The sequence below is a fragment of the Carassius carassius genome, chromosome 10 (assembly GCF_963082965.1).
Source record: "Carassius carassius chromosome 10, fCarCar2.1, whole genome shotgun sequence".
NCBI lineage: Eukaryota > Metazoa > Chordata > Actinopteri > Cypriniformes > Cyprinidae > Carassius > Carassius carassius.
In genome coordinates, this window is record NC_081764.1 from 29340782 (window position 1) to 29412870 (window position 72089).

General features: G+C 35.4%; 4 protein-coding genes and 2 pseudogenes across 5 annotated transcripts; all 6 read right to left on the reverse strand.

The window, feature by feature from the left end:
• Nucleotides 1-1742: 1742 nt before the first annotated feature.
• Nucleotides 1743-3307, reverse strand: LOC132151432 (serine/threonine-protein kinase pim-1-like; annotated as a pseudogene).
• Nucleotides 3308-5334: 2027 nt separating this feature from the next.
• On the reverse strand, nt 5335-10028 carry LOC132151366 (vesicle transport protein SFT2B-like). Of its 2 annotated transcripts, XM_059559473.1 has the most exons (8): nt 9647-10017; nt 9357-9446; nt 9188-9273; nt 8094-8175; nt 7951-7986; nt 7769-7827; nt 6776-6805; nt 5335-5897 (listed from the first exon to the last, which is right to left on the reverse strand). In XM_059559473.1, exons 1-8 carry the CDS (start codon nt 9707-9709, stop codon nt 5858-5860), a joined length of 486 nt encoding a protein of 161 aa, XP_059415456.1. In that variant the 5' UTR covers nt 9710-10017; the 3' UTR covers nt 5335-5857. The 2 variants fall into 2 exon arrangements, with proteins under 2 accessions (XP_059415456.1, XP_059415457.1); XM_059559474.1 differs by lacking the exon at nt 9357-9446 and having other exon boundaries at nt 9647-10028.
• A 5241-nt stretch (nt 10029-15269) lies between these two features.
• On the reverse strand, nt 15270-19041 carry LOC132152122 (PI-PLC X domain-containing protein 1-like). The gene is made up of 6 exons (XM_059560832.1): nt 18487-19041; nt 18249-18385; nt 17752-17880; nt 17518-17673; nt 17064-17244; nt 15270-16049 (listed from the first exon to the last, which is right to left on the reverse strand). The coding sequence occupies exons 1-6, from the start codon at nt 18590-18592 to the stop codon at nt 15802-15804; spliced, it is 957 nt and encodes a 318-aa protein (XP_059416815.1). The 5' UTR covers nt 18593-19041; the 3' UTR covers nt 15270-15801.
• A 35-nt stretch (nt 19042-19076) lies between these two features.
• LOC132151434 (PI-PLC X domain-containing protein 1) lies at nt 19077-23628 on the reverse strand. The gene is made up of 7 exons (XM_059559534.1): nt 23616-23628; nt 23195-23368; nt 22767-22897; nt 22559-22681; nt 22288-22449; nt 21967-22138; nt 19077-19427 (listed from the first exon to the last, which is right to left on the reverse strand). Exons 1-7 carry the CDS (start codon nt 23626-23628, stop codon nt 19189-19191), a joined length of 1014 nt encoding a protein of 337 aa, XP_059415517.1. The 3' UTR covers nt 19077-19188.
• A 1246-nt stretch (nt 23629-24874) lies between these two features.
• On the reverse strand, nt 24875-28915 carry LOC132152120 (regucalcin-like). The gene is made up of 7 exons (XM_059560831.1): nt 28764-28915; nt 27010-27180; nt 26616-26801; nt 26306-26512; nt 26080-26211; nt 25434-25588; nt 24875-25351 (listed from the first exon to the last, which is right to left on the reverse strand). Exons 2-7 carry the CDS (start codon nt 27170-27172, stop codon nt 25301-25303), a joined length of 894 nt encoding a protein of 297 aa, XP_059416814.1. The 5' UTR covers nt 27173-27180; nt 28764-28915; the 3' UTR covers nt 24875-25300.
• Nucleotides 28916-29382: 467 nt separating this feature from the next.
• Nucleotides 29383-41681, reverse strand: LOC132152121 (vacuolar protein sorting-associated protein 16 homolog; annotated as a pseudogene).
• Nucleotides 41682-72089: the final 30408 nt, after the last annotated feature.

A 72089-nucleotide genomic window follows, 5' to 3' on the forward strand; every position in this document is an offset into this window, starting at 1 on the left:
ATACAAAGAAAACAATCAAAAAGAAATTATAAAAAAGAAAAAAAATGATAATCCTATATTTTAACATTATACATTCTCATAGTTGATATTAAATCCTTCATTTAATGCATTCACATCCTTTTGCAAGTGTTTGTCGGTGTTCAAAATTGCAGATAAGAATACAAAACGTTAAAAATCATCTTTGTTTTTAAAAAAAAATTGTGTTATCCAAGCACTTGCTTTATTTACTGGGGACTTTTTCGACTTTTTGAAATCTATTAAAATGTTTTTTAAATTAATAATTATGTCCTCCAACTGGAACTCACATGGTGCTACGTGCCAAGAGACAGTAAGAAAAAAAGTTATTTGAGTTTATTAACCAAAAGCACACTGATGTAATGTTCTGAAAACAGGGAAGACCGTTTTTTTTACTAAAATGTTTGTTCCTTCTTATAAATAATTAGGATAGAAAGAGAGCCTTAGATAAGCCTAACTGTTAACTAGTTAAGAAACTATCTTCGATCTTCAATGTGTTAAGACTCATCATGCTATTGAACATAAGGTAGCAAAGAGATTGATTTATGTCAGATAATTATTTTGATCAATTTTGTTTATTTGTATTTATTTTCTGTGCCATAATTTGCACTAACAGAAACCGATATAAGATTAGGATGACATGGGAAAAGGAGTGCTGGGACCAGGATGGCTTTGGTTTTATCAGGAACTGTTGGAAGGCATCCTTGACAGGGAGTTTTCAGTTGAGGATAGCACTGATACGGTGCACTGGCTTTGGGAACTAGCTCTGGCTTGGACGTGGCAGGAACATGTTTTACAGCGACCTCTGGGACTGCCATTACAGGAATCAAGAGGACTAGTCCAGGGCAGCAAGAACAGTGAGTTCTAGGCTGAGTAAAGCCTAGTAAGGCAGAGATGTAAACCTCTGGCTGACCATGGTAGGAAACTTGCTGGCCTTGCAAGATGATAAGGCACTGAGGGATGGAGATGCAAGATGCTAAGCTAACTGAGAAGCTCTGGAAGTGGTGCACCAGTTCTGTCTGGGATCACGTCAGAGACATTATTTAAACATCCCTAGACAAGTAATATTGCCATATGCAAATACTACTGCCTTACGCCAAAGTGCCAGATGCTACCAAGGCTGGCCAGCCTCGCAATATGCTGAGGCATGAAGGGACGGAGAGTCCACTCAGGTCAGCCCGCAAGATGCTAAGCTGACTGAAGAGATCTGGAAGAAAGGTGGTTCATAGTGCAAATTCAATTTACATTCATTTGCACTAATTACGTTCTCCTCTTTCCACCATATTTGCTGACCTGAAACACACAAAAATGTAGGTTTTCCAATGTTATTTGGGACTTATGAGGACAGTTGTACAACATACAGTTGTATGCCTGAAGAAAAGAGATTTTTTGGACTGGTTACAAGAAGAATGTATAGAAAGATATGGTTTAACTGGTCACTAGAATTTAAGTTGCAAACTGCAGGTTTAAAAATAATACATACCCCAGAAAGTCTCATAGGCAGTATTTTAAAGGGGTCCCTGTACCTGAAGTAAATAAGTTCGACAGTAATGGAGTACTGGGACCAGGATAGCCTAGTCGGTGAGCTATTGGACTGGAACTTGCCGTTTTAGGAACCTGGCCATTGCAGGAACTGATGGCTTGGCCTTCTTGAACTGATGTGGTAAATAGTGCTAATAAAATGTACATTTAATTTGTACTATTTACTGTACATTCCTTGCCATGTCTTATTTGGTGACCTGAAACACATACAAAAAAAACAACACAAATCAGGTTTATTGTCTTCATACCTGTACATTAGACTTAAAAAAGATTTGACTTCTTCCCATGTCACATATAAAAAAATGCACAAAAATTCAGACATTTTAGAAAATAGTACCTTAAACCAGTCATGGAGAATGATTTTCCCCAAACCAAGCCGGTGGTTTGGCTTCTGCTGCAGGCAGGATTTAATCAAATGGCAGCAATCTGTTGAAAAAGATGGGAGACGGGGAAAGTGTCAGATTATTAGCAGATTATTCTACACCTTTTGACAAGCCAGGTTTAGACCAGATGCCCTCCTCAATAATGTCCAGGTCTTTGCTCTCTGGAGGGTCTCCGCACACCAACTCGAACAAGAGCACTCCCAGAGACCTTACAGTTGCGGGCTTCCCATGGTACTTGCCACTCTTTTCAAACTCAGGAGGGCAGTACAATTCTGTGCCTGAAGGAGAGATTTTTTTGACTAGTTACAAAAAGTTGCATATAAAACAATGCATATTCAAATATGGTGTATCTGGTCACTTGACTTTAAGTTCCAATCTACATAATGCATACCCCAAAATGTCTCATAGGCAGAAGTTTTTAGGAGGTCCCCACACCCGAAGTCAGTAAGTTTGACTTCAAGGGTGTCCTTGTTGATCAGCAGGTTCTCCCGTTTGATATCACGGTGGAGCACTCCACAGCGACAGCACATGTGAGCAGCCTGCACTACCTGCCACATGACAAGCCGGGCTAAGTCCTCACTGAGGACGCCTCCGTGGTGCTCCAGGACAGATCCGCGCAGGGTGAGGGGCGTTCCAAGACCATGATGTAGAAGCCGAGCTGGTCCTGCCACTCCAGCAGCTGTACTATCTGTAGGACGAAAGGGCCCTTGTTAGCAAGCATCGTTAGGGCAACCTCTACCGGAAGGGGTGTAGGATGACCAGGCTAGAGGAAAGATCATTTTAAGGATTGTTAGAACTATTTGAAAAATCATTTGTAGTCTGGAATTTATCGAAAACAGTGATAAAACACTGAGAACAAGGCCTACTCACAATGTTGATATATTCCATAGCATCCGTCTTCGAGGCAAATTTCAGTGCCACCTGATCAACAAAAGAAAAACTTGTAACAATTAACACATGCAGAGATCATAGTCATTAAATTTTTAACATTTTAAACACACCAAGCGCCCTAAATAGTGGACAGAATACACATTAAATCGAGTCAAGTCACATTTATTTACATAGCACTTGTATCAATACAGATTGTAACAAAGTAACTGAACAGCATTAAATAGGAAAATAGTGTGTCAATAATGCAAAAAGGCAGTTCATCATTTAATTCAATCATGTCATCATCTAGCTCAGTTCAGTTTAAATAGTAGGCTATCTGTGCAATCAAGCCAACGAAGAGGAATTAAGAGGACTTTGAATGGATACAGTGAGACAAAACAATTTGTTAACTAAATATTGTAAGTACAAAAAAAATTAAAAACCCCGAGGCCATCCTTCAAGCAAATCCCTTCGAAGACAGCGCCGTATGATCCCTCACCGAGCTTTTTGCCGATTCAAAATATCACCTATAAAAAAAAATAAAGAATTGTAGTTTAATTACAAACAAAAATTTACTGGTTCTCATCATGATTAAACCTGTAGTTTTAATTCATAAATAGTAACTGACTTGACTATTAGTCTATTATTTAGAATATTTGTACTTTGTAAAAAAAAAAAACTACAAGAAGCTCCTGAGATATGCGACCACCTGTTCTCATGACCGGAGGACAAACCTGCAGTCACGTGGTTTCTCCAATTAAGTGGTTAATTCACAACCCATTGTTTTCAGTTCAAAACCTACTTTAATGTTCGACACTGAAGCTTATTTTCTATCTTCATATTTATATTTAGGAAATGTTTTACTGTTTGAATAACAAGAAAAACCTGGGAATAAAATTCAAAGGAAATAACAGAAAAATAAAGGTCGCCTTTATAATGAACGCTACCTTCATTTACATAAAGGAATGAAAAGCCTGATGGAAAACAATTGTTAAATCACACTCAGGATGTGTTTTATGCATACTGTAAATATATAGGCTAAGTGACTTCTCAATAAAACAAAAAAACTTTCTTTTTTTTCAGAACCATGGACAGCTCATAACTGAAGTTTTGTTTTGTATTTTAAGTAAACGTATCAATGATGTGATGTATAGTTATTTAAAAACACACTTTAAAAAATACTTAGTCTACGCCTCCTTTATTATCATGTTTTAATTTTCTCGAAAAAGTATATATATATATATATATATATATATATATTAAATGTTTTATTAAAAGTTTTATAAATAGGAAATGTTTTAATCAAGTGAGGGTAAATAACTATAAAACGAAAATTTTTATTTTCAAAAAAAATGTATCACATATTTTTACCTTTTTATGAAAAGGAATGTTTTGCTTGAGTCAAATGGAATAACCTTAAGAAATAGGCTATTGATAAATTAATAATTTCGGTAAAATTTTTATGAAACGAATGCAAATGGATCTACGGACATTAGTTTTAAAAATTTAAAGGGCTAAATGAGCATATTTCCCTTTAAATTAACAATGAAGGCTATGTGTCGTTTGTATTTATGGTGCTTTAAACCTCATTCTGCTTCATGACACCGGCGCTATAATCACCGAGACACGCGCACGGAGATTAGAGGATTCAAACTGTTTAAATCCGAGAAAAAGAGTCTCATTAGCGGAGAATCCTCCTGCTTATCAAACATCTGCAAATCAACCCTCCCTGACCTTTCACTAGCAGAATGACTTGCGCACATCAATCAACTTATAAAAGTCTCACAGATGCATTGTGGGATGGGACTTCTTAAATGACAGTAAGTAGCCTATTTTCAATTACAGAAATACTCATTCAGGTAACAGGATGCACTGACAACAGAATGTAAATAAAACTAGGATTAAAAAAAGGGAAATTGATTCACATAGTCTACATGAATCTGATTAACTTTTAATAGCAAGGATTGTTAAAATGTCTATACAGCAGCAGTAACAATTCTTCAACGCCACATATAATATATTTTGTTTTCATAGACATAATGCAAATTTATGTAATGAGACAAACATGAAACAACACAATTAATCATCATGATAGGGAAAATTTCAATTTCAGTCATGACAAAACAATTCTGGAATGCATTTTTCAGGCCGAAAAATATTTTTACACATGAATAAAATGAATCTATTCTGTAAATATATAGCTTACATACAATAACAAAGAAAAAACACCACTGTAATTTTTGAAATTAATACAGTTAAAAGGAAATGTGCCAGACATGGTTTGAAAATATGAGGACAGGCATATGAAACATTCATCAGAAAGCCACATCATTTTGATCTTAAATTCAAAGAAATAGTGTTGTTTGACAAAGGAACCCTAAAGATATACATTTGCACCCTAATGAGTGTTTAATATTTATTTTATCTAATAAGATAGCAATAAGAGATTTCTGACATCATTTCACTTACCTATTATAGATAACATCTGAACTATTGGAATTAATGAAGTATTGGAACAATTATTTAGAAAGCCCTTAATCATTATCTTGTTCTTGCAAAAAAATAAATAAATCTAAATAGTAAATAACTGCAACACTGGTTACTTTTCTACCCAATCTAGTCCTCAAGTAATCCTTGGATGAAGGCAGAGATGAAGGCACGTAGGAAGGAATTATTAAGCAATTACACAACAGTTAAATAAGCTGCCCTATCTTGCTGCACAAAACTTGTCACTACGTTCACAAGACCGAAACGCAACCATTTACCCAATAAGATGTTACTCGGTATTTGTTTAACTCTTTATAGTTTTCTACTTGAACAAAGCACAGGTGTGTGTTTGTGTAAGAGAGAGAGAGTAATTGTCTGTGTGTGCTTGTTCACACAGATGGACACTCTCCGTCCATTGGGGAGAGTAAGGGGAGCCTGTAGTGTGGTGAGGTGTTTGTGCCCGGCTGCAGAGTGGGTACATGAGTGGCACTGAAGGCAAAACTGAAGCTGGAGCAAACGCAGCACACACAGAGAGAGCTGAGGCCAAATGTAGAGGCACCTCACTTGAAGCACGTGGAGAACAACTTAATAATTGCATTCCTACATAAAAACAAATAGCCAAAGGTAAACAAATGCCAAAGCCAAAAAATAGATGATTAAAAGTGTCTTTTTTTGGCTGTGACAGAATGACAGTTTCAAATTTAGTCTATAAAGCATTTATGTGAATATCACACACAATAAAGACCAATAGGCACTTAAATTACAAAACTGATACTTTAAAATGGAAAAAGGTACATTTTCACAATTTTACCTTTTTTATATATATATATATATATACACTGCTATATATAGTAAAATTACTACAAAAAATTAATTATATATTTTATATATGTGTGTGTGTGTGTGTGACTCTGGAGCACAAAACCAGAGGGGTATATTTGTAGCAATAGCCAAAACAACAAACCAAAAAAACTTTGTATGGGTCAAAATTAAACATTTTTCTTTTATGCAAAAAACCTTTAGGATATTAAGTAAAGATCATGTTTCATGAAGATATTTTGTAAATTTCCTTATGTAAATATATCAAAACGTAATTTTTGATTAGTAATATGCATTGCTAAGAATTCATTTGGAAAACTTCAAATGTGATTTTGTCAATATTTAGATTTTTTTGCACCCTCAGATTCCAGATTTTCCACCTTTCAGATGATGTTACACTTAGGACTGGTTTTGTGGTCAAGGGTCACACACATACATGTATATACATATACATATATATACATATACACATATATATATATACATATATATATATATATATAAATTGGTCTGCTGGCAGTCTTTGCCATCTGCAATGACAACATTTTTTTCTGTTACTATATCTCTGAGCCGACTTATCTGACTTTTCATAAATGATTGTTGATTTGGGTCAACAGTTTTTTTTTTATCTATGTTTTTGAAAATACAAAGACACTCACCTTGCAAAAGGAATGTAGGACAAGCTATACCTGTGAAATAAAAGGGATATTCCAGAGGCATAAATTACATTTATAGGCTACATTTCTGTTTCTCTCTCTCTCTCTCTCTCACACACACACACACACACACACACACACACACACACACACACACACACACGTTGGGTTTTCAAATTTTATGGGGACTATACAAACTGTATATCTCCTATCCCTATAACTCACTCACAAACCTAATCCACACAGAAAACTTTTACATTTTCAAAAAACAATTAAGCATGATTTATAAGCTGTTTTCCTCAAGGAGACAAATAATAATAATAATAATTACCCAAATGTAAAAAACAAATAAAAATAAAAAAGGGTAATTTAATACATAAACACAGACATACACATACATAAAACATAGCCAATAAATAAGATGTCACTGCAATTTAAAATGTAATAATAACAGCAAACAAGTGCATTACTTTCTTTACTATGGCTATCATAGCTCCAAACTCCACCCACTGAGACCACTGTAATCAGAGATGGAGTGAGAAAGCGAAGTAATCGTCTCAGTGTTGTCAAAATCAATAGTAGCAAAATAGCATTCTGGCGCTTAAATTCAAAGATCCGCTTCAACTCTCAGTTTCCTGCTTCAAATATGTTGTCCCACCAAAAGCACAAAATAACTTCTGAAAAAAAAAAGCCTTTTGAAAGGTTTGCAAAGCCGAAAACCATCACAAAGACAGGTGTGATATTTCAGGACACCTACTACAGTGATATCTGGTAATAGTGCCAGTCCATTAAAAAGAAAACATATCACTTACAGCACTCGTGGTTCAAAGTTTCAAGGTTTTTTTTATTGCCTTATGTCATTGGTGTTCTCACTTTCACTCACTCTTTTATATACATTTATGTCTATGTGCGTGTTTGTAAGTTTACTCCATATACAATTACAACATTTATATAGTCAAATATAAAAGAAAAGTAACTACGGATATCTTATCTTACCATGTAAAAGCCAAAAACTGGAGGATACAGAACAGCAGAGCAAGGCCTTTGTTCTTCCACTAAATACAAAACCAAAGAAATTGAAAAGATAAGGAAAACAAACAATCAATTATCATAATAAACATGCAAGTTTAAACATTGTGTTACATAATGACATCATGGTTATTAAGAAACCCACTTACCCAAAAAGCAGCACAAAAGGTTAGCACCAGGCATGTCTTCGAAAACACAAATGTTCCGTTTACAGACAAAGGAAAAATGCCAATTAGTGAATTATATGAACTACTGAATCACTCTCTATCTGTGTGAGTGTGTGTGCTCTCACAATCATAATGCCAGTTGCCAGAGCTCTCGTCTTGTCACACATCCTCTTGAGTTGCTTTAATGGGCCCATTAAGAACATTGTGCTGAAAACAACCCACACCCAAAAGACCTCAGGATTAACTTAAAAATTCCCACAGATGCTACACATCACTGCATACAAGGAACAGTCTGTCACATTTCATTTTTCTATTAATTTATTCACAAATGCTTTAACATTTGCAATTCATATAGACAATGAGTTGGAAACATTCATCTTGAACATGTTTGAAATCTCAAAGGAATTTATTTTCATATATACTGTATTTGGGGGCAAATTACATGAAGAGGCTGCAAAATTGTCATATTCTTTAATTATTATTTCTTCTTGTCATTTTGTTTTTACTCAGTACTCATGATATTAGATAACATTCTGAAGTTTTAATGTGTTGTTGTTGTTGTTGTTTTTTAGCTATGAAAACGTGTGGTCTTTCAGAGATAAAACAAAAAAATACGAGATACTTCTACAGTATTTTACGGCATTGCATTTACGGCAAGTTTAGTTTAGGTTGTCAAACAACAAATGGTATAATCTCAAGAAATCTTTTTGATATATGTATGTATGGATGTATGTATTACAATTACAATACAATTAATAGTTTTATTATATATATATATATATATATATATATATATATATATATATATATATATATATATAATAAATACAATTAATAGTTTTATAATCAATCAAATGTATGCGATAAGGAAAATATCTGATTACTTTCTATTTTACTGTAAAAAAAGTTTTTAAGTTGAAATTACTATTTCAGTTTTTTACTTAATGTTTAATTGTGTTATTTGCTGTTTCTTTGTGATTATTTGTGAACTTTACTAGCAATTTTTGAGTGAAACATTTTTATACACACTTTTTCTGCTGTGCTAATATCAATCGCCATTTTAAAGTCACTAAAGTGTTTTTTAAACTTAAACATCCACATTTGTCACTGACTTCACATGCCAATGCAAACATGGTCTACTATTGTAAACAATTTAGCCAGTGACACACCTTGGGCGAGATGAAATCAAAGGTGGACAGTTAAAAGCTGCATGACTCACCTTAAAAGAGAAGCAATATTACCTAAACTGTAAAAGACTGCAAAAAGTATCAGTCCGGTTCTCGGAACCCAAAGCAAGCAGGTCCCCTGAATCACAAAAATATGACGTTTGATTATTGTATGTACAATTAAAATAAAACAATATAAAACTATTCGTACACTCGTCTTACCAAAACTGAACACAAGACGCCCGACACAAAACACGCGATGAATCCCTTGACCCGCGTGCCCCATCCCAGTGTCGATGCTTCATTCGCTGCCTAAAACAGCCATGGTATATTCAAGGATGTTCACCAAAAACAGAGATTTAAATCAATTTCATATTAAGCTTTTGCTAATGACAGTCGGGTAAGCACATACACGCGAGCAAAACAAGTCGCAAAAGTCTAGATTCGAATTCAAAACGAGTTCTAACTCAAGTGTAATGCAGTAGTAGACTGTTAAACCCAACTAACGTTACCTGTAGTACGTTAAGGTCGTCATTGCCATCTTGGCCACTCAAAACTTTCTTTAATTTGTCCATAAAGGTTAAGGTTGATGTTTAAAAAAAAATCCAAAAAAGAAGTCTCAAGTCGGAAAAAAACTGTCTCGAAGCTACTTCGTTTGAGTAAATACGTATTGATTTGTCCCCTTTCCCGTTTGGAAGTGTAAACAGGTGCATAAGGTAACTAACTTCCGTGTGTATGGTGTAGCCACGGCAACGATTACGCGACGTCATTACGCTCGACGTTCTGAATTGACACAACGGAGCTTGTTTGTTTGATTTCATTGTTTAATCTTTAATATGTTCGCATTATGTTTTACATTCACACTGATGGGATAAAGTAGACAATACATGAAGAAAAGTGCATTAGAGAGAGGCGTAAAAAGTATTAAGAATGTATACTGTAAGTAAAAGTATGGATGCATTGCCTGTATATTGCTCATTTAAACTTTAAGCATCTAACGTTAAAAAAATCATACTCAAGTGAAAGCTTAGCTAGATTTTAATATCAAAGGAACTGTGCAAGATTACTCCACAATAACTTAACAACTATTTTCTCACGGTTATGCTTTATGTAAGGCTCTGAGACTCATCAGATGTTAAATTGAAATGTTAGCACAATAACTGCACATTATAGTTGTTTAAATCTCATCACAGACGTGCAGTGACGTTTATAACGTAAGGTAAAAAAAACTTACTGTTGTGAGTCAAAAAAACTCCAGGACAAATATGATGACAACATTAAAACAGGTTTTATTGGCTGTTTTCAATAAAAGTTTAGTAAACATCACAGGAATGTGATTTTGACTTGTTCAGAAAGATTCATCATAATTCTTTTTTAGGATGACCAGTGTAATACTGCATGAACTCAAATAAAGTTCCTCAAGTAGTACCTCCTTTGCCTTTTGTTGATAGGATTACATTAGTTACATGTTTTGAAAACAGAACATTGCCAATAAGCCTACTTTAAATAACTTACAAATATAGTGAGGTACATTTTAAAATTCATACAGCTTGTTCAGTTTGCTTAAATTTCTGCAAAAAAGATACACAATTAAAAATAAAAATTTCTTAATATGCAAATATGATTAATTTTTTTTTTTTTTTTTACATTAAGTGATGTTAAAGTCATTTAGCCTATGTACAAAAATTCTCTACCAATCTGTTTCTCCTGAATAACAAAATTTCCTCTTTGTGACTGGTCATATGACCACCTTATTTATTATTTTTTTTGTAGGAAACAGCTGCTTTGTTAGTTATCCACCATAATATCTGATGTTTTGGTTACCCATCTGATGTCCAAGGTAGTTTGAATGGGTGCTGGAAGAGCTCAGGGCACTATTACTCTGGTAGATGTCCAGTACAGGGGCTCTGGCATGGCAACATGCTTTTGACATGTGGGGCAGGTCTGCTTAGTCCATAGCCATTCCTCTATGCACTAAACCAGGAGGAGCATGATATTCAGTTACATTCAGCTGTTCAACAACACATTCTAAACCAGCTTGACAAAGGACTGTATCTCAATACCCCAGTGAACAAAACACAGGAGACAATGGCAAGTATAAAACTCCCTAAGATAGTTATGGAGAGTGAGGAAGAAGTCTTAGGACGGGGTGTCAGACTCAGTCCCTGGAGGGCCGGAGCCCTGCAAAGTTTAGATTCAACCCTAATTAAACACACCTGATCCAACTAATCAAGTCCTTCAGGCTTATCTGAAAACTACATGGTATGTGTGTTGGAGCAGGGTTGGAACACAACTCTGTAGGGCTCCGGCCCTCCAGGAATTGAGTTTGACACCCGTCTTAGGAGAAAACAAAGACTCAGCAGCAAAAAATAAAATGCAGAATAGATAATAGCTCATCTAAAATGGTCTTGGTTTCTGGATCACTTATATTTGGCAATATTTGATTTTTGAAGATGAATTTGATCATTTACAATATCCTGTCAACTAATTTGAACCTTTACCTCACTGTGGAAACTGTGGGAACAGTGAAGCTCTCTGATAACTCCTCCTCCTTTGTGTAGGTTGTCATGGCAGATCAGACACAAACTGTCCGCATCACTCTACAAAACAAACACCACAGTATATCAACCAACTCAATTAGTTTCATTACACATTATAGTTGATCAACATTACAAAAATGCAATACAATTTCTCAATTTCCTGTGAACTACCCATTTAAATAAAGTGATAGTTCTCCCAAAAAAAGAAAAATAGAACTCCACTGATTGTCTTCTAATATTTTATTTTGTGTATATAAATATTGTGTAGATAAATTAATGGCATGGAAGCATGGTTCCACCACGGGGGAAAAAACATAAATACAAAACTAAATAAAAAGGGGAAAAAAAAACTTAGTGGAATTGCAACTTTTTATCTCTCACAATTCAGAAGACACTAAGAATGGCAAGATATAAATGTAGAATTGCTAGATACAAACTTGCTGTTCTGAGAAATAAAGTCAGAATTTTGAGTTTATTTCTCACAATTTGGACTTTTAAAAAGTCTTTTTATAAAGTTTTTATTCCATGGTAGAAAAAAATAAATAAACAGAATTGCAAGATGTAAACAGGTGTGTTGGAGCAAGTTGGAGCTAAACTCTGCAGGACACCGGCACTCCAGGAACGAGTTTGGACACCCCTGATCTAAACAAAATATTCAAACAAACTTGATTGAAAAAAAAAAAAACATGTTGAAAATTAGTTTTATGGTGATCAACAGGTTGTTTGCTGCTTGTCTTTAGCTTTATTCATTTAGTTTTTAGCTTCAGGATATATAACATATCTTGTACTTCCACTGATATAGCCTCAGATTTCTCTAGCCTTGCCAAAGCATTGTATCATAACAATAAAATGATCTTATATTCTAAATGCCCTTGTGATTGCATAACCTATCGTTAATCATTCGCATTTACCAATTAAAAAGCAAGATCATATAACACCAACCAGAGACATGACATTGCGGCTCCTAAACCAAGCTTTTCTCTCCAGAGGCTCGTGCACCTCAGGGATGGCTGGGATTGCATACGGGCGTCTTTCACACAAGCTGCTCTTGGTGTGTGCTCCCTCCTCACCATTGGCAACATGGCTGGAGCGAGAGCATGGCCTCGCCTGACCGCTCTGAAGCCAGTGGCTCAGGAAAGCCGGGCTAGGGCTCGTGGTTGCAGCATTCAGATGGCTCAGATGCATCGCATTCAGCTGAGCCTGGAAAATTATGCATGCATAAAATAAGGAAGAGGCACATACAGTTTAAAAACAGCATAAAAGCATTAGTCAAACGTTTAACTGAAATGTTTAAATAAAAAGCATTAAAGAACATAAATATATTTTGAAGAAATGTTTATTCAAATTTAAACCAATGGACTCCAATGTTGCCTTGTTCCCATATTTTGTTCTGCACACTTAATTGGTGTACAAAAAGTTTCACTCAAAAATTGCAAGTAAATTTCACAATCAATTACAAAGAAATTGCAAATAACATAAATTTTAACGCAAAATTTTTAAGTAGATCTGATATATTATTTTCTTGTGCAATGTACTCCAAAAATCTTTATTTACAATTTTAAAAATGCTTATAGGTTTGCAACCAAACCTGACAATAGAATTTGATAATTTAAAATGATAGAATGTTTGGATGGAGTATCCCTTTGATGGAGGCAGTGTTTGAACTGTAGAACAAGTTTTTGTTAAATTTGATGTTCCATGTTATTCAGTGTGTGAGAATGATACAAAGAGCATTTTATAAAATGAGTTAACATGGAACACACGTGCATAATCTTAAATACTTCTTATTGATTTGATCTCATGTTTAAAATTATTTTAAAATGTTCCACCTTTATTTCCATTTTTGATGCAGACACATCACAAATAGAAACACTAATGTAAAATGTCTAAACTCTTAGAGTATGGATTACACAAAAGTGTCCTGCACTGATCTCTGCTATCACTAAACCGTAAATCAAAGTGAAAATTGAAATGCACATTTTGATTCATAGCCACTTTTCTTCACAGAATGTGACAATTTACAATTAGGAATCCATTTTTGAGAAAAATAGTCTTCATTACTATAGGGCAAACAGTGTTCATTTCTGAACCACATCATGTTTTTTTGTCTTTTACTGAAAAATATTTTTTTTTAACAAATCAGTGATATAAATAATAAGTTTTAGCTTCAGTCCTGTGAACTAAAAAAAAAAAAAATTCAGAAATTTATGTAATTCGTATACATGAGTTCAGATGGTCTTAATACTTGCAAGGCTAGTAAGAAAGGTAAAAAAAAGTTCATAAACAGTTACACTGCAACACCGTATAAAATGCTTTAAAACATATTATTTACGTAAAAAACTTACAACTTTCATATACATACACACTGTAAATAAAAAACAATGATTATTGGAGTATTTTAAAAGAAAATACAGTCTTCCAGTCTTTCCACTTAATTCTATGCCATTTCTTTGTACTTAATTGTCAAAATTACTAGCAATTTCTGAGTGAAAATTGTTTCACCACCATTTTTTTTCAGTGTGTAAGGATGAGACATAGAGATAGAATAGAATATACAGGGTAAAAAAAATATATAACAGTACACAAATATAAAATGCTAAATTAACTAAGGAGGCAACAGAATTAAATTGCTTTAGAAAAAGCCCTAATAAGCAAGTGTGCTTTGAAATACTATTTAAAAAAGTGTTAACTGAATCAACTGCTCGTTCGAAGATAAATCATGAGCTTGGCACCATAACACACTGTATGCCAAAAAAAGTGCTTAAATACATGTGTACAAGCTACACACACAAACTTATATTAGATACTAACCGGACATGGAAGTGAAGATCTGCGACTGGCCAGTGATTGACTTGGAATTGGGACATCCCAGCTGCTCTTCCTCTCAGCATCTTCCTCTTGCTCTTCTTCCTCCTGCTCCTCCACATCTTCCTGGCCTTTGTATCCTCCCTGAAATGTGGTAAAGATTTCTTCTTCTTCTTCCTCCATGTTAAACAAACGTAACTGTCTCAAGTCTCAGACGAATACCTCTGAAAGAGAAACTGTGAGGAGCAGTGGCGGTTTGAGGCTTGCGACTGGGTTCTGGACGGGCTTTGGATTGCTGATTAATCTTCTGTAATTAGATACCCAGGTTTTATTATCCCATCTGTTTCCTCTGGAACTCTAAGCCTTATGGAGACGACACAGGGACCGATGCAAGCTCCTTTAGCTCCTCAATAATCTATTTAAGAGAGAGCTAGGGACTTGGAAGAGGAGGGAGGGGACTCTGGAAGAAGAATCCTGCTCCAGATCTGTTCAGAATGTTTTAAATACTTTGGATACTGCATGTAGTGTATATTACAATATAATGCATTCATGAACAAAAGTCATCAAAAGGATATCCAGGTTGGTAACTCTAGTATAAAATTTTGCCAAAGAAATAGATTTCATTTTTTGTCTTCAGTTAAGTGAGACTTAAAGACTTTCCGGAATTCTCAGGTTTTTTTATTTTAAAAAGTCAGAAAAAAACAGGCATAAAAGTCAAAACATGTTTATCTACCTCATACAACCTAAACAAACACACACAAACTAAAAACTATACTATAAATGTAGGACTTTAGAGAGTGCATTCAAAGGGGCATCTAAAATTAGACCCCACAGATACATGTAACTTACATAGACTGAAAGCCAAGCACAGTGTCAACAATAGATGAAGTCATGACAGGACATTAGATGTTACTTATGTTAAGTGTGACTCATTGGACAGGAAATGCTATAATATGTTGAGCCACTTAGTCTTTGATTATATGATCTGTCCTTTCCATTATGTCAAGTATACAAGACAAATCGGGAAAGAAATTTAGCTTTATGACATTTCAAAATTTTGATGTAACTATGAAAATGTAAGGAACATTATTTTGAGGCATGTATCAAACAAGAACCTAAATATGGATTGACTGTAGATGGCAGCATTGCACAATTTGTTTTCCCAGTCACAGTTTAGGTACCATCATAAAAGACTAGAAAAAGTATTATGTGTAAAATTGTAAAACAACAAGGCTTCCACTAAAAATAACACAAATGTGCAAGATAAACTGTGAAAAAGATGCTACAGTTATATGTAAAGTCATTTATGTAAGATTCATGGGTCAGGTCTCTTTTAAGAGTGTTTGATTGAGTCCAATAACCAGCTGGGTGAATTCATTGCTGAAGGCCCCCACAAAATCTGTACAGATGATGTTAAGACATGATTTACCCGGGCCAGGGGACTGCTGCTTGACCCAGTTCAGGAGCAGACTATAGGAGCTCAAGGTCATGCTTTGTAATGACTGGAACGGATGAGAAAGGACATACTTGGCATCCTCAGTTAGGTTCAGACCAGCAGCAAAAAACTGACCTGAAACCATATTTGGAGCAATGTGGTAATCATGCTAGAAACATGCTATAAATGTGTTGAAAAAATAATAGCAACATGATGGCAATGTGGTAAATTTGCAGCTTGTTGCTAGCAATTAATGTTTCTAAATCCAAACTTGGTGTCCAAACTTGGTCCTGGAGGGCCAATGTCCTGCAGAGTTTAGTTCCAACCCAAATTAAACACACTTGCACCAGCTAATCAAGGTCTTACTAGGCATACTAGAAAATTCCAAGGTGGTGTGTTGAGGCAAGTTGGAACTAAACTCTGCAGGCCATTGGCCCTCCAGTACCAAGTCTAGACTAGAGTTGCGCGATAAGCACAATGGTCATATTGTCATATCATCATGTGAGATCACTGATACACAATATTATCATGATAATTTATTTAATTATTTACTTGCCTAGTTTCATAGCCAGAGAGTGAACCAATTCCAGGGGAAGGCTAAAAGTTGCCTTATGTTAGTGTAATCTATTAACTACACATTACATATTTTTAGTCGCGCACAACAAAACTCTGGCATTTCAGCGATGACTCCTCTGAACGTCTCTGACTGGCCATGGGAATCATAAACGCAACGGAATTGTGTGTGATTGGTTATAACGGGCAACACTGTAAAAACATGTAAAAAGAAATATGTAACAAATAAACCCTAATATTAATTAAATAATACTATTCTGACAATAATGACAATAATCTTCTGGATCTTGTCAAAGGCATCAGCAACAGGCATTATCTCTGACTATCATCAATACACGATACCATCGTCTATCGGCACAACCCTAGTCTGGACACCCCTTTAATATACTAAAACATGCTAAATCATACTAGAAAGATGCTAAAACATGTTTGCAACATTTTACCGTTTTCTCTGACTTCTCTGAGAAAAATCTTCAAACTTCAAGCCTTTCAAACTTGTTAGAAACTTTTAGACAAGGCATTGTCAAGCCAACATCAAAGTTTGTTATCAAACTTTGTTTTCTATTTATTACCGACCTGGTCTTCCTTCCGCTTTCCGCTCCTCCAGGTAGGATATGACAAGGCTTGGATCTGATGTGTTTGCCCACCAATATTCACACTGTGGCCAGAGCTCCTTGTATCCAGAAGCAGCTGGGTCATCATATGAAAGAATAACCTGATAATTGTGATCCCAACACTGCCGTAGTGAGGGTATGATCTGAAAGAAGAAAAATTGTAAATTGTGGTTACGATTTAACTAAATTAAACCAAAGGCACAAATTACTACATTGTGGCGTCAATTTAACTAAAATAAGGAAATTAATTATTTAAACGGGGCCATGAATTAATAAGTCATGAGAACGAAATCTTTTAATGTGTGGTCACTGTACCTATTTTTGTCCAGAATGTTGTGTGTACATTCTGAAACGTATGTAACAGTTACATTTACATTACATTACAAATAAAAATGATTTGAAATTAAATTACTTACGTGACTGGGACAAATTTTATTGTCAAATGTGCATATGAGGAATTGAATGAGGTCTTTGTGTTGATCCAGGTTCATGCCATCAAAGGCAGAAAGAGCAATAATGACCACTTCCTTGGTGTGCTGATCTAACCAATGAGCAACTTCTGTGAGTGCTTCCTTAAAATAACAAAGACAAAGTTATTCTCCACTTGGAATGAGGAATAAACACTTTTCTAAAAATATGATCAAATGTACCTTCACTGTCAGAAGAGAGTAGATCCCATGTGCAAAGTAGAAAACTTTATTAGGGTCTTTTAGTTTATGAGCTATTCTTAAATCGAGAAACCTAATGCCTAAATCCAGCTGGTTAGAGATGCTATCTTCCTGGATTAAAAAGAAAAATATAAGTCATTTTAAACGGTGTATATTGTCAACATAATTTACCCACACTGCATGACCCCCCCCCCCCCCCCATATTATGGACGTTAATGGCTAACGTCAACTGTTTCGATAAAAAACATTCTTCAGATATCCTCTTTGGTATTCAACAGAAAAAAGTCATACAGGCTTGGAACAACTAAAGTGTTAATAAACGATGACACAAACTAACCCTTTCACTGCTGTCATAGCACTAAAGCTGCAATGAAGGCGATTGAGTCTGTTTTTGATGCCATCATTTGTGTTCCACTTAAGTAATAACATTCATACAACGTTTGAACAACACAATATCACTTTATTATCGTCTGTAATACCTGTGTTGTCGCCCATTTGATTATACAGGGCCGAACGATACAGGGAAGTAAAGTGTCCAACACTTGCAACACCCACGGCGAAGACTTCACTACTGAAGACCGCTCATCTAAACAGTAAGTCATGGTGTCATGACTTCCTGAAAAACCGTAAACGGATGTCGAAATTGTTAAATAGAAGCAATACATTAACTGCAAGATAGAATTAAAACATGGAAATAATCAGACGTTGTTGACGTACCGGGTATAGCGAGATTCCACAGTGGTATGTCCCAAAAAACAGAGGGCATCTCGGACATCCAGTCCGAACAACAGCTGGAGATGCATAACCTTTCTTCATCCTCCATTTGTTACGTTCTTAAATTGTGAGCAATTAGGCTAACCTAAAACACTTGTATTACTCACATTAGCAGCATCATCTACAGTATCTACCGCACATCGTCGTGCACTGAAACCAAAAATAACCAGTTTCCGCGTTTTTCTTTGTCATGCCATGCCAAACAGAAACACCTTGTTAAATAAGAGCAGAAGTGCATTGAATGTTTGACATGGTCATTATAGTGGTGAAAAATAAATTTGTCAAGTTCGAGTTCAGTAGATTTTTCATGATCTCGTGACACTTTTCGTTTTTCGAATCTCGATGACAACAATGTTAGGGACCGTCTAAAAGTGCGATTTTTTTTTCGTTTTGTTGAAGAGACCCAAAACAACGCTGGCTCACATGTGAATTTTGATTTATTTATTAAGTAATTTTAATGTGTTTATTTGTTTAATATGTTAAATGCTCAAGAAGACTTTTTTTGCCATTACCAACAATATATTCGCTTATAAACTATGTAGGCTACCACTGTCATCAAATAAAGAATTAAACAAAATGACAGAAATATTCTGAAAGCTTCTTTTCCGGTTCGAAGGACATGCCATATTTACTCAAAAGACCCTCTCATGGACCACTGTCAGCTTTGTTGAGCTGAATGATATCCTGAGCAAAGCTATTCACTCCCACAAAATCTCCAGCGATGATATTGACACTTTCTTTGTCAGAGCCTGAATGTTGCTCCTTCACCCAGTCAAGCAATAGAGGGTAGGCTGTCATGGTCTTCTCCTTTAAAGACTTTGTGAGGTACAGGAGCATGTCATTCCCATCAAAAGTCAGGTTGAGACCAGCAACAAACAATCCCTCTATTGACCAAATGGACACATTAAGAGCATCGATGAGCAAAGGATTTCTTGGAGGATTTTGTTTCAACCAATCAGACTTTTTTAAGTAATTGTAAGGTATTTTAAAGGGTTAGTTCACCCAGATAGCAAAATTATGTAATTAATAACTTACCCTCATGTTGTTCCAAACCCGTAAGACCTCTGTTTATCTTTGGAACACAGTTTAAGATATTTTAGATTTAGTCCGAGAGCTCTCAGTCCCTCCATTGAAGCTGTGTGTCCGGTATACTGTCCATGTCCAGAAAGGTAAGAAAAACATCATCAAAGTAGTCCATGTGACATCAGAGGGTCAGTTAGAATTTTTTTGAAGCATCGAAAATACATTTTGGTCCAAAAATAGCAAAAACGATGACTTTATTCAGCATTGTCTTCTCTTCCGTGTCTGCTGTGTGAGAGAGTTCAAAACAAAGCAGTCTGGATATCCGGTTCGCGAACGAATCATTCAGTTCACCAAATCGAACTGAATCGTTTTAAACGGTTCGCATCTCTAATACGCATTAATCCACAAATGACTTAAGCTGTTAACTTTTTTAATGTGGCTGACACTCCCACTGAGTTCAAACAAACCAATATCCCGGAGTAATGCATGTACTCAAACAGTACACTGACTGAACTGCTGTGAAGAGAGAACTGAAGATGAACACCGAGCCGAGCCAGATAACGAACAAAAGACTAACTCGTTCACGAGTCAAGAACCGGTTGCATCGGTTTTGGGATCACCAGTAGTTCTTTCGGACAGTTCGATTCAATAAACCGGTTGAAGAAAACGGTTCACCGGTTCTTTTGCGCTCGACGTAATGGCGTCGTTGGCGATGACTGCCCTTGATTCAAGCCTTCGGTTTACCTGGGCTCATAACATTAGCACAGAATCAGTTCAGAATCAATCACCAAAAGAATAGGTTCGGTTCATGCGGTCTGTGTGTCAGTTTACTTCACGCTGAATCACACATGCGCAGTATCATCAGCTCCTCGATTCTTCTTATCTGGCTCGGCTCGGTGTTCATCTTCAGTTCTCTCTTCACAGCAGTTCAGTCAGTGTACTGTTTGAGTGCATGCATTACTCCGGGATATTGGTTTGTTTGAACTCAGAGGGAGTGTCAGCCACATTAAAAAAGTTAACAGCTTAAGTCATTTGTGGATTAATGCGTATTAGAGATGCGAACCGTTTAAAACGATTCAGTTCGATTTGGTGAACTGAATGATTAGTTCGCGAACCGGATATCCAGACTGCTTTGTTTTGAACTCTCTCACACAACAGACACGGAAGAGAAGACAATGCTCAATAAAGTCGTCGTTTTTGCTATTTTTGGACCAAAATGTATTTTCGATGCTTCAGAAAATTCTAACTGACCCTCTGATGTCACATGGACTACTTTGATGATGTTTTTCTTACCTTTCTGGACATGGACAGTAGACCGTACACACAGTTTCAATGGAGGGACTGAGAGCTCTCGGAATAAATCGAAAATATCTTAAACTGTTTTCCGAAGATAAACGGAGGTCTTACGGGTTTGGAACGACATGAGGGTAAGTTATTAATTACATAATTTTGCTATCTGGGTGAACTAACCCTTTAATTAGTGCTGTCAAGCCATTAACCGCATTCAAAATAAAAGTTTTTGTTTATAAATTATATGCATCTGTACTGTGTATATTTATTATGTATATATAAATATACACAAACATACATAAATATATATATTTAGAATATTTACATGTGTATATATGTATTTATATTCATATATAATTTATATTATCTGTTTATCAATTTGCACTGGCTACCAATAGCTGCTCACATAAAATTCAAGGCATCAATGTTTGCCTACAAAATCTCCACTGGCTCTGCACCCATTTACCTATATTTATTACTTCAGACTTATGTGCCCTCTAGAAGCTTGAGTTCTGCAAGTGAACGTCGCTTGATTTTGCCATCCCAAAGAAGCACAAAATCACTTTTATAGAATTTTAAATTAAATGTTCCCTCCTGGTGGTATGACTTCCCCAACTCAATCCTTAGTCCTTAGCCATCTTCAAGAATCGGCTTAAAAACACATATTTTCCATCGTTATTTGACCTTCTAACTCTAGCACTCTCTATTCTAATTCTATTCTTTAAAAAAAAAAAGTGCCCCTTTTAGACTTGCACTCTATTCATTTAGGCCTACTAACTGCCTGTTTTTCTTAAAAAAAAAAAAAAACACTTCCTTTCACACTCTTGATTTTGATTGCTTCCATTTTCCTCATTTGGATAAAAGTGTCTGCTAAATGACTAAATGTAAATATATTATATATAAATATTTTATATATGAACAAAACATGTTTTTCTTAATTATATACATGCATGTGTGTGTATTTATATATATATATATATATACACATAATATATATAAACAGTACACACGCATATATTATGTAAACAGAAACGTTTATTTTGGATGCGATTAATCGAGATTAATCATTTGACAGCACTAATTTTAAGCTGTTGGCATCTCTCAGCTCACCTGGTCTTCCCTTTTGTTTCTGGCTGTTGAGATATGAAATGACCTCCTTGGGGTCTGAATTATCAGCCCACCAGTATACGATTCCAAGCCACAAAACAGGGTCGTCGACACTTCTGTTCTCATAAGAGAGGATGACCTGGTAGCCACTTTCCCAGCATTCCTTGAGTGAGGGCTTCACATAAATTGTAAGAAAAGAAATACATTTGAATGGTTATTAAACCATTGTTGGAAGTGTTTGTATCATATGCGGAGGTCTGTGAATGAATTATTTCCCTCAGTTTTTGAGGATATGGCTTTGAGGTCATGGCTAAGGATATGTACCACTTGAGGCTTAGGACAGAGTTTTGTTTTAAAGTGCTCTTTGAGGAAGCTGGTCAGGCCGGTGTGTTGATCGGCTGACATTTCTTTGAAATGTGAGAAAGCAAGGATGACAACCTCCTTAGTATGCTGTCCTAACCATTTCTCCAGTTCGGTCATTCCCTCCTGTGGTGATTCAAAGTTATTAAGGTTAGCTGTCATTGAAGTTTTGCCATTAAACCTTATGAATGCAATTAAGGTAAAGAAACACATGAAAATCAATCAGGGCAACAACCTTCACAGTTATTGTTGTGTATAGTCCATGATAGAAGAATAAATCACTAGAGTCAGGCTTTCCAGCAACCCTCAGATCAAAGTATCGAATACCGGCATCAAGCTGCTCAGAGATGTTTTTTTCCTGGAAAATCATATGAAAAAAATGAACATCATGAAAACATCACAGCATTTACTGTGAGATTACTGTATTTGAATTGGTACTTTACCTGCGCAGTACCCCATTTTTTGACAATGGGCCTTAAGAAAGTGCTGAACATCTTGTCCAACGCCTTTATTTTTTTAGGTTCCAGTACTGAAGAGCCCATATCTAAGCTGTATGCCATAGCATCGTGGCTCCCTAAAAGAAGTGTTCGTTCTGTTTCAGTTTTTGGTTCTATACAAGTCACATAGCATCCTATGTTCACTTCATGTCTGTCGTATGTGATGATATACTAATATAATGTAAGTTTGATGGATAGTCTGGAAAATGTGTGTTTGATTTTGATATGTATATAGTGAATGCACTGTAAGTCAGTTCATATGTCTAGTCTAAATGCTAATTAATTAATATTAGCAAAAAGTAGGAAGCTGGTATTAATATCTGAAAGCTTTATATAATAGTCTGACAGCTGTTGTTAATATTTACATTACTTACCAGGAATAGCAAGTTGGCTCAATGGAATTTTTGTAAATTTCTCATTAAGGTTAGCCATCCAGTCAGCTAGACTCTCTGCTCCAGCCGTTTTCTTGTTCTTTTCCCATTCTTCAGTGGTGCAAATGCCTAGGAGGTAAAAAGAAGAAGATGTTACAGTATGTGGTTTACAGCTATCTAAGCAGATGGTCTAGGTAAGTATTATCACATCATACCATACATGTTTGTGTCCTGTTTGTGTTGACAATCACAGCATTCTGATTTCACTGTTTTTATAGTTTAGACAACACCCTCTGGTTGGGTCATTATGAATCGCTCATCCATATTCAAGTTTTCTTTCAGTTCCTCTAGAGCGTAAGGCTTGTGTAAGGCTCTTCTTAAGAAGAGAGAGGTCAATAAATTCGGCTCAACATAAAACACTGACTCTCTATTGCCATCTTCTAGCAAATAATCCCAAGAATTTCTCAGTAAAGTTTAGATTAAGGTTTTTTTTTTATTTTATCAGTAGGGGTGCATTCAAATTCAAATAAAAGCTAATCATCGGGAATCCTGAAAAAAGTATGTTTCCACAAACATATCATGTTTTCAACATTGATAATAATAAGAAACAAATCAGAATTAGAATGATTTCTGAAGGTTCATGTTATATTGAAGACTTGACTAATGGAAGCTGAAAATTCATATTTGCCAATAAACGCTGTTTTAAAATACAAATCAGTAATTGTAATAGCATTACTACTGAAGATAAGACTCAAGAGTTTCAGTTTTCCCCAATTTTTTTTTTATTAAATTTCTTACAAAGTCACCCTTTCTTGCCCCAATAAAAGTGATCTCTTTATTCAATCTAAAATTTTCTACCCTTAACAAACAGTTCTTTGATAATTTGTAGTTTTCGCTAACACAGCTAATTCACTTCCTTTGGCAGAGGTTATTTTAAACTCTTTGCAAACGTTGCCATTTTGGAGCACTGGCAAACAAACTCAAGACTGTACTTGTTCAGAGGAATGAAATAAAGGTGAATATGCAAAAGAACCCCATTTATAAATTCACACCAAAGCACAATGATCATTTCTGTTATTATTTGGGAAATGAAATGAACTGCAATGAAATACACATCATCAAAAAATATTAAATGTCTTTATTTGCATCTGTTCTTTATTGCTTGTCTTATCATGTGGTACAGTTTGTCACTGTTTGAGTGAAGGAATTATATTATTATATTTATTATGTGGTGGAGCTTGTTTTAATATTTTTCCCCCTAAACATCTCATTTAAACCCTTGAAAAAAAGTCTAGAATTCCAGAAATCATTTAAAAGTGAGACTTCTTTCTTATTTCAGCTCATGTTGAAAGATTCAATAATACAGCAAACAAAACTTCAACCTTTGCACCACAACCTGTAGGTTTACTTAGTATCCCTAAAAGTCAACATGAAACGGACCCTATTCACCCCTCATAATGCATGGTCTGAAATGACCTTTCAGATGACATCACTAATCCCTCTTTCTTTTCAGCTTCTTCCTTCTAACCAACCACCGTTTTGGAACTAATTTTTTACAATCCAATCAGTTCCAGTAAAATCAAGTCCCACTCTACATTTTCCCACTGAATAGAGTTTTACTGTGAAATCCAGATCACAGGTGTAAAATAGGTTGTGAACGGTGTGCCATTTTGACTTTCAAGCTAATTAATAAAATCTTTATTGACAAACATAATTAATTACATAATTTTTTAAAATCATTGTTGTCTCACTCACTTCATAAGCACAGCCAAACATCGCATTTGTTGTTAATATGCAAGTACAAGTTACCTAAATTACATAATTACCTAAAAATCTCAAAAAATTTACCATTTGAAATTATTTTCAGTCACACTTTGTGTAGTTAATGTATACAGGATTTAAATGCATAAAATTATTTCACATAGAATAAAATCTTTCATTTAGTCATTTAGACAAACTGCTTCTAATGTCTTATATTCTGGAAATCACCTGAAATGAGGTAAGCTTTCAGTATCTAATATTATATATGTATCACTGATTGGAACATTGTTGTTGTATCGTGAATGCAAAATGGTCACGACGTTTACATCATCACTTTTTCCTGGGTTTTCATCCAGTGTATGAGTATGGTGGGATGCCCTTCACTCCTAAACCAGACACCTGAGGTCAGAATAGAGCAAATAATGTGTCAGAGGTCATGTCATGCTAACATGAACAAGAAATGAAATAACAAGATGTCTACCTTAAATGTGCAGCCAGCTTCAGGTTGCTTGGCCAGTGCATCTGCATCCAGGTCAATACACGCTGAGGTGACATAGAGATCACTATAGTCCTTCCCTCCAAAACAGCATGAAGTGGTTTTCGAAGCTGGTAGTTTCACTGTCTGCAACCGTGTGCCTGAGAAGGGAAGTTCATTAACTACTGAAATTATCGGGTTTTTTTTTTCATTTAGTAAACATTTAAATGCATTGTTACGATGGCAAAGCTGAATTTTCAGCATTATTACTCCAGTCTTCAGTGTCACGTGATCCATCAGAAATCATTCTAATATGCTGATTTTGTGCAAATAATTTGTATTATTCTCAATGTAAAACAGTTATGATGCTTACTTTTTGTGGGGAAACAGATACTGTATATGAAATTTCTGTTTAGGAACATTTAAATAGAATGTTTCTCTCATAAACATGAGTTTGATGGCCAATTATGGAAGCAACAGTGTGAAGATTTTTTGATTTCCCTGGAGACACTCATATTTTGATCAACATAAGAAATATTGTCATACCACAAATATGAGTTTTGAAAATTACAACAAATTTCACATTTCACCATTAGTTTTCTTATGAAATTTCTTTGTTTGATCTATGCTGCTCTTTTATAAACTCACACACCTGTTTGTGGGTCGATACGCAGCACTCTTCCTGCATCGAAGCAGGCGACCCACAGTTTGCCCTCGGTGTCTATGCACATACCGTCTGGTATGCATTCATCTTTCTCCATCTTGTAAACCATTCTGCGGTTAGCTTAAACACAAGTAAATATATACACAGGTTACCCCAAACCACACAAGCTTAATTAATACATCGAGACCACACCTCCAATGCAAAACAAACCCACATAGCCCTCCAGTCTGGATGTCATAATCAAAGGCCTCCACCATGAATGCCAGGCTGTCGATGTAGTAGAAGATGCGGTGATCAAGTGACCAGTCCAAACCATTGGAAAGGTGCACTTTATCCAACTGCTTGACGACAGAGTGGTCAGGAAGGAGGCTGTACAGCGCCCCATCAGTCATGTCAGGCTTGATGTCCAAACCCATGGTACCTGCACAAAGTAAAGGAGAAGTGTGAATGGCAAACTTTTATTATCGGCTTCTGTAAATTATAACAAATAAATAAATAAAAAAAAATTAATCAAACCACAGTACCTGCAAAAAACCTGCCAGCTGGATCCACTTTTCCATCATTGAAGCGGGTGTTTGGTTTTTCCATGTTAGTGACAGGGGCAACAGATTTAATGGAACGCTTTGCCCAATCAACAAATGCAAACCGTGTTCCTTCTGCGATGACATAACCACCTGCCCGACGTGGTACCACAGAGCCTACAAGATTTTCTGTGCAGAGGCAAGAAATTAAATTTGAATTAACAGATATCTTAATATGTGTTATTTTCACTTGAATCAATGTTTAATGCAAATAAAATGCAAGCTCAAAACTACATGACTACATGACTTTTATTGTAGCAACTGACTGTTAATGTGGTTGCATTTTCCTTGAAAAGCACTAAAAATGCAGCCCACACTGAACTTACGGTATGCTTACCTGTGGCAATACTGTCTATTTGGTTGGTCAGCGAGCTCCAACGGCTGACCCTTTTACCCCTAATATCAACGTACAACAAAGAGGAGTCCTTCTCCTCCCAAACTGGACTCTCACCGATCTGGTTCTTTTGTTTGATAACACATTCCACTTTTATGGACGACATGACCTGACCTGAAACACACAAGTATAGTTCATGTAATTGGATGATGTCCTGATACAACATTTACCTTAGAAACGAATTGCAAACATGATCTGTGGCCGGTTGCATTAGACTAATCTTAAAAGTTAGACACCTAATCTTTTTTTTTTTTTTTTTGCAAGACTGATCATAAATTTCAGTCAGTTATATAAAAACATGGATTGATCTAATTTGAATCTGAAAAGACAGACTGATAACCATTTGGTTAACTGCTAGTTAGTCAAACTAGTTCTTAAGACACAGTCTTAATAATATGCAACTGGCCTGTTGTCTGCCATTGGTCGAGCAAAAATTTAGCCCCACATTAAACTCATGCCACTGGTTGAGACAAACATGCTGCCCTGACACTGATAGTTCCATACTATTACTATTTAACGTTATATTGTGATCATTGGATATTATAAAAAAATCCTTTAATATGGATCGCCAATACAGAAACTTAAATTTATTCATGAACTATGAATGAGTGTGTGACAGGTGACTCTAATACATTGTAACAAGTAACAAATTGTTGTGCTATTTCCTTTTACAATATGAACATTAAATTTTTTTTTTTTTTTTAACTATGATAAGAATTTGGAAAATGAGGCATATATTATTAATCTCTTGACTATACTTGTCATAATCGTTATAGTATAATACTTGTTTTTAGTTTCATATTCATTGTTGTAAATTCAATAATCAGAAACCTCTTTTTTATTGTAGAAAATTTCATAGGCATTTGCTGGCATCCTGATACTCTCCTGAACACAAGGAAGAAATTGTTAAATAAAGTCATTATTTTATTTTTGTAAGTAGGCCTACTCTCGTAGCTTCATAACATTATGGTTGAACCACCGGACTATTTTACCATGTCCTTACTACCATTTTGGGCCTTGACTATATGCAGGGTCAGAAAGCTCTCGGACTTAATCAAAAATATCTTAATTTGTGTCCCCGAAGATGAACGAAGGTTTGGAACAACATGAGAGTGATAATTAATGACAGAATTTTCATTTTTGGCTGAACTATCCCTTTGATTAAAGTACAAACAAAAAAGGTGTAAAAACTGTGCTCTTAATTAGTATAGTAAAATAGTAAGGCCTTTCATTTTATTCGATTTTTTTTCACTTATATTTTTGGTGGTTTTATATATACATATATAATAAATATTTATTTTCTATATTTTTCTATTTAAATAAAAAGAAAAATCCATTAAAAAAATGATCTTGCAGAATGTCTGTTACAGGTGAGTCATCGCTCAATCAACATTTGCCTACAAACGAAACACCTGTCATTAGAAATGCACTGAAAATTCTTTATCACAAACTGATTCCATACTTGTTTTAAAACAAACCACGACTGCGAACATAACGATTTGTAAGGCAGATGCCGTTACGTTTCATTTTCTAGACAACACAAAGCTACACAAACAAAACAAACAGCACAATTTGTGCTAAGTCTTCTGGAAAGGCTGCGCTACAAAATCACGTGATATAAAGTCATGCAGCGCTGTGAAAATAGCGTTTGTTGGACATCATATTTCCTACAAACCAAGACTTTTCTGTTGTCGTACCTTAACTTATATCCGTTTTTCCTCTGGTCGCTGTTCTAGCAAAAATCTCCTACTCTGCAAAGTTCCGTCTGTAAATGTGATAGAGCTCCCTCTGCGGTCTCACGTATAAATACACCCAAAAATTTGGACAAAAGTGCAGGAGAGAGGAGTTTGACCCCAGTCAATCAATACTTAAATAGTCATGAGAGAAAAGCGTGATTGTGGTAGAAACATCATAGACAAAAAATGATGTATGTGCACAAATCGGATTCAACACATTTTGTTATCCAATAATGGGCAGATCATCTTTAGATAACACAGACATATGATCAAAGACAGTATGATTCTACAACTAAGACACAATGGTTCATAATGCAATTATAGGTACAAAGGTTTTTATGGTTTTCAGTGAAGTGCAAGAAGGGAACTACTTCGAGCTGACAGACAGGAAAAACATAAGCTGACGTGCCATTTTTCTTGCCGTCCGCCTTTTTCTCCACCCTATAATATTCCTTCACTGTGCAGAATTTTTATGAAAATGTTCCATTATATCAGGATACACTTACACAGCCGAAAGCAATTTCTGCTGCGAGCTGCTTTGTGCAGGAGAACTGGCGCACAGTGGTTTTATTGTTGGGCAGCAAATGCTTTTGAGCAAAGCGGGGCAGAAGTGTACAGGCTCACTTTTTGGCAACAGTGGCTTTAGCACGGTTGAGGCGTTCCACCAGAAGATGATCAATGGTGTCTGAACAGCGTGACAGAACAGTACTGATCTCTGAATCATTACGCCTCTCGATAGCAGCCTCTGCAGCACCTTCCACATCCCTGTGTGAGAGACAGTAATATTTTTTGGGGTTCTTTGTCTTAATCATTAACAGTAATGTTTACTTCTGTTCAAAACTTTGAGGTCAGAAAAAAGTATCTTAAGCTCTGCAAGGCTGTGTTTCTTCAATAAAAAATATAGTAAAAACAGCAATATTGTAAAATATTATAACACTTTAAATTACCTTTTCTATTTTAATGTATTATAAAATGCAGTGTATTCCTGTGATGGCAAATCTGAATTCTCAGCAGCCATTACTACAGTCTTTAGTGTCACGTATACTTTTTGGAACAAGCTCTTACCCTACTGCAATGTGAGCTTTGACTTTCTGCTCCGGTGTGACTTTTGACACATATTTCCTGGCTTCATATTTGTTAAGGTGTTTACTGCACACCTCAACAAATGGCTGTGATCAGAGAAAGACGATTATAAATAATTTGCAACTATAATTATAAGAATAATTCACAACAATAATTCAGATCATTAGGACATCAGTTACCAGATAGCCAATAGGAGACTTTTTGCTTTTGGAAAATTTCTCCAGCTCTTCCCAGTCCTCCTTCTCAGCCAGAGCCTTCAACTTCAGCCACCAGAACCTGATAACGAGAAAAACCTTCACTCATGACACTATCCATACATTCATTTTCTATACCACTTATACTCGGCAGGGTCCTGGGTCCTGTGTGTCTTCACATTATATTATTCTTTATTTAGAAACATACCCTATAATGTACAGATATCAGCCACTACATTATAACCATCGACTGGGACATTCAGTGTCAAAGCAACCAAATTTCAGAAACTTCCCCAATTTTTGATTTTGCCAATATTTTCCAGAAGAAAGTATGTTCATATGTAATGTGTTGAAAGCCAAGATATTTAATGTCACAGATTTATATTTACGGAGTAATCCACTCTTCTAATTGTGTCAAATTGGTCAAATGACTTCTGAAAGTTGGCAGCATCATTATATTATTTTCACACAGAGCTCGGTAGGTTTGTTAGTAAAATCTTTTGACTTCAGCAACCTTTGTTGCATTATGCATTTTAGATTTTGAGTGTTAACAAACTTTCCTTTCAGTATTTTCATTTTTAAGGCTCTATATGTTTAAATTCCAGCAATATTGGAATCTCAATATGACTCCAGGAGTAAATTGTTGAATTGTACACATTTTCAATGGTCAAAAATCAAATGGGGTCACTTTGCATTCAGCTGATTCTTTTTTTCTATTAAAGAGGAAGGTCTGACGTTGAAACTAAAATAATGTATCTTGTTTTTCCTATATCAGAATAACTGTGTAGAACATACCTGTTTGAGTGCCATAAATATTCTTTTTCCAAAGTTTGAGTGCCTCTAACTCAGGAAGCATTAATATATCGATGCTGCCATTGTTCTAAAGTCATTTTTTACCCCCCCCCCCCAGCTACACTGGGCATGTGAATGTCAGAACTGGACCATGATGCAATGCAAGAAGTTTGCCTTGTCTGATCTATCACATTTTCTTTAAGACCAGGTGGTTGGCCACTAGCACATGTACCACCTACTTAAAGATTCAAGGCAATGGTTTTTCCTTGATGGCAGAGAATGTTCTTGTTATTCTTGACACTGCCAGTGGGACATTAATCAAATGTTGCTCAAGGTATATTCTTTTATAAAAACCAAATAAAATAACTATAAATCATGTGGGTAAAACTATAAATAGAAGGCACACCTCTTGTTGGGCATCCTGAAGTCTTCGTAAAGTTGTTCAGTGTGTTTGTGCAGCCCCACAAACAGTAGGATGGTCATAGTGTCATGAAGGGAGAATCCCACGAGCTGATCACCCTTCTCTTCCTCTAGCTTCCTCTGAAACTGCAGTAGGCGCATTTCATCTTCTGTTGTCTGAGAGAGGAGAAAAACAAGAATTCCTTTAGATTATTCACAGATGTGATAATGCTCTGGCTACATGGGCAGTGAACTCTGACCCAGGCTGCTAATCTGCCTGTAGCAGAAGAGTCTGTGGTCTTCACCTTGGCAGAAAATTCATTCTTGGCTTTGTAGTACTCATCCACAGCACTTTGTAAATGAGCAATCCGAGCTTCCAGTCTCTGTAATTTCACACACATGCACATTATATTTATTTTCTTACCAAAGCAACTAGCAAAATCATGTTACTAAAAATAACAGAAGAGTATTAAGAAACGAAAGTGGAAGGCAAAGATGTCATGCCTTCAAACCCCAGCCATTGGTGGAAATGGAGCCACCATAATTTGTTGAACCTTTATAGGACTTCTATCAGGGGGAAGACACATGAGGAAGAAAGAACTGGAAACACCAACTTTCTCTTTATAGCTGGCCTTAACATAGAAATTGCCAAGTTCTTCATGATCATCATCTTGATTGAAAAGATCTTTTAGTGTATCCTGCTCCTGATGCTTACAGAACTACAGTACACACACACACACACACACACACACACACACACGCACACGCACACAAAATAAACAAGGTCAATGTTATGCAGTATTATTTTCGTATTACTTATATATTATAGTGTTTATTAATATTTTGCATTAGCTTATATTGTTAGTCTAAGTAGATTTGTTATGTGTAAAAATATTTATATTTAGCTCTATGTTAGTTTTCAATTTTAGTTTAAGTAGGTTTTAGAACTTCAATTTAAACATATTCATTTCAATAGGTTTCCAAGGCAGCCTTTCTAATTTAAGTTATTATATTTATATTTTATTTTATTTCAGCTTTATTTTAATTATAAAAAAGGACTTTCAGTACTTTTAGTTTTACTATAGTTAATGATAACTACACTGAGGCTATAGAGCTGACATGAACTGCTTTGATGAACAACTGTCCTAAATAGACAGCAGTCATTTTTCTGTAAATAGAGCAAAAATCAAAGCCAGTCAGAACAGATTTGATTTACAGGTATCAGCAGAAGGGTTTGGACCAATGAGATTTCTTTGTGGCCATTTGTCACATCATAAATAATGCCTGTGGTTCTCAGGTCTGCAGCAGCAGGGTGTGTGTGTTTTCGGGAAGCAGGTGTGTAGCCTCTACCTGTTTGTAGAGGCTCAGAGCCACAGCTTGGTTCCTCAACATCATGAAGAAGTCTCCTCTGTTCAGCTCATTCTTCAGGTACATGACCACTGTGTACACTAGCAGACAAGAGGTAAAACCATCTCCAGTGATTCGGGATATTATTAAAGGTTGTACCTGTAACAGGGTGTGTGCTTCTAATACTTTTGAAATTTTGATTAAATGTAAGGATGAAGTACAAAAGTGTTTGGCTGGGTTTTTATTTAAAAAAGAAGTAGCATGATTTCCATAAAAATTTTAAGCAGTACAGCTGTTTTAAGCATGTTTCTTGAGCACCAAATCAGCATATCAGAATGATTTCTGTGGGATCATGAGACAATGAAGACTGGAGTAATGATGCTGAAAATTGCATCACAGGAATATACAGTATTATAGTAGTGTATCTACAAAAAATGATTCCTACATGTAGGTAGGCTGCTCATGTGTTTTGAAACCTGTATGTGAATGTGTGTGTACCAAGGTCTTTGTCTCCACTCTCAATGGCTTTACTTAAAGCCAAAGGGCTTTTCTTAATTTTTAACAGCAGTGGGACCTGCTCACCAGAGCGAGGCTCAAACTCCAACAACTGAAAGAGAGAGAGACCATCACAAACTGACTTACAACCCATTACATCAGCGGTCCCTAGATTGTTTTTAGAATGTAGCCTGAGTGCCCCTGTGTACCTTAATGGCGAGCTCTGTGCGTCCACTCTCATATGCTTTAGTGGCGATTTCAGAATAAGAGATTCCAGCAGCATCAGCAAGCTTCACACTCACAGCTTTTGCTATGACTTCATCTGATCCTTCCTTGTGCTGGACCTACAAAAGCACACACAAAGAAAATCTTTTATCGGGGTTCACTGATGGGCATTTCACTTATAAGCTTTGTTATGCTACATCCGAACCTCTCAAACTGAATGAAACATCTTCACAAGTTTTAGCAAATGCAATGAAACATATTTGCACTTGCCAATGTGCTCTGATTCTGTAAACAACATCAGTACACCCTTGATGTCTGTGGTTTCATAAACCTAATAATGAATGGAAAAATACAAATTTTAAAATAAACAGGGACACAAAATCAGCATAAAAGTTCTATAAGAGTTAAACATTCAAAACTTTGGAGTTTGTAAGATTTTCGAAAGAAGCTTACCAAGACAGGATTTATTTGATCCAAAATACAGTAAAAAAAAAAAAGAAAAAAAGAAAACTGTAATCTAGTGAAATATTAAAATTAGATTTTTCTATTTTACTATGTTTTAGAACGTAATTTATTTCTGCAATGGCAAAGTGGAATTATGAATAGGATGTTCAAAAGAACAATATGAAAAATTTAAAAGTCTTTCCTGTCAGTTTTGAAAAAATTTAATGCAACTTTGATTAATAAAAGTTGTAAAAACAACAAAATGTTTAAATATATCTATATATTTTATAGTTTTTATTTATTAATGTAAACATCAGAACTTGTTTTTAAAATGTTCAACAACATTCATATTTGTAGACATTTTAACCTTACAAGTGTAGTAAATAAGTACACACACAGACACACACACACACACACACACACACACACACACACACACACACACACACACACACACACACACACACACACACACACACACACGTTTACTTAGCTATCTAAATGGGGACATTACATAGACTTCTATAGTATTTATATACAGATAGTTATACACTTTTTAACCTAAACACAACCCTACACCTAACCCTCACAGAAAACTTTCAGCATTCTTTCAGCAATTTAAAAAAAAAAAAGTTTACTTAATTTTTTCCCCCCGGTTTACAAATGAGAATGTCTCCAAAAGGAGCTTTTTGTAGATTTTGTCAGGTTTTGCTAACTTTTGGATACAAATTTGACAACAAAATATGGTTAAGTAGGTACACACACACACACACACACACACACACACACACACACACACACACACACACACACACACACACACACACACACACACACACACACAGACCTTGTAGCAGGCTCAGTGTTTGAGTACTCGGCTCACTCCCTGATATTCTGGAGTCTTAAACTAGCGGCAAACCTCAATAGCCAGCGGATAGAGTTTACGATACACCAGTCTGAAACAGAGAGTGCCATAGACTGAGATGAATAATCTGTTTTGTCACACTTAGTTTAAGACATTAACAATTTCAAAGGAAATGATCAAAAAACTATTTTCTGCAATGCATACAGAGAAATGTGCACGAAATTAAACCCTCTTATGGTCTCACCTGTCGATGAGCACCTGTACGGTCATCTGTTTGAACTGAGTGTGGGAAAGTGGAATGCCGACGGTATAATCTCGGACTGCATTTAACACCCGCAGGTCTCTACACATACTGACAAACTGCTCTGGAGGAAAATTACTCAAAAAGCACTTCCCAAATGAGGCCGCCTGCAGAGAGAACAATCGAGCAAGAAAGAATCTACTGTATAAACCCATGTTTATTTTCATTCCTTCTGTAAATGAAAAGTCTCTCTTACTGCAACATTCAGCCTGTGTGGCTCACCCTCAAAAGTTTTATCTGTGTCTCAGGTTCATGTTCATGTCCGGCGGCCTCCACACACTGCCTCACAGCCTCGCTCAGCAAACTCTGCTCTTTAATCTCTCTCAGATACTCATCTGCCTTCTGACTCTCTTTCTGCAAATATTTTCACACACAAAAGCCATTAGACATAATATACAAGAAAAAAAAAATACTATGGAAGTCAATGGCTACCGACAACTGTTTAGTTACCCACATTCTTCAAAATATTATATATTTTTTTGTATTCAACAGAAGAAGAACCTCATATAGTTTAAGCATACATTCAAACATACAGTAAAGTATGCAATTTTCAACAATAGCTGTAATTGTAGATCTATGGCCATTTTTATTTATTACATTTCAAGTTTTAATACGTCAAGTTTTAATAATGTGTATCTGACAGAGTAAATGTGTCTTACCTCATATTCTTTATGTGCCTCTAGCAGTAGTGCTCCAGGAGCCATGGAGGCAATTTTAAAGATCTCCTCGCATGCACCTGCAGAGCATCATGGAAAAATCAAATCACTTGTGGGCTTTCTATATACATTAACATTCAAATGTTCGGGGTCAGTAAGATTTGGTTTTAGCTCTTAAACAAAATTTGTCCTTCTATTCAGCAAGGATGCATTCAATCAAAAGTAACAGTAAAGTCCCTTTATAATGCTACAAAAATGATTTCCATTTCAAATAAATGCTGTTTATTTGAACTTTCTATAAAGCATGAAAAAGAGCACAGTTTTCACGAAAATATTCAGCAGCACAACTGCTTTCAACATTAATAGTAATAAGAAATATGTGGCACTGCCATCACAGAAATAAATTACATTTTAATACTATAAAAACATCTAATGGACCCCACACTTTTGAAAGGTAGTGTAAAATTTTCTTAATATACACCTGGGACCTCTTGCAGCAGCTCATGGTGTGTTCCACTGATGATCCGGACCCCGTCCAGTTCTGGCACCAGAACGGAGTCATCCTCCAGATGGTATTGAATTGTTTCTTTACACTCTCCCACCACTAGAAGAAGGCCATCCCACATTACCACAGCCGATGGCTGCTGACTCTTGGGCCTGCGGCACCTGCAGGAAAAAAATAAATATTAAAAACTTGTCCTCAAAACTAAATGTCAGAGAAAACACAGCATACACCAAATATATATGAATCATGCAAACTGTAAAATGGTGTCATACCAGGCCATCTGTTTCGGGGTACTTTTGATTTTGGTGTCAACCTCACTGAGTTTCTCCTGCACAAGAAAACATTCATCTTATGCTGATTTGTTGTGCAAAATTATTAAGGCTGTAATTAAGGCTTAAAACAGAGCAATTAATGAACTATTTAACTAATCAATTAAAGTGGATAGAGTAATGAACTGTTGGAAAAACAATCGCTTATACCACTTACAGCAAGTTTCTACAAATGTAACCAAAATAAACAGGCTAATAAAATACAAGGTGACATTGCTGGTTTTCACTTACTTGTAGGTTTGACGTGCCCATCCGCACATGGCCAGAGTCAGTGAGGAGTACCAGATACTTATAACTGAATGAGACACACATGTGAACTACACTGGACGCTTGTGGAGAGAGACCTGGGGGAGTCTGATGCACACACACACACACACACACACACACACACATGAACAATCATTATTTAGCAGGTGCTTTCTTATCCACATTGGCTGTTTATACACTTTTTTGACAGCTAGGTCTGGTACATCTGTGTCATCATCATGAGTTTCAAAATACACATAATGTGTATTTGGGACAAAAAGACTGGTAGCATTTATGAGGTAATAAAACACTGAAAATATCTGAATATCTGTGTAGTTTGAGTCTGTGTGAGTGGTCTTTACCACAGGTGTGCAAGCTGTATTGTCTAAGACGAACAGGTGAGATCCATGGGCCACTAGCACTTTACTTTGCCTATCCCGATTCAGGACTGCCCAGCATGAGGGTGCCCCCTGTAGACCTGAAATAAAAAAATGACCATTTAGGGTTAGAAACATCAAACTTTAATAAATGCATCTCACTTACAGTTTATCTTTTAGAATACTGTGGAATTATGTATTCTTATAACACCATAAAGAATGCATATTTTACCTGGAACCTCAGGTAAACGCCTCAATTTTATGTCATCAATGTTTGTGGCCAAAGTGAATCGCAAGGCACCTGTCAATATGGCAACACCTGTCCCATACGGTGATTGGAAAATCTTGGTCTCCAGCACCTGACTCTGAGAAACTTCCTGTGAAAGAATCAATGCTATGTTTTAGCTACAAATCAAGAATCACTGCTTTGAAAGCAGGCTATAGAATCACATATACATCCTTTTAAAGGGGTCATATGAAGCAATTTTCAAGTTTCCCTTTCTCTTTGAAGTGTTAAAAGCTATTAGTGCATATATAAGATCCCTAAAGTTGCAAAGACTAAAGTCTCAAACCCAAAAAGATATTCTTTATAAAAGTTAAGACCTGTCCGTGCCCTGCTAAAATGCCTCGTTTAAACATGCCCCCACATCTACATCACTGTGTGGGAAGATTTGCTGGCACAGCCCAAATGTTCATGCAAAGAAAGAATGCGCAACTTTTATTCTCGCTGTAGTGTTGTTGCCGCCGCCGCCATGTGACAGAGATGCTGTGTGATTTGTTGTGAAAGCAAATCACAAATGCAGACATGGTTTTATGTTTATGCGGCACGATTTGCAATGCAACGCACAAAAAGTCATTATAATCATTAATTATGTCCCCACTGGATGCAACAAATGACTCGACATCACAGTATGTTAAGACGCATAACATTTCCGTCACACGCTTGAGGTATTCCGCCAATCACAATGCACTGGATAGTTGGCCAATCAGCGCACACCTCGCTTTTCAGACCGATGAGTTTTGTAAAAATCAACACGTTTCAGAAAGGCGGGGCATAGTGGAGAAACAATAATGTACAGTATGTGAAAATAATTTTGTTTTTTGAACCTTAAACCTAATAGACACATTACACCAAATACACAAAATAATGTTCTTTTTAGCAATGTCATATAACCCCTTTAAAACCATGTGCTTTCTCACATTGCCCATGCTGAAGTGTCTCTTGAAGCCACCCAAGAGATCGTAGACAAGCACAGTGCCATCCTCCTGAACACACAGTAGGTCATCAGACACCGTCCAACCCAGCTGCTTCACCACTCCACTCCTTCACTGAAGCAGACAAAGAGAGAGGTCACTATACAGCATTTTTGTTTACAAAAGTATTCCAAAAGTACAGCATTATTTAATAACTAATTGTCAATTCTAGAGCTGCACGATTTTGAGACAAAATCTAATTGCTATAAAAATGGCAATTTATGATGTTATAAAAAAATTGTTTTGCCAAAATGTATGTTTATTTATATATCAATACAACAACAAAAAAGAGCATAATAATTATCATGACTATTTATTAAAATGTAAATATTAAAATTGCTAAATAAAAACAAAATAAGAAACATCACTATTGTAACTTCACTGTAAAATAAATAAATATTTTTAAACCATTTTATTTCACAGTACAAGTATACATTTTCTTTTAATCATCTAACCTTTATTTTGAAAAAAAAAAAAAAAAGATAAAAAAAAAAAAACATGATTCTCAGTACAAGTATGGGAGGATGGTTGGGGCATTTTGCATTACCAAATGCATGTTATAAGCAACACAAACTCTATACAACAGATGCATAGATGAGTTAATGTTGAGCAGCATTTACTGCAAACCAAGCTACTCTAAGACACAGCAAATGCCGCCGGATCACAAGCAACTACTATATAAGAACACAGTGCCATGCATATTCATTCAACTAAATGGCCTTTGTGATTTGATAATCGCACTAAGCCATATCGCAATTTCACATTTATTTTGATTAATCGGGCAGCCCTGCTGTGCAGCTGTGTGTTCTTACTGGAAAGCTGGCCAGAGGCAGTCCTGAGGAAGAGAAGATCTCTAACTGAGGTCTGGCACTGGGAGAGCGTTGGTTATATGCCTTCAGGAGAGCTGATAGAGAAAGAAGTATCATCATCTTTGTACTCCACAAAACTGTACTCTGATATAATCTTACGCAACAACATTATGAAACAAAACTCACCAATGGGACCCCCATATGGAGCTGCAGCAACCAGACAGTCTCTCAGGCCATCTTTCAGATTCCAGCCCATCTCATACAATTCAATCTTTCTGTTTCAAGAAAAAAGAACGGCGATTATAAAGTTGGTACAAGCATAACCATTCCTAGTATGACTGCTCTGCTGTACAGCATACTGTAAAAGTCAGGTTAATACCTTAATACCCTAGATAGACATAACCTATGCTTCCCTCAATGGACCCAGCAATTCTGTTTTGTACTCTATAGACGACATTTGTTTTTAGCAAATTTCTTAGATCTTACATGTCTCATTGTTAATGTACTTTAAAATGGAATTCTTGGTGTTTTTAAGGATATGTTTAGGGTTTGGCAATGTGGAAACATTCTTGGTTTTTAAAATCAGCTGGCATAACATGACAAAAACATTTGAAAAGTGGAGCAGCAGGTATATTGTTTTGTAATTATGGATATAATAACGTGATTATATTTTTATGTTGCTCCTTACAAAGAAATGGTTTTGGAAAATGTCAGAGCAGACAAAATAAACCAGCCAGTGTACAGTATTCCATTTCCTATGAAACAAGTTAAACTATTTTTGGGTTAGTTCACACAAAAATGAAAATTATGTCATTAATGACTCAATCCCTCATGTCATTCCAAACCCGTAAGACTGAATAGTTTTAAACGGTTCGCGTCTCCAATACGCATTAATCCACAAATGACTTAAGCTGTTAACTTTTTAATGTGGCTGACACTCCCTCTGAGCTCAAACAAACCAATATCCCGGAGTAATTCATGTACTCAAACAGTACACTGACTGAACTGCTGTGAAAAGAGAACTGAAGATGAACACCGAGTCGACCCAGATAACGAACGAAAGATTGACTCGTTCTCGAGTCAAGAACCGGTTGCATCAGTTTTTGGATCACCAGTACACTGAACCGAGAACCTTTTCTGTTGGACGCGTCCGATTCGAGAACCGAGGAGCTGATGACACTGCGCATGTGTGATTCAGCGTGAAGCAGACCGACACACAGAGCATCTGAACTGAACTGATTCTTTTGGTGATTGATTCTGAACTGATTCTGTGCTAATGTTATGAGCGCAGGTAAACCGAAGGCTTGAATGAAGGGCAATCATCGCCAATGACGCCATTACGTCGAGCGCAAAAGAACCGGCGATCCATTTTCTTCAACCGGTTTATTGAACGAGTTCACGAACCGGACATCACTACACTGTAGTGTTGTGAACGCACTCACAACAGACCCGGAAGAGAAGACAATGTTGAATAAAGTCGTATTTTTGTTACTTTTGGACCAAAATTTATTTTCGATACTTCAACAAATTCTAACTGACCCTCTGATGTCACATGGTCTACTTTGAAGATGTTTTTCTTACCTTTCTGGACATGGACAGTATACCGTACATACATTTTCAATGGAGGGACAGAAATCTCTCAGACTAAATCTAAAATATCTTAAACTGTGTTCCGAAGATGAACGGAGGTCTTAAGGGTTTGGAACGACATGAGGGTGAGTCAATAATGACATAATTTTTGGGTGAACTAACCCTTTAATACTTTCATTATCAAAATATATATATATATTTTCAAGCTGTTATGTTCACAACTGTGCAGTAAATGAGAAAGTAAGTATATAAGCTAATATATAAACAAATAATTATGTAAGATCTATTATAAAACACATGTTTGAGTTGTGGTTCATGTATGTTTAGTGAACGATAAATATTGAAAAAAATTATGTTACTGCAAATTCATACTTATGTGTAGGCTACACAATGAAAACATTTAAATCAAACCTATAACTCAAAAGGTTTTTAAAAATATTTATTACAAATGTATGCAGATAATTTGCACAAATTAAGCGAGAAGCATATTTGTTCTGTTTTCATTTTCTTGTATTAATGTTTTTTTTTTAAAATGTGATTATAGTTTACATAAAGCAAACTAAGGCATTTGTGGAGAACTTTAGCCTAAACACATTTAGAAACTAGTTGTAAGAAAATTATTGTACTAATAGATTAAGCCTACAGTATTATGAACTTTTCTAGTATACCATAGTTAATTCAGTCAGACTTACAATTAAATCCACCCTACTTGTATTAGGGAAAGAAACAGTTGTGCTGCTTGTTAATTGATTCACTGCTTCTCATGACAGCTGTCACGTGACACCACCGACTAAACATTTAGTTTAAAAGCTACACTTTCTCTGTACATAAACGAGTGAATATGTGCAGGCGGTTGATTTCATACTCGCATATTCCGCACATTTATTAACAGAATGATTAAGCTGTTCTGTTATTTACCTGTAAAATGACTCGCCCAGAGGGTTCCAGTTCGCTGTGACGAACGCCATCCTCTTCTGATGAAACGATGGGAAGTGTTTAAGTTTATAACAATTGTCCAAATTAGCGCCGCATTATGTTTAAATTTTTTATTATGCTGTTTATTTCATTCTTCCTCGCCCATCTCTTCCTCGCCCATCTTCTTCCGACTCTATGATGCTGTTGATCAGAGACCAGCGCCTGTGTTTGGCGCCTTCTAGTGTTTTGGCAAAACAATAATACAACAACACGTTCAAGGGACCTCGATGCTTTTTCCTATTGTTCAAGTAAGATAATGATTATTTTCCTTTTTAAATGTTGTATCTTCAATTAAGCGATCATGTGTAGTTGTTTATTTGCACGTTATTGTCCATTTTGCTGCTGAGGCACGTCATAGAGTGCTCGGTCACGTGGTATACGTTACTTTTCAGCGCGGGTAAATTTCATTTCAGGTTACAAGGTTAAGGCGTTTTCACAGTAGCCTACTCGATTTATAGGCCAGATAGTGATTACAAAGTTTTCGAAGTCCACCGAGCCCCCGAGGAGGACAACATTTCCTCCATTAGCAATTTGCCGCACAATGAAAAAAAAAGACTTACCACATGGTGTCGCTGCTGTCCTACACGTCGCGTCTATGCACAGCGGCAGCGCACCTGATGTGGACACCTGTTGTGTCGCTTCACCCAGGAATGGACAGAAGAATGGCGCAGGTGTGTTGGCGTTTAAAACGAAGGCTGACATGAACATAACATTAGAATCAGTCTGGACTTAGCTGTTGTCTTCTTGTTTTTGTATCTGGATCTCTTTGAAATGCAACCTCATTCAGCTAGAATGCAGCAGGCTGTAATCATTAGTACTTTTTGTGGTGCGAGATAACATGCTGCTGTTGAGCATATTAAAATCGCTCCATTGTTAATATTATAAACGCAGTCCTGCTATTATACCCTGCGGTTTAATATTTAACTGTCATTCAGATGAGAAGACTGGAGTTCTCTTTTTATCAAAGAGCTCAAAACAGTTAGCTGAAGGATAAAAACTTTTATTAACAATGATACATATAAAGTCTAATTTATATTATGTATAATTTCATCAATGAACACACACATATATATATATATATATATATATATATATATATATATATATATATATATATATATAATTTATTTTTTTGCTATAAATTTATTTATTTATTATTATTTAACAGACATAGCCTACCTTGTTATTTCTAGGATACAATTATGTGTGGGAACTCAATAAAAATCTGTGAGTCATTCTTTAAAATTTGCTACATTACAAAAGTGGTGATAATGGCAGAAGACATGACAAAAGAAGAGGAGGAGGAATGGGTCTGGTGAGGAAAATTCATTAATTTTTCTCTCTAGCTAGAGTAAGACAGTTTATGTAGCCTTAATGAGATAAATTATGTCATTATTTATGTTAACAATGCAGAACATGCAAAGTTGCACCTACATAATTGTGCTTATTCAAAAGAATAATATCAGCAACAAATAAATTGACTTTAGTGTGCATTACTCTTCAAGTTTGGGTTCAGTACCCCCCCCCCCCCATGTTTTAAATCATAACGCATACAATGATAAAATGCTAATATAAATAAATAAATAATAAATAAAATAATAACCAAATAAATACATTTCTAATAAATTCAAATAAATGCAACTTTTGAATTTTCTATTCATCAAATAGTCCTGAAAAAGTAGCACCGTTTCCCCAAAAAGAAAAAAAAGAAGCACAAATGATTTCAGCATTGATAACACTGAGAAATGTTTCTTGAGCAAATTAGCATATTAGGATGATTTCTGAAGGATCCTGTGACACTAACGACTGGAGTAATGATGCTGAAAATTCTGCTTCGCCATCACAGAAATATACAAAACTTTAAAATATATTACAGTAGAAAAGAGTTATTTTAAATTGAAAATAATATTTCACTATATAATTGTTAATGTAGATGTTTAAGCCAATAAATTCAGCCTTGATGCAAGAGACTGTTTTGGCTAAATTTGGCTAAAATGATATTTCAGCTGACTTTTTCATAATTCATCTTGAATCGTATACATATTTGTAAGCAGTCTTTCCCGTATTGATATAACCTGGTGAAGGTGTACCTGAGCAGTGTTCAGAGTGTGAGTTAGGGAGGCTGCCAGGCCTGTGCCTCGCTCCAGTACTGGTGCAGTAGATGTTTCTTCACCTCTGTGGCCAGTGATTTAGAGAGCGCGGCAGCTCCAGGGCTTCTGAGGTGGCTGCCATCTTTCTGATCATGCTGATGAAGAGATAAAACCAGACCATCCATCAGCGCCCACACAGCGGCCATTGTCACTCACACACTTACAGCCAGAAAGAGAGAGAGACTTAAAGCTTGTGCAAAAGTGCCTGTTTTTCAAATGTCAGCTGACATGGGCCTTTCTTTTGATTTTAAAAATAACCCCAATCTTCCTCTAAAGTACAAAGAATTTCCTTTAATGTTTAAGGGACAAACCTGAAATAAAAATTCCAAGTTCAGTATAGTAAAGCTCAATTGACAGCATTTGTGGCATAATGTTGATTACTATCCCTTCCAGTTAAAAATTGACTGCCAGTTATAATCTTTACTCATTTACTCAGTTACACTTTATTTTTTATTTAATTTTTATTTATTTAAATTTATTTAAATTTTTTTTTTTTTTTATAAAAAAATCTGGATTACAGTGAGGTGCTTACAATGGAAACATAAATGTTGTAAATACTCAATAACTCAATACATTTCAATAACTCAGTGATTTCAATATTTCAGTATAACCAGAAGACGATAAGTGTTAACAAGATTTATATAAATTTTTACATCACCGTGCCATAAACCCTAAAATCCTAAAAAGACTATAAAAATGGTCCTGTATGAGCCATATAAGCAAAAAAAAAAAGAAAAAGAACAATAAGTTGTATTTTTATAGTAGACGTAGGAAAACAAGGAATGCACTTTTTTTTTTTAAATCAACATTATTGTGGTGTAACGAGTTTAGCTAGTATTGAGCTTGAAATAATATTATCTGACAGTCCTGATTTGAGACCATGATTTCTCCAGAAAAGAATACTCTCTCTCCTGCACATTGTAAAATATATATAAAATATAACTCTCAAATATACAGTAGCCTTAAAAGTGTTTAGAAAAAAAAGAAAAAAGTACATATACTGTTCAAAAGTTTGGGATTGGTAAGATTTTTACAAATGTTTTTTTCCATGAGGAAAAGTCTCTTATGTTCATCAAAACTGCATGTATTTGATTAAAAGTACAGCAAAAACTGTACTTTTTTGAAATACTATTACATTATTTTAATATATTTAAAAATGTTTCCCTGCATTTTCAGCAGCCATTACCCCAAACTTTTCTGCAGTAGTGTATAAAAAACATATCAAACCAAGTGGCATCTGCAAACAAATGATATCCATCTCCTCCTGTGCAGCATAGATGCATAGATAAATTACATACTACAAGAGTGTAAATGATGCAAAAGGTGATTTGCAACAGTGAATATCCATTTCCCAGCATGCATCAGACATTTGCCGGGACTGTTTTCATTTAATACCAAATCAGCCTACAGCCAGAGAAGAAGATTTAAGTCATTTCCGCCGTAAAATGCTTCCTCATTAAGCAGCATCTCATCGCGTGTGTAATCATTAGTCCTCGATACAATGTGCTCAGATTAAGGGAGTGCTGGGGTCATTTTTAAGCAGCACTTTAGCAGCCGTTAGGAAGTCTGACATCATGATAGGGGCACTTCCCTCTCCATTCGTAACACTATCTCCCCCATTAGGCAGCAGGGCAGTGGAGGGGCAGCAGTATACGAGCAAGGGGCAAGAGGGGAGCGTGTGTGTTTGTATGGCCTGTCTGGGTGGGTGGGTGTGGGCTGTTGGCTTTTAAGGTGTCAGTGGAAAAATTTATAACACACCATAGAGAGGCTTTAGTAGCACTTGCTGGCCGCACTCACTCAATAGAAATCCGATTAGTGGGAAAAAGGCCCGTCAGTTATCCGAGTTTGGAGAAGCAACGCAGTTTGGCATCAGACCACCTGGACTGGAAATGAGGGGTGGAGTCTTGGGAAAGATCTCCCTGCAGAGTCATTACTCAGAAAGTCATAAGGCTCAGGTGTCTGTGTTAGGGACGTGTGTGATGGTGCAGTGCATGGGCTTGAAAACACACACACACACACACACACACACACACACACACACACACACACACACACACACACACACACACACACACACACACACACGCACAGGGATGGACTAAGACGAAAAACCAGCCTGGGACTTTTGTCTAATACAAACTATTGATTAATGTATTATCTTGTTTGTAAAAAGCGATTTTCATATGCGTTTTGATACATATGGAAATCATATACCATATTTTGATATCTATAGCCAATTTATGCAAATGTGATAAATACATCTGACACAATAAACAATACATTTCTATTGACTTTAAAAGATTAGATCAGGGCTAATTTAATTGTAATGTACACCTGCCTAACATAACATGCATGTATAGTAGGACCATATTATACAGTCTAACAAGAAATTCAAGGGGACCTACTACCACAACTTAAATGTTTTGAATAAAAATGCAAATTTATTAAATAAACTTTGTCTTAGTTAAACATTACAAACATTATTTTGACAAGCTATTTTGACATTATTATGATGATAATTACAATATTGTATTATTGTGTGTTATTTAGACTCAAATCTTTATTTTGATAATTATAAAAAAAATAATAAGTTGTAGTAACTTTATGGAATTATCTTAAAATTGGGCAGTGGATTTTTAGTTCCCAGGACGCTTTGCATAGGACTAGATAAGGAGAGTGAAAAAGGAAAGACCTGTTAATGACCTTTTAATTTTAATGCTGTTTTATTTTTCTCGGACTCAGTGTACTTTGTTGGTTGAACATAATTTCATTAGAAATTGTGATAATCGAAAGAGACTGAAGCAAACTTTTGCATTTTCTTGTTCTCAAAAAAAGAAAAAAATGTTGCCTCAGATTTTTAGAGTTATGACAACTTCTAATGAAATTTTTTTGTTGTTGCACAATATATATATATATATATATTTGGAGTGTAGTGTATTTACATTGATTTATACATTGCAGGGCACTAGAATAATAATTATTGATGTAATCCAAAGTATATGACTTTACATTTTAATTAAACTTGATACATTTTAATGTGAGAGGAATAATTATAACTAGTTGAACTTTTCACAACTTGTAATTACAAGATGTTGAAGTTAATATTGTTTAATATTGTTTATTTATTTTTACATGAGCCCCTGGTGAAAACCCCTCGTTTAGGTGGTTATTAGGATTCTGCAATCCGATCAGACTCATTATAGAGACTCTGGATGATACGTCACAAATGAAAGTGGAGCAAAAACATGTATAAAAGTGGAGAGAAGTGGATAAAAGCATGTAACCTGTCAAAAGAAGTGAGCTTATTTTTATTTGAAAATGGAAAAGCTGTGGGTGATACCTTCATACAATTCTATGAGTTCACCAAAAAGGTTTGGCACACTCTGAAGACATAATAAAAAGGATCAAAATTTGATTTGCTTTATATAAAGCGCATATTATTGTGGTCCAGACACTGATAAGACATGGTCTTGCTGAAAGGCTTTAAACTAAATAGAGAGAATGTCTGAACTCTCCAGATCACACTGGTTGGAAGGAAGAGATGATGTTATAAAGGTTTACCATTTCAGCCTTTAGTACTTCATCGACAAGTAGAAATCAATTGTTGGTGATTGACTAATCCCAAGCCTTTTGAAGATCTTTGCCTCATCCGTCGATTTCTCAATGTCAAACCTCATCTTGCCTCATCTTGCAAATCATCTCTTTCTCATGGTTAATTCACAGGTTTCTCATTTGATATTCAAACATTTCAGGTCACTTAATCACCCAAATCATTTTCAGTCGGGTGTTCTAACCAAACTACATCCCTGTTTTCCATTCCAAGAGGATGTACAGCGGGGACAGGGAAGCTTTGAAATGTAAATCTCACCAGGGGTGCGTTCTCCGATAACGTTGTCTCTTAGCGTGCTACGAATACTCAAAAGGTACACCTTAACTACAGGTATACCTTTGCTACGTGTGTTCTCCGAACTATACCTTTGGATGTTGCTTAAGGTAAACCTTCTTAAGTTCGACCTTAGCAGTTGCTGTCCATGGTGGAGGTGCTGAATAGGTTGATATCGACGCCTCGATGATCGATTGTGCGCTCTTTCCTTCACAGTGGTATAGGTAAAGTATTGAGAAAACAATATTCTTTATAAAGAAGCATTTTAGAAATAGTACAAACTGCATTTATCGGGGCTTATTGAAATAAGTACATGCAGAAATAAATACGAGTATGTGTTTATAATTTAGCAAGTGTACAATCCCAAACCCTCACGGCCATAAGTGTGTTAATGTTCTCCACAACGTATGCTGATTATCCACCAGCCGTATCACATTATTGGCGTAAATCGCTCATTTGTGTAATTGGATGATTTCCTCAATAAAAGCGCAAGCATGAGAGACATACCGACATTCACTATGTGGGGGAAAAAAGTCCGCAAAAAGAGATCGCCCAGCCACACTGAGGTCTTACTCAGCCCATATCCATCCCCAACAACCTCCAGAAAACTCCACCACGGCATAAAAACGAAGAGCCGCCAGCAGCTGAATTTCGGGGCTGAGGGGGTAGCTCCGTCGAGCTCCGTGCTGCTTCTCTTATAAAGTAGTTGACAAACTCTAACTGGCTCCGCGGACGCCGCCGTCTTTGATTTAAAACAAGTACTTGCTGTCTCGCTGCCATAGCTATAAAGTTTGTGTAAACTCATCTTTCTTTATATAGACTCCTAAGCCTTTTCTGTCAAATGGTTCGCCAGCTGATGTGCCTTAGGATAGTAATTAAAAAAGCTAACAACCATTAGTGTATGGAAACTTTATTAATGAAAACACTTCCATACACTGGGTGTAGGCTATAACAACTTAAGTATTTTATGTGTATAATTTTAAAGTAAAGTAAAAATGTAATTTTAATACTAAATCAGATTTTATATTAAATGTTCATATCAAATTTTCTATGTGTAATTAAACTGCGATGTAAAAAATCTTTTTGCGTAGTGGTGGCCACTAGCGGTATGAACCGTCAGCAGCGATAAGGTATAGCTAAGAGCGCTCCAGACCAACCTTACGAACGCATGACTTGCAGAAGGTATACTTAACTAAGTAGGTTTCGGAAACCACGTATTAACGATAAGGTACTTCTTAAGGTTCAACTTAAGAACGACGTAGCGTTAAGGTAGTTTCGGAGAACGCACCCCAGATCTCCTTTCGGAGGCTTTTTAATTAAAACAATGTACCTTATTTACCCTGGATCTGGAGGATATTCTCAGCTCTGAAAAACAGAGCTCATTCGTACACTTCAGAAAAGATTCAATACATAATTGGTGTTATACTGTATAGTTATTTTCTAAAATACATAGTCTTATCAAACGCTGTTTAGTTGAAGAGGCGAGAACGCATCTCTGCATTAAGATATTTTATCCGGGGGTGGCTTTTTATCTATAATTAATATTTCGAAAGAACATGTTATATGTCATCCTCACACTTAATTAATGAATTTGAAGTGATTATTCAAACAGAAGTGAACTTTTTATGAATTCTGTTACCTTTTCAGTTAGTTAGTTTTGTTTGACCTCTCTTTCCAATTCTGAACAAAGAAAATGTCAATCACTGGTCTACACAAGTGGATGTCCTTGAAAACACATCGGCTGGAAGAAAAGCCCACTGATTTTGGGGAAGTCTGGAAAACAATAATTCTGGAAAGAATCCATAGAAAGGTTACTGTCATAAAATAACACTTTCATGTCATTCCAAACCTGTATGATTTTTGTTTCCTTTCCCATGGAACACTACATTTTAGCATGTTCTCCAAATCTGGCTTACATTAATATGACACATAAAGATTGTCACACCAGTTTTGACATCAGTAATGCTAAATGACATGAATATCCTTCTTCCTTTTGTGTTAAATGAAAAATAGAAAAGTTATCAATTTGGAATGATGTAATTTTGGGTGAAATATCCATTTAATTGCCCAGCCTGACCTTAAAATGAGTCAACAAATGCGTTCATCAAGGCAATTGTTTTGAGAGCTATTTGGTTGAGCACTTCAGTATATAAATAACCGTTCATGCTAATGACTGTGTGATTTTCTCACTTATAATTACAGTTTAATGTGATTATTGTTCCTGTAACCTTTGAGGTCAATTAACTTGCAACAAGTTTATAATGGGCTGAATTCACTTAAAGAAAAATTCCCTATTGCAATTATACAAAATAGTCATATACCTAAATAATAAAAAAGTTACTATTAGATTTTATTTAAAATTTATTTATTCATAACGCCATTAAGGTCCTATATAAATAGCAATTTCAAATGATGGTTCTTAATGGAACTTTTCTTAAGAGTGTATGCACTTTATGATAATATGGTAATAATAAAAAATAAATATTTATATATAATAACTTTTGTCATTTGATATGATTAACAATTCTGGTATATTTGTCCGTTGCTTGATGTCCTATGTAAAATCAACAAAAGTTATAGTAGGACGTTTGTCAGCATGACTGTGATTCATATTCAATAGACATGTTGCTGAATAGGTAAGAAAAAAAAGATAATGATTTATCACCTTAAAGAAAATGTTTTGTATGGAGCTACAGTAACTTTTTTTTTTTTTTATAGCATGGAGGACCTGCTGTGGATAGTATATGTGTCAGAATTATTAGCAATGATGGCTTGGGTTATTTTATGTATTCTAGGTAATATTTTCTTTTACTTTAATTTAAAATGTTTCAAATGGACTAAAGATCCAGAATAATATTTTGTGGTGTTTCATTCTAACAGAGACTTCCTTCAATGTAATGCACGTATAAGGAGGTAATTGATTTACTAACAAGAAAATGTCATGTATTCATCTTTCATCATTTAGGTCCTGTCTTTCCTGTCTATTTAACACATATGAGACAGCAAACACCTGCATCCTGCCCATCTATTGTGCTGCTTGAGATTCATCCTTGTAATGAATGAATCTCTAAGGCTTAATAAGACACATGTGTAGACTAATACCATTATCTGAGTTTCCCAGTGCGTAAATAAGGAAATATTGATTATCTCTACCACCAGAGTTTGAAATACCTTTTCAGACTCAAGCTCACATGCATGTACAATATTTTACAACAGGGCCATTTTCTTTGAGGAGGGTCCTCCAAAAACGTCAGATGAGAAAAATACATTAGAAAACAAATTATACAGAAAATACATTTATGCAATTGACAGATGCTTTTATCCAAAACATCTTACAGTGCATTCAGGCTATATATTATTATACATTTTTTATCAGTATGTGTGTTCCCTGGGAATTGAACCTACAACCTTTTGCTCTGCAAACAATGCTCTACCACTGAGCCACAGGAACGTGTACTTCACAAACTATTCTGTGAATGATATTTCTTGCCCTAAAAATATTTCCCTAGGTTTATTTCCATTTAGTGAATCAGACATCTTAAAATATTCATATTTGAAGAAGGAAAGAACACATGGTCTGTGGAAATAATAATATAATAAATTCCTAGTCATTTTGAATGTAAATCTGAGCATGGTCTATTTTACTCAAATCATTTACATAGAGCTATCGGGTGACCCTCATGAAACCTTTCAAGAACAAGTATCATTTCACCCTAAAATCAATATAATATCTTATTTTGTTTGATTTCTGGTGAGAAAAATGTCCAGGGCATGTTTTATTTTATGACATGATATTCATGAGCTGCCTTATTGATTCATGAGAACATCATCAGTAATCAGTTAAGTCACCAACAATGTAAGGAGAAAATAGATTTCCATAAAACTAAGTGTAAACTAATTATCTTTACAGTGTTACAAACAAAACTCTTTTCCTCTAAGGTAATTTAGAAAGAAACTCTGAGCCTTAATTAACAGGCCACAGCACTAATTACTCCTCTGATAGAAGATGACATGTGTGTCATAATTTATCTCATTTTTGTGGGTGTTTATGATGTTATAGTGTAGTGGACCATGACTAACAACTCTGGTGAGAGAACTAATACACTGGAGGCTTTTGTTTTGCAACATGGAAGCATTACTAAACTCCCTGAGTTCATAAACAGCATACCAACAAATCAACCAAACCCACGGCTCTTAAATCCTCAATTCTGCTGTAGTGATAATATGATGATCTAAATGGCAATAACAGAACACAAAACACGTAACATGTTTCTACTTTTTCCAGGGAATATTTGTCCATGGTGACATAGGTTTAAGACTTTTAAATTAAAAATATATATTTTTTAAGTACACAGAAGTACAAATCCACATAGGACTGGCTGCGTCAGTAGTTGGAGGTATAATATGGAGGATGATAATAGATTCTGACAAAGTGAGCAGATGCAGGCACAGAAGGCAGTATGGAGATATGGCAAGATTGCAGAAGTAAAGCCCCAGGCCTTTCCATCGGCATGTTGAGTGTGAGCGACTTTTGGTGTGTATGTCTGTCCACTGAGGATGGACAACCACAGACAAAATGGAAGGCCCTTTATATAGTATTTACTTTATTTTGTCTTAAAAACAAGGAACGAAAAAGAGTTTTACAGCTATTTAATGCTATTTTCATAACACACCTTTTATTTTGCTTGCTTTTGTTTAATAATTGTTTAATACAAGTGTTAGAAAAGCTTGACAGCACACTAATGTTATAATAATATTTGTTTTAATTAAAACTATTTTGAACCAAAAAATAGCCCTAAATGAATGTTATGGGGTATATTTTTTTAGTGAAGCATTAAAATGGTTACTGGTGCTTTATAATATAGAAAGCAATACACTGATCTGGGTCACGTCACATAAACAGCCACTTTGATAAGACTGTGTTTTAAGAACTAGTTTTATGAACTACTGTAGCAATTAGCCAAAGTCTTACTTTTCTGATTTGTTTTGTATGTACCTGAATTTAAAAAGTTATAACTATTCTTGAAGAAAAATAAGTAAATTGATGACTAACTTTTAAGACTAGTCTAAGCAGTTTATGCAATCAGCCACTGAATTGCGAGTAAATAAATCGCAGTTTTTGGATGAACTAGTAAATTCTTTACTTCCTCTGCTGACAACTAGATGCCCTGCAGTAAAAAATGGTTCTCGATAAGAACATTTGAACATGAAACATTTGTTTAATGCTACAAGGAATAAAACAAGAAGCTTTTATTTCTTAAGAGTTTATGGGCATCTTTGACTAAAGGCATCCAGCTAGCTGTAGATCCCTTTTAAGCTTTTAGAGAGAAAGTGAGGGAAAAAATGAGAGAGAACCATAGAGACTGACTCAATGGTCTTTTGCACTGACCCTTTTATGAGAGTAAGAATTATTCTCCTTTCCTCCCTTCCCACCTCTTAGATCGACCTCTTTTTGTAACTGACCTTCACACGAAAAGTGAAATGATGAACCGAGAATAACAGGAACAATATTCCCCCTGTTCTTTTCACAGAGGTCATAAATGCTTGCACGCTTGTCTGGCCAATTTCATTGGTAATAGGACCCTGCGGCATGCTTTGGAATGCTATCTGTTCTGCTGATCGGTGAGTGTGAATGTACAACCCCACAAAATTCCTTATCTTTTCTAGTCTGCTGAGTCTGGCTGCGGCATGCCTCAGGTGTCCGCTTTAGGACCACTTGGATTCCTCACTAAAGATTCTGAATTTTTTGCAATGATCTACATTTTTCTAATGAATAAATTTTAGGCCTCAGCATGGATAAGAGATTCAGCTAATATGACAATATTATTATGATAATATTATTTGAATTTCTTTCTTTAAAAAAATCTATAAAATATTATTGCAGCCATAAAAATTAACCAGATGTTAGATTTGTACCTGATCAGACCTAAATACTTTATTTTGGTTACCTATACCTAGTTTTCAATTATAATTGACCAACTGTTTATATATATATATATATATATATATATATATATATAATTTTTTTTAACCATACAAATGATTGTAATACTGGACCCCAGTGACTTTCATTCCCAGACAACCGGCCCACATCTGGCCCACGCCTATTCCACACAGGCCAGATTTGGGCCGGATCTGGGCCAAATCTATGGTGCTGTATACATTTTTCATAATCACTTCTGTTGTGTTCCACTAAACAAAAACTCATAAATATTTGGAACAAAATGCCTGTGCATCTATTGACAAACAAAAATGTATTGCATGTCCACAATGAATCATGTCAGCGGAAATCGGTAACTCTCATGAAAAATTAATAAATTCTCCTTGATTTTTTGCTACATATAGATTGTTGAGTGTGAACACATTTTTTTGCTTGCAAAATCTTGTACTTAAATCACTTTAAGACACATTGGACAATAAATAAACAATTTCTATACATTTCTATACATTTTCCTCTGAAAATTTTAGTTTAGCAGAAAGTATTTTTATATATATTTTTTTTGCCTAAAGGCAAAAAAAGAGGCACTTAATGTATTAACCAACTAAGAGCAATACATTTGGTACAGTATTTATGAATATTTGTTCATGTTGGTTAATAAAAATACACCAGTTCATCGTTAGTTCATGTTAGCTCAGGTTCATTAAATAACATTAACAGATAAATGTTTTGATTTTAAAAATGTATTAGTACATGTTGAAATGAACATTAATATGATTAATTAACGCTTTAAAATAATTTGTCATTGTTAGTTTAGGTTAACTAATGTAACTGAAGTTAACTAAGGAAGTTTATTATAAAGTCTTGCCATTTTTTTTACTGGCAATGCACACAGTTTCCAATCAGTTTTTCAACAGCTTTCAGCAGTCATTTGCACAGAAACATTCAACCAACTGACTATATATAGCAATCAACAGTATAAGTGACCTCATGCCATAAAATCACTGTCTGTGTGAGCATAGCATTAGTCTGAGTCACAAAATCTCATTTTTGTGGAAAAGGACTCCTATAAACCATAATGCAGTTTTTGTGTGTGTGTGTGTGTGTGTATCTGTAAAGCTATGCAAAGTTAGAAATGGTGCAGCTGTCAAGTGATATAACATAGCTTGTGTGTGTGTGTGTGTGGTTCAACATGTTGTGTCCTTCTCTTCCCAATGGCCAGTATACAACAGAAAAGCTATTCCCTATGCTCCCTTCAGCTTGCCTATTCTTTCTCCTCTCTATCTCCCTCTGCTACACACATTCACATACAGGCTTCACTTTCTCCTGTTCTTTAGAAAAGATGAGAACAGGTCAGCCAGTAAAAGCCTCTATTTCCCGTCTGTTCATCCAAAAACGGGGCAGTTCTCTGAAATAAGAATGAGGATGTTTAAGTGCTCAGAGAAATGAACCGGTCCCTGGCAGATACTTTAACAGAATACTGTTGCATGCCGTGCCGCTCTGAACAGCTCTGAAGCACAATAGAACTAAAATGGAGAGCTTTCCGCTGTCGTTTCAAGAAAGAATCTAAGAAAGAAGCTGGTAAAAGAAACTTAACATTAGGTGATCAATGCGGTGTGAAAACCCCACATGCAGAAAGCCTGTGAAACAGTAAAAGGCTTTTTATTTTTTGTTGTAGTGATATCTGTGCTTTTTGCCTGCCTACGCACAAAGCATATAATTGTTCTATGTGATCATCTAACAGCCTGTTAATTTTACTGCCAATTTCAAGCTTTTTCGCACCATCCATAAAAAACATGGGCAATAATTATGGCAAATTAAACAACAAAGGCTATAACAGACAGCAGTAACTCAAGAGTTTTTGGTGATGCTTTTGAAAGCAGTCTATGTAGTTAAAGATGTTGATAGAGTTGAGGAAGTTAAGGAAGTCATTAGTGCACGTACAACCTAATTTATGACTGAAAATATTTAGACACTTAAGCCTCCATTTAAACTAAATTAAATTGCACCAGACAGAAAAATCAAACTAAGTAGCATTTATAAACAAAAGATCTTATTACTTTGTGGCTATTTTCTTTGCAATTACTTGTAACCATCTGTTGTCAAATGAATGTTTTTAGTGGATGCATTAAGTCTGTGCAAACAGGTAAATCTGGTTTAAAGCAAAAGTTCACCCCAAAATGAAAATTTACTCACTCTCCAGCCATCTTTGATGTAGATGAGTTTGTTTCTCTATTCGTCAACAGCTCACCAGTGGATCCTCTGCAGTGAATGGGTGCCATCAGAATGAGTCCTAACAGCTGAAAGACCAACAAACAAACAAACAAACAAACAAACAAACAAACAAACAAACAAACAAATCCAGTAATTGTACAAGTAATTGACATGACTTTTCAAGTAAATGTGGTAACACTTTCTATGAAGCCCATATTTATAACACATGATAAAGATATTATTAATGCATTATAATGAAGCAGATGGGAGTTTTACTTACTCAAACATGTTCTGAGGGCAGAAAGGAAAGTGATTGGTTTACAGATTCAACCAATGAATTTGAAGCAGAGGCGAAGTCAGGATATTTGAACGTGTGGAAGGAATACTTCAGACAGATACGTTACTGATGCTTCGTGGGAGGGATTTATTGCAAGGTAAGTTAATTTACCATGTATTCTCATGAAAAAAAAAATGAAAATCTCTAACATTTTAGATAATTAGACACAGCATTATTAACATAAAAGATAATTAGCGAACAAAGATACACAGAACAAATAATCATGCATTTTCACTTGACTGCTTCATCAGTTAGTTGCAGCAAAACTGGTTATGAGGTAACTGGAGTAAAACATGCTTTTCCAATGTTTCCACGCTGTCTGTGAAACCGAAATGAGCGAAAAAGTACTCATTCATATCTCCTTGACATTACATCAGTCAGTTAGCGTTAGCATTAGCATTAGCACTGCTTTTAGGGCAGGAAAACTGCATATTCATATTACTATTATTTTTACTAAACTATGTGCTGCTTTCAGGGCAGGAGTACTCAATATTCATATTACTATTATTTTACTAAAATATGTGCTGCTCTCAGGGCACGAGTAATCAGTATTCATATTACTGTTATTTTCAGTGTATTATGTGCTGCTCTCAGGGCAGAAGTAATCAATATTCATATTACTGTTATTTTACTAAACTATGTGCTGCTCTCAGGGGAGAAGTACTCAATATTCATATTACTATTATTTTCCTAAAATATGTGCTGCTCTCAGGGCACGAGTACTCAATATTCATATTACTGTTATGTTTAGTGTAACGTACTGCTCTCAGGGTAGGAGTACTCAATATTCATATTACTGTTATTTTACTAAACTATGTGCTGCTCTCAGGGCAGAAGTACTCAATATTCATATTACTATTATTTTACTAAAATATGTGCTGCTCTCAGGGCATGAGAACTCAATATTCATATTACTGTTATGTTTAGTGTAACGTACTGCTCTCAGGGTAGGAGTACTCAATATTCATATTACTGTTATTTTACTAAACTATTGTGCTGCTCTCAGGGCTGAAGTACTCAATATTCATATTACTATTATTTTACTAAAATATGTGCTGCTCTCAGGGCACGAGTAATCAATATTCATATTACTGTTATTTTACTAAACTATGTGCTGCTCTCAGGGCAGAAGTACTCAATATTCATATTACTATTATTTTACTAAAATATGTGCTGCTCTCAGGGCACGAGTACTCAATATTCATATTACTGTTATGTTTAGTGTAACGTACTGCTCTCAGGGTAGGAGTACTCAATATTCATATTACTATTATGTTAAACTAAATGTTACTAAATGTTAATCCATGCATTTATGACCTCAAGGTTAGATTATTGTAATGCTTTATTGGGTGGTTGTTCTGCACGCTTAGTAAACAAACTATAGCTAGTCCAAAATGCAGCAGCAAGAGTTCTTACTAGAACCAGGAAGTATGACCATATTAGCCTGGTCCTGTTAACACTGCACTGGCTCCCTATCAAACATTGTATAGATTTTAAAATATTGCTTATTACTTATAAAGCCCTGAATGGTTTAGCACCTCAGTATTTGAATGAGCTCCTTTTACATTATAATCCTCTACGTCCGCTACGTTCTCAAAACTCAGGCAATTTGATAATACCTAGAATATCAAAATCAACTGCGGGCGGCAGATCCTTTTCCTATTTGGCGCCTAAACTCTGGAATAACCTACCTAACATTGTTCGGGAGGCAGACACACTCTTGCAGTTTAAATCTAGATTAAAGACCCATCTCTTTAAACTGGCTTACACATAACATACTAATATGCTTTTAATATCCAAATCCGTTAAAGGATTTTTAGGCTGCATTAATTAGGTAAACCGGAACCGGAAACACTTCCCATAACACCCTATATACTTGCTACATCATTAGAAGAATGGTATCTACGCTAATATTTGTCTGTTTCTCTCTTATTCCGAAGTCACCGTAGCCACCAGATCCAGTCTGTATCCAGATCAGAGGGTCACTGCAGTCACCTGGATCCAGTACGTATCCAGACCAGATGGTGGATCAGCACCTATAAAGGACCTCTATTGCGCTGAAAGACAGAGGAGACCAGGACAACTAGAGCCCCAGATACAGATCCCCTGTAAAGACCTTGTCTCAGAGGACCACCAGGACAAGACCACAGGAAACAGATGATTCTTCTGCACAATATGACTTTGCTACAGCCTGGAATTGAACTACTGGTTTCGTCTGGTCAGAGGAGAACTGGCCCCCCAACTGAGCCTGGTTTCTCCCAAGGTTTTTTTCTCCATTCTGTCACCGATGGAGTTTCGGTTCCTTGCCGCTGTCGCCTCTGGCTTGCTTAGTTGGGGTCACTTCATCTACAGCGATATCGTTGACTTGATTGCAAATAAATGCACAGACACTATTTAACTGAACAGAGATGACATCACTGAATTCAATGATGAACTGCCTTTAACTATCATTTTGCATTATTGACACACTGTTTTCCTAATGAATGTTGTTCAGTTGCTTTGACGCAATGTATTTTTTTTAAAGTGCTATATAAATAAAGGTGACTTGACTATTATTTTACTAAACTATGTGCTGCTCTCAGGGCAGAAGTACTCAATATTCATATTACTATTAATTTTCTAAAATATGTGCTGCTCTCAGGGCACGAGTAATCAATATTCATATTACTGTTATTTTTAGTGTACTATGTGCTGCTCTCAGGGCAGAAGTACTCAATATTCATATTACTGTTATTTTACTAAACTATGTGCTGCTCTCAGGGCAGAAGTACTCAATATTCATATTACTAATATTTTACTAAAATATGTGCTGCTCTCAGGGCAGAAGTACTCAATATTCATATTACTGTTATTTTACTAAACTATGTGCTGCTCTCAGGGCAGAAGTACTCAATATTCATATTACTATTTTTTTACTAAAATATGTGCTCCTCTCAGGGCATGAGTAATCAATATTCATATTACTGTTATTTTTAGTGTATTATGTGCTTCTCTCAGGGCAGAAGTACTCAATATTCATATTACTGTTATTTTACTAAACTATGTGCTGCTCTCAGGGCAGAAGTACTCAATATTCATATTACTATTATTTTACTAAAATATGTGCTGCTCTCAGGGCACGAGTACTCCATATTCATATTACTGTTATATTTAGTGTAACGTACTGCTCTCAGGGTAGGAGGACTCAATATTCATATTACTATTATTTTACTAAACTATGTGCTGCTCTCAGAGCAGAAGTACTCAATATTCATATTACTATTATTTTACTAAAATATGTGCTGCTCTCAGGGCACGAGTAATCAGTATTCATATTACTGTTATTTTTAGTGTTTTATGTGCTGCTCTCAGGGCAGAAGTACTCAATATTCATATTACTATTATTTTACTAAAATATGTGCTGCTCTCAGGGCACGAGTAATCAATATTCATATTACTGTTATTTTTTGTGTATTATGTGCTGCTCTCAGGGCAGAAGTACTCAATATTCATATTACTGTTATTTTTAGTGTATTATGTGCTGCTCTCAGGGCAGAAGTACTCAATATTCATATTACTGTTATTTTACTAAACTATGTGCTGCTCTCAGGGCAGAAGTACTCAATTTTCATATTACTATTATTTTACTAAAATATGTGCTGCTCTCAGGGCAGAATTACTCAATATTCATATTACTGTTATTTTCTAAACTATGTGCTGCTCTCAGGGCAGAAGTACTCAATATTCATATTACTATTATTTTACTAAAATATGTGCTGCTCTCCGGGCAGAAGTACTCAATATTCATATTACTGTTATTTTACTAAACTATGTGCTGCTCTCAGGGCAGAAGTACTCAATATTCATATTACTATTATTTTACTAAACTATGTGCTGCTCTCAGGGCAGAAGTACTCAATATTCATATTACTATTATTTTACTAAAATATGTGCTGCCCTCAGGGCACGAGTACTCAATATTCATATAAGTTATTTTTACTGATCTCAGGGCAGGGCTACTCAATATTCATATAACAGTTATTTTTACTGTTCTATGAGCTGCTCTCCGCCTAGGAGTACTCTATATTCATACTACTGTTATTTTTAGTGTATTATATGCTGCTCTGGGGCAGAAGTACTTAATATTCATATTACTGTTATTTAAACTGAACTATGAGCTGCTCTCTGGGCAGGAGTACTCAATATTCATATTACTATTATTTTACTAAACTATGTGCTGCTCTCAGGGCAGAAGTACTTAATATTCATATTACTATTATTTTACTAAAATATGTGCTGCTCTCAGGGCACGAGTACTCAATATTAATATTGGTGTTATGTTTAGTGTAACGTGCTGCTCTCAGGGTAGGAGTACTCAATATTCATATTACTGTTATTTTTACAGATCTATGTGCTGCTCTCAGGGCAGGAGTGCTCAATATTCATATTACTGTTATTTTACTAAACTATGTGCTGCTCTCAGGGCGGAAGTACTCAATATTCATATTACAGTTATCTTTACTGATCTCAGGGCAGGAGTACTCAATATTCATATTACAGTTGTTTGTACTGTTCTATGAGCTGCTCTCAGCGTAGGAGTACTCTATATTCATACTACTGTTATTTTTAGTGTATTATATGCTGCTCTGGGGCAGAAGTACTCAATATTCATATTACTGTTATTTTTACTGAACTTTGAGCTGCTCTCAGGGCAGGAGTATGTGATATTTATATTTTTAAGAGTAATCCGTTTTTTTAATCATTACATTTATAAATCAATAGACAATTTCTTCATTATTGAATGATCTTTTATTTTATTTTCCAGTTACCTGGAGGAGCTGGCAGAAACAGGACAAATCAAAGGAGCTAACACTGACGAGGCATCTGATGCTGCTGAGTGCAAAATGGTGCAAAAATTGAGATAAATGATAAATGGTGTGTGTTTGGTTCCACCTGATAAAAGCACATAATAGCCAAGGGTATTCGAAGGGTAATTGGTTCTCATGGGGACATTAGCGATTATCAACATTTACAGGGGTTAGTCTGTGATTTTATTTAACAATTACAATTACAAACAAATCCAGTGAATTAAATGCATGTACAATACACAGGAAGATTTCGCTGCAAAAGGTAGGTGCATCATTAAACTGCTGTAGTTTGAACGTGCTCCCTTTAAACCAGGCCCTAGGTCGCCTTGCAAGATATCTTCTCAAAGCCAGTTTCTCAAAGTCTCCAGAAGAGTTTGCAATGTCTTCCTGCATTTGAAATGCATAAAGAGTCTGGTTTCAACTTACACTGATGATTATGAAAAAATAAGTAAAAATATAAAAATAAAAACAAAAACATTATTTTTCCTGAAGTCTTTAGTTTTGGATATTGAATCATGAAGGTCCTCATTTTCATATGTTTCCTGGACCAATTTCTTTTGTGGAGCAAACTTGCAAACCAGGAACATTACATATATGAACAGCTCACTGCCCAGCATCTGAAATTTAGCAATGTAAGCAAGCATAATTACTAGTAAGATCATAAAAATCACATTTCAACTCCCTCAAAATTGACAATTTCTTAATGACACAAAATACATCCTTAAACCCTGCCATTTCTACAGCCTACTGTACTCTGTTTGGCCTCGGCTACAACTACAGTGATTGAGGGCATATTAGAGTAGTAGACGTTTGAAGGACAGCCGATGACGTCCATAGGCTGGCATTATGCAAACAAACCTAACAGGTAACTGGTAACATAAAGTGAGATTGGAGTTTCTGACACTCATTTCAGCACAGTAGTTCAGAATCAGTTTTCTTACTTTTACGAGACAAAACTTTATTTGTCATGCAATTTGATCTGCAAACCTTTGCAGACCTTTTTACATTTACGAAGAGCTATATTGCAATTCATGAAAAATAATATTTGAGGGGAAAATAATATGGGCACTTACATCACCAATAATATGGGCACAAATATCAGCAAGATCCTCAAATAAAACTAGAAGAGCTTACAAAGAAAGTCCAGAAATTTCCTTTCTCCAAGAAAGGACCACCGAAGGCTTCTGCCTTTTCGAAGAATGTTATTCTGCAAAGAGAAGAAAAACTACATGAAACACTCACAGCTGTAATAAAAACAAATGTATGGGCCCTATGAGCAGCACATAGTTTAGTAAAATAATAGTAATATGAATATTAAACAATCCCGCCCTGAGAGCAGCATATAATACACTAAAAATAAAAGTAATATGAATATTGAGTACCCCTGCCCTGAGAGCAGCGCATAGATTATTAAAATAATAGTAATATAAATATTGAGTATTCCTGCCCTGAGAGCAGGGCATAGATTATTCAAATAACTGTAATGTGAATATTGAGTACTCCTGACCTGAGAGCAGTGCAAAGATAATTAAAATAATAGTAATATGAATATTGAGTATTCCTGCCCTGAGAGCAGCACATAGTTTAGTAAAATAAAAGTAATATGAATATTGAGTACTCCTGCCCTGAGAGCAGCGCATAGATTATTAAAATAATGGTAATATAAATATTGAGTATTCCTGCCCTGAGAGCAGGGCATAGATTATTCAAATAACAGTAATGTGAATATTGAGTATTCCTGCCCTGAGAGCAGCACATAGTTTAGAAAATAACAGTAATATGAATATAGAGTACTCCTGCCCTGAGAGCAGCACATAGTTTAGTAAAATAATAGTTACATGAATACTGAGTACTTCTGCCCTGAGAGCAGCGCATATATTATTAAAATAATGGTAATATAAATATTGAGTATTCCTGCCCTGAGAGCAGGGCATAGATTATTCAAATAACAGTAATGTGAATATTGAGTATTCCTGCCCTGAGAGCAGCACATAGTTTAGTAAAATAATAGTTACATGAATACTGAGTACTTCTGCCCCGAGAGCAGCACATAGTTTAGTAAAATAATGGTAATATAAATATTGAGTATTCCTGCCCTGAGAGCAAGGCATAGTTTAGTAAAATAATAGTAATATGAATGCTGAGTACTTCTGCCCTGAGAGCAGCACATAGTTTCGTAAAATAACAGTAATATGAATATGGAGTACTTCTGCCCTGAGAGCAGCACGCAGTTCATAAAAAATATCATAAATTTAAATATTGAATACTCATGCCCTGTAAGCAGCACACAGTTCATTAAAAATAACAGTAATATCAATATTGAGTACTCCTGCCCTGAGAGCAGTGCTAACGCTAATGTTAATGCTAACTGACTGATGTAATGTCAAGGAGAGTTCTTTTTTCGCTCATATCCGTTTCACAGACAGCGTGGAAGAATTGGAAAAGCATGTTTTACTCCAGTTACCTCATAACCAGCTTTGGTGTAATCAACTGATGAAGCAGTCAAGTGAAAATGCATGCTATATAATATTTAGTCCATGATTACTTGTTCTGTGCATCTTTGTTTGCTAATTATCTTATTAAATGTTAGAGATGTTAATTTTTTTCATGAAAATACATGGTAAATGAACTTACCTTGCAGTAAATGCCTCCCACGAAGCGTCAGTAACGTATCTGTCTGAAGTATTCCTTTCACACGTTCAAATTTCCTGACTCCGCCTCTGCTTCAATTTCATTGGTTAAATCTGTAAACCAATCATTTTCCTTTCTGCCCTCAGAACATGTTTGAGTAAGTAAAACTCCCATCTGCTATAATGAATGCATAATGCATAATAAAAACAACTTATAATAAGATGTTTCATCACATAAATAATTATAATAACAATTATAATACATTATAAAATTTACTTATTTTATGATACTGTATGATACTTATTTAATCAGACTTTTATGAGTATTATTTATAACATACAATAAACACGATGTTAAATCCACTTAATTTATAATTAAGATTATAAGTCTCGTATCTTGACAAAATGTATTTAAGATCTGTACTGTATCTTATCTTATGGACTGTATCTTATGGATATTGCAATAAATATAGTTCAAATCAAATGTGCCACATTAAACTCTTATCTGATCAGATATCTGATCTTATGGCTGTTTAAGAAAGAATATTATTTTGATATTTATGATAATTTTGTTCAATGTGTATTATATTATAAATTATATTGTTATGATTACTCATGAGATGATACAACATTTAAGTTTAAAAAAATATATAATACATTATGCATTTATTATAATGCCTTTAGAATACTCTTTAATGTATTATAAATACAGGCTTCATAGAAAGTGTTCCCGGAAATGTTATTATGGATTGATATTTGATCAGAAGCAATGGTTTTAAAGTTAAAAATAATTTATTGATGCAGCGTGTCACTTCACAAAATGCTAATTGATTGACTGGAGATGTCTGGATTGTTTTAATCAGCTGTTTGGACTGTCATTCTGACGGCACCTATTCAATGCAGAGGATCCATTAGTGAGCAAGTGTTGTAATGCTACATTTCTCCAAACCTGTTTAAAAAAACAGACTCATCTACATCTTGGATCACCTGAAGGTGAGTAAATCTTCAGTAATTTCTGAATTACGATTTCTTCAAAATCGTCATTTGGGCTACTATTAGACTGGATTAAATAAAACAAGAATCTAATACCTGTACATTTCAATATTATAATCACCCAAACCTCTGCTCCACTTTTCTGTATGATTTATGTTTGAAAATGTAGGGCAAGGAGCAGCAGGTAACTGCAAGATTACTATGTGAAATGCAGCAGATAATGTTATGCATCAGAGGTGCTCGTTCTTCATCGAGGAGAGAGGACGCTCCTGGGACATGCAGGATAACATAAATATTTATTAAGCATACAGTAAGTTCTTATAAATACCATTATATGTCAGTATGTCTTCATCTAAAGAAGCATTTATACATCATAAAACACCCATTAAGTACTCTTAAATATGATATGGCACTTTTCATGAAGGGTAAATATATGCTCTAAAACTAATTTTTGTTACAACAAATGATCAATGAAAGGTGGTAACTTTCAGAAAGTCTTGACCATCAGCATCAGGAAATTAAATATTATATGAGCATTTTTATTTAAGATTACTTGAGGTTTGAGACAAATTTTGGTTTGTAATTTAGATCATTTCCAATAAATAAACATAATTTGTTTGATCATTTTTCTTATAATAACTTGAATAACAGGGTTAATGATTGAGTTTGACTAGTGCAGCTAGCAGTACAGTTTGTTTGAAAATTGAAAAAAGTGTAATAATATTTTTTAGAAAATAAGCTGAAAACAGCATTATGTGGAAAGAAAGCTGACTAAAAATGTGTTTAAAGGTACTACTTACTAGGTTTATCTTATTCTAGATAATATATATTTTTTTATAACATCTATATTTCTCACTGAAAAAAAGTGATTTGTGCTTAAAAGATGTAAAGTAAACCACCACATCAAGGGTCATAAAAAGTGCTATATAAACCCTGTAAGATCTGATTGTAAAGCTATACCATTAGTTGTCAGTCATGCGGCTCTGACAGATATGATTTATCAGCTATTGATAGTAGCAGCAGGTCATCTCCCAGACTCGCTATAAGCGTAACCCCATCTCCATGTTTTTCTATCATAAATCCTAGTTTGAGCTGAAATCAGACACGGTTACTTCACTCCTATAATCTGTGCCGGGGTGGGAGCATTAATCTCAATCAGGCGGAGGGACAGCCATTTTGAAGCTTTCTGCATTTGGCAGGCTCCATTTTGTTTATAAATGATCCGAGCTGAAAGTGGACATCAAGGAGAGAGAAAGAGCCATCAGTGAGGGCCTTGATGAGCCCTGCACACTAAACTGCATTCCCTTCTGGGATGCTTTAAAGAGACTTTCTTTAATGGTATAATCCATAATTGCTGATACACCCCAACTGAGTGGTCAGCTCTGAAGCCAGAAAAAAATGCTGTTAGTAAAAAGTCAAAAGTGAGCAGAGTCACAGTCGAAATAAGAAGAATTTTTATCGTCTGAACATGTTCCTAATTGCACTTTCACTAATGCAGAGAAACAAATGTATAGCCATTGAAATTAGACTTTAAATTATTCTTTAGTTTTTAAGTTTTACTGTAAGAATCTAGTGCGGCTGCACTGAAAAGTAATCTTACCTTGTATTTGCTTTCACTCATTTTGAATTTTAAATTGCTAGTTATTTTGAGCTTTCTGCATTTGGCCTTTTGAAACATTTTGCTTTTTAAATTGAAATAGTTCATATTTTATTTTTAATGGTTTTCAAATTCTACAATGAGCAACAAATTCATATTTGCTTAAATTAGGAAACCGTTTTATAGATTAATATTACAGTAGAAGTGACAGTATCAAATTTTCATATCACGATAATTGCTGGTGTTGTATTAAGGTACAGAAATGTACAGTAAGTGTTGTCCTGTTAATAATAAGTTTAATAACCTTTTCATATAACAAAGAACGTTATACAACTTACTGTATGTGTTGTTTTATTTGCATTTAAATGTTTGAAACAAGTGCAAAAGAACATAACTATATAAAAATACATTTTCAGATATTTTATCTTTCACGTTTTAATCCAAATTAAAATGTAAAAAAGTGTGAACATGAACTTTAATTTATTATTATTATTATTATTATTATTATTATTACACTTTTTATAAACATGATGTCTTTAAGTATTTAAGTTATACACCGCTTTCACAGACTCTTCACTGCGATCACTGCCTCCTGTTCACTGACCGCAGCTGAGCTTTACTTCTAAAGCAAAGGGGTCAAGAAAAAACTGAACAATTTCTGACTAGCACAAACAGCTTTGACTGATCTGTTTCACTGTTTAACAACTAGCAACAGTAACTTCAGGTTGTGAATTATGGGAAAGTTTTGAGGTGTCCAACCCTTAAATTTAAAGAGAAATTAAAAAGATAGTTCAACCAAAAATGAAAATTCTGTCATCATTTCTACACCTGTATCACTTCCAGAAGATAATTTGATATTGGACCCCACTCACTTCAAAATAGGGCTGGACGATTAATCGAAAAGTAATCAAAACCGAAATTCATAACCTCTAACCGACGTAATTTTCCCATGTCGGTTATTTCGGTTTTTTAATCCTGTTAACACTTCCCCCTTTAAAAGCATACTAGCACATGTGTAGCCACATGACTCTGCTCTCCAGTCAGTGGCATAAAAGCAAAACACGGAGGTGAACGCCGGTTCAACACATACTGATGGCGCATGAGTGGTGAGCCTTGCGTCTTCACTAGACTTTGTCAGTTGTATTTGTTTTATGGTTTGGACATTCAAGCGATTAGATGATCGAATGTGTATTATTATATCGAGCTACCATGTTCGCGCAGCTGCATTGTGGCACGAACACTCATATAAACAGCAGATGTGAAGATCGCGCGCACAGAGGAACACAGAAACTAGTTGTCAGCGCTGTCCTGTGATTTATCACTAAAGTAGCTTAGAATCTCAAAACCTATTACAGCATGTTTTAGGGCTGTGCAAAAAATCTAATGCGATTTTCATGCACATCTCAATAGTAAAGACGCTCCTGTAATTAGAAGTATATCTCCAGCACGTGCGTTCAGATCTGGGTTGCCAGGTTTTCACAAAAAATCTTTCCCAGTTGCTTCTTAAAACTATTCCAAAACTAGCCCAATCGCACTTCCAGAAGGTTCCCCGATAAAAAATTGCTTCCCGGGGTTAAAATATATGTTTTTTAGCAGGGTTGCCTTGGTAAAATTCGCATTTTAGGGGCTAAATATCACGTTATTTTTATTGGGGTCGCTTTGACCCGCGGACATGAAAAACAACCACAGACTTGGCAACACTGGTTGGCATTTACTACACCGAGCCGTAATTCACTGACAATCTACACAAAATCGATGTTAAAATGTATTATTATATCGAGCTACCATGTTCGCGCAGCTGCATTGTGGCACGAACACTCATATAAATAGCAGATATGAAGATCGCGCGCACAGAGGAACACAGAAACTAGTTGTCAGCGCTGTCCTGTGATTTATCACTAAAGTAGCTTAGAATCTCAAAACCTATTACAGCATGTTTTAGGGCTGTGCAAAAAATCTAATGCGATTTTCATGCACATCTCAATAGTAAAGACGCTCCTGTAATTAGAAGTATATCTCCAGCACGTGCGTTCAGATCTGGGTTGCCAGGTTTTCACAACAAATCTTTCCCAGTTGCTTCTTAAAACTATTCCAAAACTATTCGCATAAAAATACACAAAATCGATGTTAAAATCACAGGCGATTCTTTGTCGATTTTGAAAATGATTTTGTGTTAGTTTTCGGTAGACTACGGCTCTGTGTAGTAACTGCCGCTCCACCTGAACCAGTGTTGCCAAGTCTGCGATTGTTTTTCATGTCCGCGGTTTGAAGCAACCCCAATACCAATAACGTGATATTTAGCCCCTAAAATGCGAATTTTACCAGGGCAACCCTTGCAAAAAATGTATATTTTAACCCCGGGAAGCAATTTATATCGGGGAACCTTCTGGAAACGCGATTGGGCTAGTTTTGGACTAGTTTTAAGAAGCAACTGGGCAGGATTTGTTGTGAAAATCTGGCAACCCTGATCTGAACGCATGTGCTGGAGATATACTTCTAATTACAGGAGCATCTTTACTGATGAGATGCGCATGAAAATTTTTAGGGCTGTGCAAAAAATTTGATTTTTTGCACAGCCCTAGCATGTTTGTGTGCAGCGCACATGAAGCACAAGCGCGTGCACAGAGAGCAGCGGTCGGTGGTCGTGCTGCGGGTTCCCGGTTTGTGTCCGTTCTCGGACTGTTCTGTGTATTTTAACTGTAGAAAAGGTTGTTCCGAGTCGAAACTACGATACAGAAAACTACATCAGTAAATCATCATAAATACAGCCGTTTTTGTCTTACGTGAACATAAACAGATGAGAAAGAAAACACACATATGCAGTATTTTTGCTTAAAGAGACAACAGCCTAATAAACGTGCTGCCTGTCATTAGTGTTAATCAAAGAACAAAAGAAAACCATTCAGTGATCTTGACTGAATATATTTCATAACTTTACTTGATTAATCTTTATTTTATTTATAAAAATAAAACTATGCAGTATTTTTAAACTTTTAATTACAGTTTCTGTACCTGAAATTTTGTTTAGTTGTATTTATTTATGATATTGCTAATTGATCTGTTTGTTCCTATCTTATTACTGACTGTTTACTTGTCTTTAACACTTTAATATTTGAAATTGATATTAATCTAGTTGTTTTTGCTATGGTATTTTTTAAATCACAGGCAAAATTCCTCTTGCAGTGTTTTGTAGTCTGCTGATTTTTGCTCATGTTATTTAGCTGCAACAGAATGCTTTGAAATTTTTTTTGAGATCTAAATATTTGACTTCATTTTTTTTTTATTGGATTTTTTTATCTTATTGGAATCAAAACTAGGAATCGATAAGAATCGGAATCGATAAGCAGAATCGGAATCGATAAAATTCAAATGATACCCAACCCTAGTAAGAAATGTTACGAACATAGATAAAATAACTGCTGATAGTCAATCATATTTACAGTACAAACTTTGTCAGTGAACTGTGAGGGCAAAAAAACAAAACAGAAACAAAATAATCGTTCATTAATCGTAATCGAGGTAAAATGTTCAATTAATCGAGGTTTTGATTTTAGGCCATAATTGTCCAGCCCTACTTCAAAAAGATTAAAACACTTGAAACATTGTTTAAAATATCTTCCTTCGTGTTCCATAGAAGAAAAAAAAGTAATCCAGGTTTGGACATCATTTTTGGGAGATAAGCATATCAGCAGTTTGGACTCTCCTGACGGCACCCATTCACTGCAGATGATCCATCAGTGAGCAAGTGATATAATGTTACATTTTTACAAATCTGTTCCGATGAAAAAACAAACTCATCTACATCTTGCCCTTGCAGGGTCTTTGGGTGAGTAAATGTTCATAAAAATTTAATTTTGGGGTAAACTGTTCCATGTATTCATTTCAGATGTTTCAATAATGTTGTAAAATCAAGTGTCTGTAACACACACACACACACACACACACACATATACAGGAAAAAAATTCAGCCTCCTTTTTAATAATTTGGTTTTACAAATCGTTACTTTATGGACTTACAAAAAAGTGTTTTCATGTAAGAACTTCCTGTTAACCGTAGCTTCTTAAAAAAAAGCTATCATTGTAACTTTAATTAATTGTGGCTTCACTCCTATAATTCCTCGTTTTTCATCTTAATACCCTTCATAATTACTCTGTCTGTTCTGTGGAGAAAACCAGTGACACGTCTTAATGGAGCATCCATAATCACTTTGTCCTTCGTCGTGAATTGAGGTACTTTTAGTTTGAGGTCTTAGCGAAATGGATGACTTCCACTCATTAAGACATAGGAATTTCTAAATATATTTATTGTACACAGTAAATAACAAGCACTAAAAAGAAAGGCAGAATATTACATTGTGATTAAGGTAATTACAATTAAGATGCTCAAACCCGAGGCACATTCTCTTGTGTATACACAGATCGCCTTCTTCCAGAAAAGGAAAGGCAAGTCTGAGAGTGCAGCTGTTCAGCTGGAGATAAACGGCTCTCCACTGTCATAATTAGCTTATGTATTTCTAGAAAAAAAACAAAAAACTAAACTAAAGTCTTATGATCATTATCCTGAGCGATAGAGAATGGATAATGATTGAATTTTCTTGAGTAGGCTTCATCATTCTGGTTTCCTTCTCAGATTAAAGTGTGATATAGCCGCTCTGATGGTTGGCATTAATCCGCCCATAATGACATTGCAAAACACATCAGGGTCATAATGTAATGACCCAGATGTCAGAGGAAACAAATGTTATCGCTGGAGTAATAAATACCCCAGTCAATTTGCTCAGGGCCAGTAAAGAGCTTTAAGCCATTCTGAGGAATTTCCATCAGGGAGAGCGAGGAATACAGACTGATGGTGTCTTTATGACGGCTCTGTGTCATTAACAATCAACTAATCACAGATGATCAGCATTGTGGGTTTTAAAACAGCCATGTTTCTGAAAATCTATCGCATCTTCCACTTAGACATGCATTATATTCATGCTCAGGCAAGCTGAGAGCACCTTTCAGGAAAATATCCATCCATATCCAAGATATGTGACAGGGATATGTGGCTGGTATATCAATATTTTCTTAATAAAATCCACTATGGTATGAAGCAGTGACATTTCACTCCATTAACAGAACTCATGGTCTATTTGACATGGTTTAAAGCAGCCTTGGGTTCATCTGTGGATCAGATTGCTAAGGAGACAGCGTATCAACAGAAAACAGAGACTAGTTTTCAATTAAATGTAAAAAATTAAATGTTTACTTTAATTTATACCACAGGTATATATCACTGTTGTTGGGAAGTGGGTCTTTAAGAAACATGCCATTTTTAAATGTAGATATACACTGCCGTTCAATAGTTTGAGTGGGTACGTTTTTTTTTTCTTTAACACGTTAAGTTGTTTTAACTTAAATGATGGAGGCGTGTGGATTTCTCGATTATTGTGATGTTTTTATCAGAAGTTTGAACTCTCATTTTGACGGCACCCATTCACTGCATCCATTGGTGAACAAGTGATGTAATATTACATTTTTCCAAATATGTTGTGCAAATTTTGCATTGCAAAATTTCACTTTTGGGTGAAATTTTACACCACAACCATTTTTAACACTGATAATAATAATGAGAAATATTTATTGTGACATTGAAGACTGGAGTAATGACTGCGGAAAATTCTGCCTTGCATCACAGGAATAAAAAATTTCATTTTAAAATATATTCAAACAATTGTACTCTATTAAAAAGTTACTTATATATTAAAGTGTGCATTAGTAAAAATATCTTTCTATTAATACTACTTTTCGACTAATTGTAAAAGCAGCGGTA

Coding starts and splice junctions, on each gene's coding strand:
- LOC132151434 (XM_059559534.1), bottom strand. Junction 22,450..22,558: donor ACACAACAATAACTGTGAAG/GTTGTTGCCCTG, acceptor GAATCACCACAG/GAGGGAATGACCGAACTGGA. Junction 19,428..21,966: donor GAAACAAAAGGGAAGACCAG/GTGAGCTGAGAG, acceptor TTTGGTCAATAG/AGGGATTGTTTGTTGCTGGT.
- LOC132152122 (XM_059560832.1), bottom strand. CDS start 18,592: ATGGAGGATGAAGAAAGGTTATGCATCTCCAGCTGTTGTTCGGACTGG. Junction 18,386..18,486: donor GTGGAATCTCGCTATACCCG/GTACGTCAACAA, acceptor ACGGTTTTTCAG/GAAGTCATGACACCATGACT. Junction 17,674..17,751: donor ACTCTCTTCTGACAGTGAAG/GTACATTTGATC, acceptor TGTTATTTTAAG/GAAGCACTCACAGAAGTTGC.
- LOC132151366 (XM_059559473.1), bottom strand. CDS start 9,709: ATGGACAAATTAAAGAAAGTTTTGAGTGGCCAAGATGGCAATGACGAC. Junction 9,447..9,646: donor ACGACCTTAACGTACTACAG/GTAACGTTAGTT, acceptor TGGCTGTTTTAG/GCAGCGAATGAAGCATCGAC. Junction 7,828..7,950: donor CCTTTTGTGCTGCTTTTTGG/GTAAGTGGGTTT, acceptor TTTTGTATTTAG/TGGAAGAACAAAGGCCTTGC.
- LOC132152120 (XM_059560831.1), bottom strand. CDS start 27,172: ATGTCGTCCATAAAAGTGGAATGTGTTATCAAACAAAAGAACCAGATC. Junction 26,212..26,305: donor CATCCAGACTGGAGGGCTAT/GTGGGTTTGTTT, acceptor CTTGTGTTTAAG/CTAACCGCAGAATGGTTTAC. Junction 25,352..25,433: donor AAGCTGGCTGCACATTTAAG/GTAGACATCTTG, acceptor TTCTGACCTCAG/GTGTCTGGTTTAGGAGTGAA.